This window comes from Dermacentor andersoni, chromosome 3, assembly GCF_023375885.2.
Source record: "Dermacentor andersoni chromosome 3, qqDerAnde1_hic_scaffold, whole genome shotgun sequence".
Taxonomy (NCBI): Eukaryota; Metazoa; Arthropoda; class Arachnida; order Ixodida; family Ixodidae; genus Dermacentor; species Dermacentor andersoni.
Window position 1 is genome coordinate 190,083,626 of NC_092816.1, and position 72,089 is coordinate 190,155,714.

The following is a 72,089-nucleotide window of genomic DNA, read 5'->3' on the forward strand; positions in this document are numbered from 1 at the left end:
TCCTCCGGACATCTGAGCAGAATTCGGCAGGTGCTCGAGGGAAGCCAATTGGCCAACCTCATGTTAAAACCTCAGAAGTGTCACAGAAGGCTGCCGTCCGGATCCCGGGAAAACTGCCGCTGTAACTGGTTTCCCGACTCCTACCAACAAGAAAAGCGTTCGACGCTTTCTGGGACTGTTTGCATACTACGGGCGCTTTATACGCAATTGTTCTAATCGTCTCCCTAGAAACGACACGCCGTTCATCTGGAAATCTGAAGAAGAAGCGGCTTTCACTGAACTTGGACGGAGCCTGGTATCGCCCCCTGTTCTTGGGCATTTGGACGAGGAAGCCGAAATAGAATTTCATACCGACGCCAGTAATGTCGGTCTGCTTGTGGTGCTCGTACAGCCGCAGCATAGAGAAAGGGATTTAACAAGAGCGGACACTCGGCGAAAATTGGAAACAGGAAACACGTCACGCTATAGTATTAACATCGACGAATTTTGGCCGGAAAAAAATTTTTTCCCGGAAATTTTTTCCCGTAAAAATTAAAAATATCTGCGTATAAATTTAATTAAACGTTGCGGCTTACTTCCGTTGCCTAGCGACAGGCAAACCGCGGAATGACGAGCCAGATGTTTGCGTCATTCGTCAGACACACCGCCGAAGCGAGAGAGCCTGGCTGGACTGGCTGCGCATCTGAGCGTTAGACTGTCCGGGCACACGTCTGCCTGTTTTTCTATTTTGGGATTTAGCCTGGTTTGGTGGCCTCCCGGCGAATTATTGCGTTCATTCGGAACTTCGACATGGCAGCACTGAACTATTGGACTACGGCAAGGTGAGAAACTTTGTTCGACAGTCTGCGACCCCGCAGGGGCGTCTGCGTCAGGAGGCGTTTGGTGAGTTGCGACACCACGTACCCGTGCACACGAGGTTTGGACCCGCCCGCGTGTAGCCGTGCGCGGCTGAGCCGTGTCTGCGGAAAAGGGGATCCTGGGGGTTCAGCCGATGCTGGGTGTTTGGACCTTTAAGGCCCCCCGGCGGAGGCAACACACCTCTTCGGTCTCGGCTTCACATAGACGGCACCCCCGGACTGGCCCACCCGGGGGAAATCGGTAGTTGCCTTTTCCTATCCCCTTCTCCATTCTGCGTCTTTTTCTCTTCCTTTCAATCTTTCCTGTCTTCTCGTCTCTTCTATTTACTTCCGAATTTCCTGGCAGCGAGGGTTAACCTTGTGTGGGTGGCCAACCTTGGGTACTCCAGATTGGGTTATAGCAGCACCGTACAACTGGCGAGGGCTTGTCTTACATATAGGATCTGCTCCGTCCCCATGTTGGGCTCGGTGGTGGGCGGTTGGCGCTGCTGCCGAACTCAAGACCGCTATATGGCTTGAAGTAAACCACTATCCCTTGATCGCCCTCTGAAAAGAGGGCGCACCGTTGCAGGCTTCCAATTCTTTTTGAAGAGCAATGAGGAACATTTCCCTAAGTACCATGTCATACACAGTGAAAGCAACACACGCGTGCGCAAATTCTCCCCCTTCTTGGTGGCGAAATGCCTTGCAAGCACGATAGGACCTGGCTATAAAGCCACAAATATGTCTAATGGAGACCTACTCCTTGAATTGGAAGATAAAATCCAATATGAGAAACTGAATGACTTAAAATGCATAGGCGATGTAGCGGTCACTGTGTCCGCACATCGAACCATGAACACGAGCCGTGGAGTAATCTGTGAAGGCGACTTCATGGACCTTAGTAATGAAGAGCTGCTTGAATGTTTTCAGGACCAAATGTCATCAAGGTAGAACGAATTCTAATCCGCAGGAATAACGAACAACTTCGAACAAAGCACATTGTACTAACCTTTGGTACCAGTGTGCTGCCTAGTACAGTGGATGTAGGCTATATCAAAGTTCCTGTTAGACCGTACATTCCAAATCCTCGACGGTGCTTTAAGTGCCAGAGGTATGGACATGGATCCCAGACATGCCGAGGAAGGCAGACTTGCGCGAAATGCAGCTCGAACGATCATCCAACAGACACTTGCGACTCATCTCCACATTGCGTGAACTGCGATGGAAGCCATCCAGCCTACTCTAGAACGTGCCCTAAATGGAAGAAAGAAAAAGAAATCATTGCATTAAAGGTCAAAGAAAATATTACATTTCACGAAGCAAGGAAACGTATTTCGTACTTAGATCACACAAGCTATTCCGAGGTGGCGCGATGGGGGGCAGCGTCACAAATACCTCGGGAGTCTACCGCGGTCACGAATAGTGGTCCGGTAATCACTCCGCCTGCCCCTATGGTGGCAGCAGCAGATGCTGCTCCATCAACATCGAAGGTGGGCCTGCAGACTTCGGTTCCGCAGGCTCCAAAGCTAAATTAAACTCCACGGCCTGGGACGCGAGTTTCAGCGCCTAGTTCCCGATCCTCCAGCGCCTCCGAGAACGTTATGAAGGTCGATCAGAAGACGAAGTGTGTTAATCTTAACGATAAAGAGTGCAACTTGGTACCCCTTCCTGGGGTACACCAATTTCTTGTATAAAAAGGCGGGATAATACGTTGCAGATTTTCACGCGCAAGATAGGATTTGACAAAGAGCTTTCAATGATTTGCAGAATATTTCGACAGATACCCATTCCCGACAAGTCTCGCAAGATCTCGAAACCCCATGTCTCGTACGCCTTCTCCATGCCGAGAAATATCCATAGAAAAATTGTTTATGTACAAATGCTTTGCGGATATATCCTTCAATGCGCACAAGATGATCGGTTGTCGACCGCCCTTCTCTGAAGCCACACTGATAGGGATCGAGCATATTGTTGGGTTAAAGGAAATGTATGAGTCTGCGACCAATCATTTCTTCAAAAGCTGACACAAACAATTTGTAAGAGCTATCAGACGGTAGCTCGCCGCCAAAGAAAGGTCTTTACCCTGCTTCAGAACAGTTTGGCTCTAGTGACTGTTTGTCCAGTGCATCAAAAAACGGCTGGCCGACAACGTTTTTGTTCTTTCATTGACTGATCTTACGCTGACTACATCAACCGTTGATTTATGCCTAATTTTTACCTATGATTGGTTACTGAATAACAAGGGTGCCTTCGACCTTTCTTTTCTAGTTTGAACAGGGGATTTGCCGTAAAGAATATGCAGAAATGATTTAGAAGTGATTTCAAGCACTTTTCAAGTATTTCAAGTATTTCAAGTATTTCGAAACTTAGAGACTGATAATCGATTTTTAAGGAGTGGTGGTGGTGTTGCCGGTGGTGTTGGTGGTGGTGTCGGTGGTGTTGACATCTGCAGCGCGGTACTTCGAAAGCGTGTGAATATTTAGTAAGAATTTTTGGACATCAGCAGCCCCTATAAAAATGCGTCCCACCTCCAGCAAAGACAAAATTGTCAGCGTTGTTGATAGCCCTGCTCGCAAATTGCGAAAGCCGCCTATGGTTCTGCATTCACAGGAGGGATTGTAACTGCGCTTAACTACCTAGACTGATCTTTTTGACCACATTTGAAAACAAAAGGCGGGCGAGTTATGGCGAGCTGGCCCCCGTTGTCGCTCTGTCAATAGACAAGTCAAGCCAACTCATGAGAAACGAAGGCAGCACCACTTTTCTGTGCACTGCAAACAAAGGCTTATCTGCAAATTGCAATACTAACAAAAACACCAGGAACTGCGCAGACAAGCAGAAGGTCACGTGGACTCCTTACGCAGCTTAAATGTTTTTTTTCCGCGCGGGCTGGCAAAGGTTATTTTTGCCGACTTTTAGTGAATAAGTAAAAATATAAATCCACGTTTAACGCAATAACATGGCTTGTTTCAGCCACTACGACAGGGAATCATTCCAGCAGCAGGATTATCTCGATTCATATTCTGAGCGGTTGTATGTTCCGTTGTTCTTGTACCTCTCTGAGGGTGGTAAACATGTGATTAATTTCACAACTGATGCGCGCAAAGACAAGCGAAATTAAATATCTGCAGTGCGTTTAAAATGGTGCTCAACGGTCTCTGGTTAGGTACGTAAGCTTCTCCTGCTTTATTTGCAGTAATAAGCTCTAAAGCATGGACAGACCCACTTGACAATTCTTTCATGAGTTCGAGTAATACTAATTGTGAGTGCGATGGAGACCATCAGCGATTCTCTTGGCATTCATAGTTTTCACAGGCCTTTTTGACACCAGATGCTCTAAAAAAAGTTGACGCACGCGGAAGATTTAAAAAAAATACGCGTAAAACAAGCAATCTTCGGTCCCACGATTAGTCTGGACCAGGTAGATCTACAATATTGTTACGTAAGAAGACGCAGATGAAAAGCTATATAAAAGTATATTTACAACGTAATACGCCGCACTTGGGCAAGAGGCAACAGCCCGCGCTAGCCTCCAATCGTCGTCGTCGTCTTCTTACTGCTCGCCTCTTCGTCATTGGTAATACTATTCCGTAGCAATATGAGCTAAAGAAATTGTAGCTGCAGCTGATCTTTCGTAGCAGGGTCCGTCCATTTAACTTACATTTACAGTAACTTACAGTCAATGACCAATAATTCATACTCCACGGCGAACGTAAGTCTGAACTATGGAATTCCGATCAAAACGAATGTATCTTTAAACAGATTTTTTTTTCGTCTTAAGACCCCCCTGCAACAAAGTTCTCGATTCATTGGTACATTGACTTCGCTTATGTGCAAACAAGTACGCCTGTATTTCTGGCATTTTCGAGCTGCACGCCCGTGCAACGAATTGAGAAGTTCGACTCAGGTCTGCCTCTGAAGGCTTCAAAGCACACGGCACATTAGCATCCAATTTAGAGTCGCTGTTTCATGGTGGTAGAACTTGCAGAATCATTTTGTCATCGTTCAGTACGGCACACTACGACGCCGCGCTGTAGATCTCTGCTGTCTTCAAATGCAACAGTGGCTCACTGCACTGAGCACGTTGTGATAGGCGGTAGGTTCAGGCTGTTCAATTGTGGAGTCATTTTGGCTGCGGGGCACCGTTGGTACCATTTACGCGGCCTTTCAATAAATTCACGAGAAGGACTTCCTGGAGTCTGCAGTGCGCTATCTGGAACGCAAAGTAAGCAAACACACAATAGTGGAACGTGTTGCAAAGGCAAACTCAAACAGTATGGCGAGAGCAGCCCATGGGCGGGGTTGCTGTGAAATAATCTCATGATCGCGATGTTGACGTGCCGTATAATTCACGCAAAGCCTCAAACATAGGCATTGCAGTTAAAACTCTCTAGCCTAGTCCTGCGAACAAGCCAAGGCCTCGGCGACTGCAGTCTAACGTGCAATCTCTGACGCCATAATTGATGTCTCGGATCTCAGGCCATACTTAGTTCCTTGTCAAGGTTGCCAGAGGAGTTATTGCCAGCAAGCCAGCGTATGCTACAGCCACGGAGTCCGGATAACCGAATGTAGAGCTGGCTGCAGTACGGAATATCGGTTGTCTTTACAAATGAACTCTACGAGGCCATTAGCAATTCCGCGATGCTGTATGAATTACCGTGTCGTGTCTCCTTCCTTGTCCTTGTCAAAATACGCGCTGTTCTGTTTAAGATGGCTTACCAACTCGTCCAAACGTCCGTTTGAACGAATTACTGATCACGTCCGGATTATCGGTGTCCGATTTATTAGTCGGCACCCGCGTTAGCAATGTCGACATGCACGCAGAAATGTAAGAACTGACAATTTGCTTGGCTGGCGTTTCGCATAGACATTTTAGTCAGCTTGTTAGAGTGATGGCACGTTGCTTGCGCTCTGTATTGGTGCTACATTTGTCTTGCGTTTGTATGCTGCGCAGAAATAATGGTGCAGATTCAGCACCTCGGCGATGATCTGCCCTGGCATGCGGGCGTGGCCCGGCGCCAGGCCAAACCAAAGCGGCGGCAGTGGAAAAAGGAGGCAGCCCGGAAAGACGCAGTCAATAGTGGTGACGGCCCCTCGTGGCTAAAGAGCGCCATGAACGGCGTCGGAATGACCAGCCAGGCGAGTAGGACAGGAAGGGCATGTCACCAGTGCACTTGCCCAAGACACAACTTGGTTGTTTAGTGCCTTTTTTATGCAATCTGAACTGCCTGGCACATGAAAGTAATTCGTTGCTTTGCAGCAGCAAAACACGTCACCCTTCATTAAAGGTAAATGAGGCCTTGATAAGAAGTGGCCAGTGTTTGTGGTTCATTGGCAATGGAAAGAAATGAGTACTAGTGACCCAGTATAGGCGAGGTAATATAAGGAAAAATGGCGATGCACTTAACATCTTTGCAGCGAGAGTGCCAGGCTGTTTCCACATTTAACACTCAAATGTATTTCGGTAGACAAATTCACTTTTGAATGGTCACCAAATGAATGCAAGTTGCAACGTGATTACTCTAATACTGCTCTTGTGAATCGCTACGTAATTCCCCCGCATCACTAGCATTGTAAGAGCCTAAAGTGTTATCGGCCTATGCTGCACTGTCAAGCGTACCGTCGCTTGTCTATTCCGGTCTCTCGTGCTAGACTTTTTATTTCATTGGCGCTGTAACAATGCCCAGCCATGTGGCAAGCACAGATGCTCTCTCCCTGTCACCTGTATTACCATTAGAGCATTTCCTTGCTGATACTTAGGTGTTCCCTTTAATAGTGGTCCATACTTGGACGCTACAATGGAGTCCACCGTATTCCAGAGCTGTAGTAGTACTGTAATGTGAGATGGGCGTTCTCAAGCTGGTGAATTCACATGTACTGGTGCACACAAACGAAACCTATTTTCGTTAGAGAGCCTAAGCTCATTACAAAGGACCCATGTAAAATAGACTTTCGTTTATAACGCACCATACTTTAACACTAGTCTCCTCTACCTATCTCATTAATGCGACGAAGATCGCTTTTAACGGTCAGCACTACAACGAACTATCGGCTACAGCCAAAGAAATGGAACGCCCCTCAAACATGCACCTCACGCGTATCAAATTCGAAACGCAGGTCTTCAGCTGATCGATAGCTTCAGCCATCGAGTACTACAGCAAGCGGAACGGGTTAAATGCACTGGAGGCGGCTGGTACTGTGGATATTACAAAACTTGTCAATGGCCCATTTAACGCAATGAACAGGCGACACCCCGGAGCCGCCGTGCGAAAAGAAGGCAAACAAATTCTTGTGATGAAGGAATCCCCAAAAATAGCTCAATGACTGAAAACGCGATCTGAACTCAGGCGTTATCATCGAAGAAATGTTCCCGACTCCATTAACAGACGAAGGCCTCCGAGTCTCCATCTTATCTACGTTAGACCTGACAGAATATCTGCTAAACGTATGCGGCTTCAAATATGTTGTCACTGCAAAATTCAATCAAGACCCTCTAGAACGACTTTTCGGAAAAGTCCGACAGGCAACCAGTGAAAACGACCACTCCGACATGCCAACGTTCCTTCGGCTGTACAGAATGCTCGCTGTGTACTGTCTGCTGAAACCACCTCAGCTCGGCAACTGCGAAGCGCGAGAGGAAGCGTCTGTTATTGATTTTGATGCCTTCAGAGCTGCATTCAAGAACAAAAAATCCGACGGGTGCAACATAGACATGCTCAAAGCAAAGCTCGACGGGCTCATTGAAACTGAATAATGGGACTGTGATGACATCGTGCGACATGACTACCGCAGTGCCAATGTTGTACAGGATGGCTTCGACTATGTAACATGGTTCGTCAGCCGAAAAATGAAGTTGCTTCCCTGCGCAAAATGCAGGCAGTCTCAGTCACAACCACGAGTAGGCCGGAGACAGCGCTGACGCACTGCAAGAGACGAGGTGGTCTCACTCATCCCAACTCACAAATGTACGAAATGCTTCGCTGTGCTGAGAATTTCTTATCGAAGAGCATGGACGACTGCAATGTGTTGTGGAGCACCATTGAGCACGTTCTTGACAATTTCGCGCTGACCACCTTTCCATGCCACGAGAACAAGAATGAGGCCATTGCAAAGATACTGCGGTGTTACGTGGCTATGCACATGAGACAGCACTGCCTCTGCGAAGCCAGGAACACTGTAAAAGTCTCGCAAGAGAAAAAAAGCTATCGAGTCTTTGCGCTACCTGAGTGCTTGTACTACTATTCACATTTGTCAGTGAACCTCCGTGTGCGTGCGGATGTGTGTCGTGTGACTTATGGGTGTGGTTAATAACGTTCATTTAAAGTAATCTGTATAAACTATATTTTGCGTGCCTTCTTTGTAATACGTGTTGACAGTGCATTTCTGTTGTCCGTTAGGGACACTGATATTTGTAATTGTATATGATTACCTGTACGCAATCTCTTAAGGTAAAAGAGCACAATGCGTGTACAGTAGGCTCAAAAGGCACAAGGGGGGGGGCGATATAAAGTGCTTTACACCTTTCCGTTGCAATCTCTCTTGCTACCGACCAAGTTGTAGCCGCTTGTTGCCTTCTCGGTTGCCGTGCAGTCATAAACGCTGCGCTGTACAACGCCCACGTTCTCTTCCAGCAGATAAAACTCGGCGTGGTCACATGCTCGACGAACGTGAAGGCATGTTTGCCTTCGACGAATGCCAGCAGTGCTTACACCCATCCAATCAAAGTCATCGCTTGGGTGTCAAACAATAGCCCTGCATACAACCAGAAGCTACATATAATCTTGTAGCGGTCATGGAAAAGAACACGTTTTATTTTTTACTGTGCTCAAATGGCTGAAGAGTAGCAGCAGTTGCTCTTCGTGCTACAAGCGGTGAAGTGCGCGAGAGTGCCCTCAATAGAAGTCAGGCGCGTGCGGCCGAACGGGTGCAACGCGCTCGACCGGTTGCCCTGGCAACCGAAACGGCGGCAATTTCTTTCCAGCCCGCCAGCATGATAGTGGCTCCGCGGGCTTCTGACCTTTTCTGGTCGCCGTAAACAGCGGAGTTTCCACTCCTAAAGGTTTGTCGCTCTGTGGCAAAGGGCAAAGAGGTGTGTTGACTCTACCTTAAAGTTCCGAACACCCGGCAATGGCTCAAACCCGAGGACCCCGTTTCCCCAGACACCGCTAAGCCGCGCAAGGCTACACGCGAGAAGGGCCAACCCTCATTTGCTCGGGTACGTGGTGTCGAATCACGAAGCGTGTTCACCTATCGATAAAGAGAGTGCAACTGAGCACGCCTCCCTAGGGTACACCAATTTCTTGGATTCCGGAGTTCCGAGACCTTGCCTAGAGGCGGCTTCCTCGGCTCGCTGTACGACCCTAGTGCTGCTGTCAGGTTCGAGCTGATCAGTGCGGTCTTCCAGCGCGAGCGATGGCTGGCGGTGGAAGACATGGAGGAGCCGGCACTGCCCGACTTCCTTGTGAAGTCCTGGCACTCCCATACAATGTGATTAAGTGCCGAAAACTCGCCACACGATGTTCATCTGTTTGTAGTGTACATGTCTGGATACATGGAGTGCATGAGTCTGGGCTTTCTATAAGAATCCGTTTGTATTTGGCTGTAGTGTACCGTTTGCGTCCAAAAATTAGGCGTTAATTTCAAGCACCATGGTGGACCTTTAACGTGCACCGAAGGCGCAGCACACGAGAGTTTTTGCATATCGCCCCCATTGTAATGGAGACGCCGCTGCTGGGATGGAACCGGCGACATCGTACTCAGCAGCGAAACGTCATAGATACGGAGCTGTTGCCTCAAAATTCATATTTTGCTATATACTGCGGCAAACACAGTGCAATGCGCAAAGTAGTGTAACTGATATTCTAGAGCGACGTTTTAGTTGTGGACAGTTGAAAAAACTCAGTACAAGATAACCCTTTATTACCCCTAACCTTTAAATTATGTAGATTATTGGTGTTGTTCAAATCCATGTAGTGTTCGTGGCCAAAAATAAAGGCGAAAAATTCTAGTTTTTCTTGATACACAATGCGCTTTGACTTTGGGGACGATGGAACCTATAGCATGGCCCGTACATCACCCACTCACTTTTACCTGCGCGCACACACCAGCTCTAATGTTGTGAACATATTCACTATATTGAATCTCGGTGGGTATTATAGGTTCCGAAAAAGAAGCCGGCTAAACGATGTTCGTAGATTTCGTAGAATGTTCGTAGGCTCGTAGACCGCACTTCAAGGAAATTTTCGAGTCGACGATTAATCATTTTTTCAAATATTTTACACAGGTAACTTCTAAGAGCTATCGCACGATAACTTGCCGCCAAGAAAGACGGGCTTCAAGACGGGAATAAAAATAGCTTCCTTCCATGAGGATGGGAGGTATGCGGCAGCCCATATAGTTGAAAATTGGCAGAAGTGTCATCTATGTTTAGGTGTGTAAGTATTAGTCATATAATTTTGTATGACATCAATATGATTCTAATTGAAGCAGAGCCAATCGACAGGTCTACTGACGAAAATAAATTGTGATGAATATTAAAATACGTTGGGTCCTTGTTGAAGAATAAATGTGTGGTTTAGTGGCGCAAGGGCCAGATATGGCCAAAGAGCGCCAAGACAGTGTTAGTGATTTCGCTGTGGAATGATGAGTTCTGTGAAGATGTGACTTGACTGTAAAGTGGCCTAAAAATAGTCGCTGTAAAGTGCGTAAAATCTAGGTGCTCTAAAATTATGGCGATTACCAATGACGAATACTATAAACATTAAAATAAATCGTAGAAGAATGCTGCAAAACAGAAACTATATAAGATAGTAAAATTACTTGGAGCACTGCTGCCTCGCCAGAGCCCTTGAAACACAAGGACCTAGAGGCATGTGCTATAGGAAAGAGCTATCACAGCGGCATCCTCTGAAGAGAGGACCCGCTACGAACGTGTGGGGCTAACTAAATGCAAGACAACATCTTTCAGAAAACATAGGACTGCGTTGGTGTCAAATAAAGGTTCTGGGCCGAGTAGCATTACGGGATGTGCTGCCGGTATGCTAGAGAAAAATGTTTCCTTCTCTCAGATTCGGCTGCCAGACACTCTAGGACATGGAGAACGGTCAGCCTCTCGCCGCATCTACCGCAGATTGGAGGATCATTTTCAGTGAGTAAAAAGTTATGCGTGCCAAATGTGTGTCCTATTCTGAGGCGACAGAATAGGACATCTGTTCTCCGTGATTTTGTTACGGAGGGCCAAGAACCTAATTGTGGCTTTATCACGTGCAGTTTGTGATTTACTTCTGCGTCCCATATACGGTGCCAGTGATTTAGCAGTTTCCTTCTTAAGAAAGGCTTCAGGTCTGTGACAGGGACCGAAACAGTAGGATTTACTGCATGCAATGAAATTGATGTGGCCATCTGGTCCACTAAAACGTTACCCTGGATGCCCCTATGGCCAGGCACCCAGCACATAATCACATGCTGGTTAGATACATATGCTTTACATAAGACGGAATAGAGTTCAATTATAGGATTTTTGTGCTTACAGAACGACATCAAAGACTTCACAACACTAAGGGAGTCCGTATATATAAGTGATTTTTTGAGTTGATTTCCTTATATGCTTCACGGTCGACAAGATTGCGTAGGCCTCAGCCGTAAAGATTCTAGTTTCCGGATGCAGTACGTCGGATTCCGAGAAGGATGGACCTACGGCTGCATAGGACACTCCGTCGTGCGACTTAGATGCGTCTGTGTAGAACTCCGTGCAGGAGTGTTTGTGCTGGAGTTCCCGGAAATGCATTTGGATTTCAATCTCTGAAGCGTGTTTTGTAACTTGCGTGAAAGATATATCGCATTGTATCAGCTGCCACTCCCAAGGAGGTAGCAGCTTGGGTGGATGCATTAGGCGAAGCTCGAGGAGTGGGACATGTATTTCATGACTAAGCTCCCTCACACGTAGCGAGAATGGCTGTCTTGCGGAGGGACGATTATGAAAGGGTAGCATATGTCCTATCGTTAATTGTATTAACACACGGATGTTGAGGATTAGAGTAGACTTTCAGAAAATATGTTTGGCTGATGTATGTTCTCTGCATATGAACCTTGTATGGGACTTGTTCGGAAAGCACCAGTGGCCAGACGGATTCCCAGATGGACTGGGTCTAGCATATTTAGCGCGCTCGGGGCAGCAGAGTGATAAATCATGGCACCATAGTGTAGTCGCGATGGAATGAGGGTTTTATAGAGATTCATTAAACATTCATTTATAGAGATTCAGAACAAGGACCACAGTCGCTTCTTTCCATGCGTGTGGAAGGTATCCGGCAGCCCAAATAGTGTTGAAGACTGCTAGTAGTGCAACTTGAGTCATTGTGTAGGTTTTTATCATGTCATACATGACACGGTCATGTTCCAGTGCAGTGCTCTTGCATGAAATCAAGGCAGCTCTCAAGTCGGCAATACTGAATTGCCGGTTATACGGTTCATTCTGTCAGCATTTACGCATGATTGGCTTACGTTCCTTTATTCTTTGTGTTTAAGAAAGGATTGAGAATAGTGGACTAGGCTGGAGCTGAGAGTGCTCTCGAAGAGAGTCTGCCTGCACTCCTAAGGTATTCCCTTGATCGTTCACCAGAGGCAACCCATTAATTTGCTGCCCTTTTAGCCTCCTTACACCATTACAAGCTTTTGCCTACCGTGTGTTTGAACTTGTACCTGAGAGGAACCTCTCCCAGCTTTATCTCTTCGCTTGATGTCGTATCCGCCTCCCCTGCGATTTTGTGTTTTTTTTTCTTTAATTTCAATGACATTTTCTGTATTCGGCGATCTGCGTAATATGCTCCATGCCTTATTCTGCCTCTTTTGCGCATCTCTATAGTCTTCATTCCACTCGGGAACATGTCTATTAAATTAACCACCATTTGTTTGCGCGATAAACTTTTCAGCACGATCAGAAATATAAGCGGGAAAATATGGGGCACCGTCATCTATACTAAAATTGTTTGTAAAAGCGGGTGATAAATTTGTTGATACTTTAAAATGCTCCCAGTCAGCCGGTGCTAATTTGCAAATGGGAACACGGGGGCGGTTGTCATGCTGCGTTATTAAGTTTAAAATTATAGGGAAGTGGTCACTTCCAAAAGGATTATTGATCACATTCCTTTCCAGATGAGGCAGAGGAGACAGCATATTGCCAGATCTATGAATGAATGTGAACTGTGTTGTATGCTATAATAGGTCGGCTCCTTTTTAAGCAGGCAGGCACTATATGTCAAAAGACAATTTTTAATTAATCTCTCACGAGTATGTAGGGGTGAGGAAGCTGAATAAATAGGTTATAGAAACCGGTTTTCCTCAGATGATAGTTAGGAGGTTTGTATATAGAGCACACAGTAACCTGTTAAGAAGGATTGCGCGAACTGACACTGCCTCAAGGGACGTCTAGGTGGGTGATCTGCTGACATGCTACAGACTAGTTCAACACTATTGCAATACCGCCGGAAGCTTTAGCCTCCATGCAGTCTTTACGATAGATTATGTACTGACGAAGAAAATTTGTTTTTTTGTGTTTTAGATGTGTCTTTTGAACACATAGCAACCTTGGATTATGTTTGTGTAGGATGTCTCTCATGTCGTCAAGTTTATGAAGAACACCTCTAAAAGCCCATTGTAGTATTTGTGTCCATTCTTGTAAATGTGTTGGGTGCTGTGTGTTTAAGAGAATATGATTAGTTCACGGGACCTTTGGAGATGCCGCGATGCCAGTTTTTTCTTTTTTGGAGCGCTCTAGAGAGCCTCGCCGCTCCTTAGGTCCTGGTGGCGCCATCTTGCTGGTGGTTGTGTACATCGCCCCTTGCTAGGTACTGGACACGCGCTAAGCCGCGCATGCATACACGCGGGGGGTTCCAACCCTCGCGTGCTCACGTACGTGGTGTCGCAACACACCAAACTCCTGCTGACACAGACGCGCCTGTGGGGAACAGATGTTTTTAACTTACATCATGTTTCGCTTTAGGTCAAGGGTGTCGGCTCCGATCTAATACTGCAACTATAAGAAAAAAACACAAGGGAGACAAAAGTGATCCTGGGATCGCATGTTGCCAAAGCTTTTGACAATGTAAGACACGTGTCTTACTGGAGAGACTGGGATTTCAGCTCAAGAACAACGATGTCCGCGGGATACAGATCAGCACGTCTGGGACAAACTTCATAATTTTCCACTACCCAAAACACAAATACAGCCTTCCACAAAAGTATAAGGAAGGATAAAGTAGAGGCCTTAATGGACAAATACCAAGGCAGGGACGACGACGCGTGCGCGGACTCCGTGGAATAAATACAGGACTGCCTACGTGGCGGTAGCAGTCAACGAAGACTGATTTCTAATGTGCTGTACGTTCAGCGCGGTCACAACCATAGAGGCCGAAGAGATGTCCACAGCCCTTGAAGCTAGACAACCTAGGGTGGAGGTGGTCAGCAATTCCAAAACTGCTATTAAAAAGTGGGAAACAGGACGAGTTACGGCATCCGCCCCAATATTAGAAAGGGCGAGGGGACCCAAGGAACGACTGCTGCTCGTGTGGGCGTCCGCTCACCAGGGTCGCCTGAGGTCGCGCAATCCAGTCAGCCCCTGGGGCACTTCAACCATCTGAGCACGTTGACGAAATGGGGGACTGAGAATCTATCAGGAAATAACTATATATAACTATATATGCATCTGATAGAAATAAAATTCCGTTCATCGCCCTCGGCTGACATTTCTACGCACCCCTCTTTTGTAACCTCCGCCTAGTATTTTTTTAAAATTATTTTTGTCAGACAATCTGCAGATGCCGTTCTTGCGATCGTCCACACAAGCTATTATTGACGTAGTGAGGTATGGCCCGTTGTCAGAAGACTTATTTTAAAAAAATGAAATTCTGTCTACTAATTCCTGAATAGCAGCAGAATAGCAGAATTTCTGAAAATATACTTAGTTGCAAGCGATCGACTTTCCCGCCCAGGTATCATTTTTCCCGCAACGCTTTAGCGCTTCCCTCTGCAAAAATTATTTAAAGTCAGGCACACGCTGCCACCACCAGCAAGGGACAGCCGACATTGCCACAAGTCAGCAATATGATGTTTTTGAGGGTCGCCGTATTGCAATGCAGATATTTCTTTCAATAAATTTGCTAGCCATCAATGAAAGTCAGCTGTATGTGGTTGACGGTAAAGTTGGGAGAAAGCACGGGTCTGTTTCCGTTTTAAACATGAAGTTGCATTCGTATGTTATGTACATTTTCTCAGCATTCCCCTGGCATCGAACTACTGGTGGAATTGCAGCATGATGCATGGCACGAGTAATCACTGCAATGTGCATCCGTGCGCTTCCTTTTTTTTGGGGGGGAAGGGGGAAACTGCGCTTGTCGCAGAAACCCCGACACAAAATTTTACAACTGAGCTGCTGCGGCAAGGATCATGCGCCGCCATGCTCTGAGAAAGCCACATTCAGAGAACCTGTAAGGCCACTCTGTAATGCATGTTACACTGTTGTAGTCCTTGATATTGTCCTCCAGAAGGCTGATGAAAAGCACCGACAGCAACTGAAGAATGCATCCAAGGGCCACCATACACAAGGCCAAAGAAGATGCCCGATGGTTAAGAGACCACACAGTGCAGCCTTGGTGCATTTTAATGAAATGTCACCAAATTGTAAATTTTTGCAGGTCATTTCCTACACATAGAATAAGCACTAACTCGTGCAGTCATTCAGTGGATAGGAAAAGGACAGGAATGTGGCAAATGTAACTGTCAAGACATTGTGTCGGTGAACCAAGCTTTCAGTAATGGCTGGATAACATGCCAGCAAGGAATCGTGGAGCAGCGCGGAAAAGGGACACGAAACACTGCCAGCAAGTGCCGATGCCGCAGTAGCAGCAGACGCTGTAGGCCAAGCCACAGCACTTGTGAGCAGTATTAGGTACAACGGTGGTTTGCCAGAGAGGGAACATTCTGTCCACCCATTATCGCCAACGCGTAGTCTCCCAGGACTGAACGCGAATGGTGCGGTGCCCTCAGGAAATGTTCTATACTCTACAGCTGTGCAGTACCACCTTCTGAAATTAATAGGCAGTTTGGGAGAGCAAACATTTTTAATTATGCGTGGAAACGGTATTGTCACGAAGGGCAGCCGCGAATGTTCCTCCCCTATATTCTTGGTCCATTATGATAGATGTGTAACATAGCGTGCTTCACCTACGTTCTTACACAAGAAATAAATATAGGCAATTATGCGACTGCAAAACAGAGGTACCTACCTAAGCCATGCCATCTCCCACCGTTCCCGCTTGCCCCAGAAAGCTATTGCTTCCACCCTCCCAAAGTCGATGCAGTCCTCCCCTCTCCAACAAAAAAACGGGAAGGAAGGAAGAGGCCATGCACTAGGAGTAGAGCAAACTGGGTAAGAGCTGACTTGTCTTGGCGAAGACCCTGAGTGTTCATTCTCGTGTATAGATAAGAACTGCTTCTTGGCGTATACTTGTCCTCTCACTCAAGACCGCTCATGCCACTGCCGGTTTTATTTACTCGCTGGCCTCGTCGACGCGGAAGGTTTAAAGTGGCCCCTGAACTTGTCACTGCGCTCCACCCTTAGTTTGCCCTTTTGGGACTATCATTTTTTTAACTTCGCGAGTGCATCAATCAAACCTGGAGCGACTTTGTTGCAGGGCCAGCTAAACCAACCGAGACAGCGCTGCTCCTGCCAGTTTAGCGACGAAGTGCACGGCTCAAGGCGACTACGTTGTTAACTTCAATTGCCAGTCTTATCGGGCTGAAGTGACAAATGAAGCTGCCTACAGCAATGCTTCAGATTGCATGCGCAGTTATGTGTCTGCGTCCTGCTCCCGCTCCTGACAAGTGGTGTTCAGCATTGAAACGCAGCCATAAATGTGTTGCTGGCTAAGGAATCCCCGGGGTCGCAGGCTGCCGACAAGTTACCTCTTTTAGGCTAAATAGAGTCTTTAAGTTACGCTCTACCCCTAAGTTATTTTTCGCCAGACACGACATAGCTGCTTCGGGGCCTTTGCTGGCGGACAGTACTTTCTGGAAATCGATCTCAACGGGGCACAACAACAAAACAATTACACCGTGAGCTGCAGCAGTGCCTTACGCTAAACGTTCACAAGTGCCTTTACGATGCGAGTCGTCTGCCCGATGGCATTTCTTCAGTGTGCACAATACTTTACAAAAATATAGGACAATGTTCTGAAGGACCTGAATGTTCGGCTTTGGTATATCGATGACATCGTGACTGACAGATTCAAGGCCAGGGAATTTGCACAACCTTGACGCGGTTTTGAGAAGACTCCCAACATGCGATTCGCAGAGAGCAGTCCAAATGCGAATGTTTTCATAAGCTTCAGTACTTGGCCATGTAATTAACCGGTACGCCATTCACCCAACGGTTGAAAAACTGGCCGCGATAGCCAATGCACAGGCACCTGCTGATAAGCACGAACTTGAGTAGTTATGTCTTGACTACGACGGAAAGCTTGCTTCAAACATCTCCGCTGTTCATTTACCTTTTAACCCGCTCCTACGGAAACATGTTACGCGAGTTTGTGTTGCAGCTTGCGACAATGCCTCTCAGCACATTAAGCAACTGCTTTCTTCGGCCCCAATCCTGGCGGCCAAAGCCTGCCGCTGCAACTGTCTTGCAATGCGTCTGCCTGTGCAGTTATTTCACTCACATTGTCATGCATTGGTTCACCCACATTGCCATGTTGAGAAACGGTACGGCCAGTAGAAAAAGAAACCTTAGCTCTCGCTTTCGGAACTGTAAAAGTTCCACTGTCTTAACGCAAGACATCTTGTTTCGCTGAAGGATCACAAGCCTTTGCCTACCATCTTATATCCGAAAACTGGGATCGTGGCGATTTCCGCCGCAACATTCCACTGTTAGGCAGTTGGATCGTCATCCTATTCGTTTTCATTAATTTTCTTATAACCAGCGCCTAATGCTGACGCGAACTGCTAGTTCCAGCTTCTGTTAAGTAAGCCGGCTGTCGACGAGGAGGAGGAACAGCTTTTTGATGGTCTATGCTTCGGTACGGTGCCAATAAAAACTATGATATTCCTCAAGGGACCTTACGTGATGCAGTTTGGTGTTCAGTGACTTAGGGTATTCTGCCATGCTGGCGACACAGCGTCCCAGATGAGATAAATATTTTATTCGCAGGAGACTACAACTGCCCATACACCAAGGATACACTTTCCTAAAATTTACTAAATACAAAAATTTCCTAAATACAATTTCCTAAAAAATTTTAGGACAAGGTTTATCAAGCGCATCCAGGGGCAGTTTGCACCAAGAAACTAGCAAGGAGCTACATGTGGTGGCCTAACATCGACACTAAAATTCAGCACTTCACCTCTAGTACAACTAGTGCATCTAACCGTTAATTAGCACTGAAGTGCCTTTGCATACTTGGGTACGGCCTATGCATCCTTGATAACAGTTACATGTCAATTTGGATTGCCCTGTAAACGGTGTGACGTACTTTGCGGTGGTCCATGTACCTTCGAAGTGACCAGAAGTATTTCCAATAGGAACAACCGCAACCGAAACAACCATTTCATGCCTGCACAAGCTGTTTCGCACATTAAAATTTCCACACATCTTAGTGCCTGGCAACAGCACGCAATTCACCTCTACAGATTTCTAGAGGTACCTGCAGCGAGTCGGAACCAAGAACGTCCGAACGGATCCGTACCATCCAAGAAGCAATAGTCTGGAAGAATGGTTTGTCCAGATGATCAAGGCCGCGCTCTGAAGTCCAGCCGATCCACATCACCCACGCACCTTTAAGGCTTCCTGGTGTTGTACGGCAACACTTCGCAAGCAACTACTGCAGAGGCACCCTCTGTTTTTGCTCTGGTGGAGATGCCTCAGAACTACGCTGGACCTGCTCACGCCCTCTGCTGTGGAGCAGATCGCGCAAAAGGAGTTCCAGGAAGCCATTCGACATTGGAGTTGAGTGGCTATGTTCAGTGAAGGAGACTTCGTGTAAATGCGCAGGGCAGGTTTTGCCGTGGACCAAGGTTGTTCAGCGTCATTGTCCTTTCCCACGTAGGTCCATGCAATGACCGCACGGTGTGTGCAGATAGGTTCGGCAGGGTAACGACAACGTCCATAAACCAGACTGACAACCGACTTGCACAATGAAAGCAACGCCACGATTGTTAAAAGAGGTAACGCAGCTAAACCTCAGTGATTCCACGAGGACACGGTCCAATAACTGTCGTCAAGCGTGGAATAGGCTAGTCTTGAAGGATAATCCCTCATCCTCATTAATTATTTTCGAACGTTCAGTTCTCCTGTTCATGAGCGGATGATTTATTTGACGATCGCTGTCTTTACTTCCTTCTATCCAGTCCACTTCGTGTATTCTCGTTTATATTCGTTCAGTTACGTCATGTCAGGCGATTTCCTGTGTTCAATTTTATTGATTGCATATGTGACACTTCGTTATCCCTTCGCCTATTTACTCACCTGCTTGCATATATTACTCAATTTTGTATAATTCCATTCGTTACTTCCTATCGCCAACTCCCTGTATGCGTCTGCACTGTTTTCTTGTATTTCATAATTGATTATATTTCCTTGTATTGCATACCTGCACTTTGCTAATTGCTTCTGTTATTTTGCATTACATTTATGTATATTTTAACAAGAGGTCCCAATGCAATGTTCAGACTGAGTCGTCTTTTGTCGTATACCTTTCTCCATATGTAATCCCCTCCTCACGTGACGTTCAATAAACCGAGATTCGACGGCGCATACGCAAGGTTCTAGAGATATTTCCTGGATCAGAACTTCAGATCAAGCTGTCGGCTATGTGATCGATTGTGTTTCGACAACGACCGCTCGGAAATCAACGGCATACGGTCTGAAAACTGACGGCACAAGGTGGTGAGAGTGCAAGTGCGCTGCTTTGCCTGGCAAGAACATTGGCGAGTTTCGAGTCTGCGGCAAGTGCAATTAGATGCTGATAAAGATAACGCGACTGAGTTCGGCACAAGAAATTACGTGTACTGCTCGTGACTCCACATATGCCACAGTTTAATTCCTTGCAGCAGATCTTAGTTGCGCCACGCCTTCAGTTCATGTGTATATCACGGTTCAAGCACGACAGTCGACTATTTGGCATCAAAGGGCTAGTGCTCCAAGTCACCATTGACGTCAAAACGACTTCGTTGACTGAGTAAATCGTGACCCCCCACTTCGATTTCACATAAAATTTAAGCACGGAAGCTGCAATTAACATCATCCCTTTAGCAATTACCACTCGGAGTGTTAAGGACCTCTCGACTTTCTTCACATAGTAGTTGTACGAGACCTGCCTCAGGCATGTTGTAGTAGGGAACTCGATTATGACCACATGGGGCTTTTTGACGTGCACCTAAATCCCAGTACACAAGCATTTTCGCTTTTCACTTCAAGTGAAATGCGGCCATTATGGCCTAAGCTACCCCAAAATGTACTCCACCCAACACAACCCGAGGATACATAATCAATGAGTTTACGAAATTATATAACGTTTTCTATTGAACTTCAATCATACAAAGCTGATACAGGGCAAATGGGAACTTTATATTCTTCTCATTGTGTTCCTATTTTCGCTCACGAAATTCATTTCAAGAAATATGTCCAAAGATTCACGTGAATGATCGCCATATAGTGGTAAAGCATAGCTCACGACACTATGCAGGTTCTCGTGCTTTATGCGTATAGTGTTGTATAGTGTACTATAGTAGTCTAAGCCCACGGACAGGAAACCTATTGTACTTTTGTTCCATACTTAAGTTTCATGTGGCACACATGAGGATTCGAACAAATAATCTCATTACGATGTAGTGACTATTCAGGGGGAAACACGAATCGAATAAGGCATTATTCAATTTGTTATTAGAAATCTCACAATACTTGGACACCCTTTGCGAACTGGTGCAATACTACGAAAAGAAAAGAAGCATGACCGCACAGTGCATACCTGGCCAAATACTTGAGGTTGTCTGGAGACAGCTGGCTGTTCTGCTTCCTGAGGAGCTTTTCAGGAATAATGACCCGTGGGTTCGGCCAAGTAGGGCGACATAAAACCGCTTCGTAGAACGCCTGCAAAGATTTGTGTATAAAATGATCTCGCTTAGCTACTTTCAGCTCACAACACAGATTCCCCTCTGAGAGGGAGCACGCAGTTTGTATTCCACCTTGAATTGAAGCAGAGGTATTGCATCGCTAAACCATTACAGTTGACTTCCAATACCTCAACACCGGTACATTCGAGGCTTCGGTAATTTGATCTCGGCCAAAGGTCCTAGGCGGTGTCCATAAATTATTATGGGCCCCAAACTTTCTCTCTTTATAACCTGAAACTTGCCTTGGCCGGACTAGTCAGCGTATACTTGCATGACCCCTTGTAGTTAGCCCAATAACGACCCCTTTAGAGGCAGCATCTGTCTTGGTGGAGCTTAGGGGAAGGTGAGTGCTTTCAACACAGGTCACCTGCCATTTTAAACACGTATTTTTCTAGGGTCTGCCTTAGCAAACTTTTGGAACGGTAACCATAGGTCACAATGACTGTTTGCCGTACTTACCAGTTATAATATGTGCCTCTTTTTATATATTGGGTTGGAAATTACCAGCGCAGTGCTATTGACCATCAAACCAAACCTACCATTTTGTATGTTTCACCTCGAAACAAGAAAGTATTGCACGATGTGACCAGTTTTCTAAGATCAGCTCCATTGCAACACACATTAAAGCCTTGTACATTTTTCTTGTGAAAGAAATCGATGTGTGTTAGATTTGTACATTGTATAGAATCTTCATGGTCATTTCTATGTTACATGCCATTTTAAGACACACAGAAACGGCGTGCACGTCTGATTCAAGGGCATGTTAGAATTGGGAAAATATTGCCAAATGAAACGGCACTATTTCTGCACCTTGTTCAATTTGACCTCTTGGTGTCATGAGGGTCGCATTAATAGAAGCCCATTGTATCGCTTTTCATGCGCAGATGCAGAGAATGTACCGCACCAGCAGCATTTCAGAAACACAAGCTCAATATTGCTACATATCAATTTTAAGAGCAGCTGAAATATCAAGTTGGACCATGCTTTACGCCAGCACCGTGTAAGTAACTCTGAAGAGAAACAAAAGGTTACATGTTTTTTTGCAGCTACCCATGCCAACCTTATCCATAATAATGAATGTGATATAGTAAAGATGTTAATCTAGTTCAACCGCAGTTCACTGGCTGTGTTGCTTGAAAAAAGAAAGCACAGGCTTGCTTCCGGTAAAATGCTTTTTGGTATTGCATTGTGTTGCTTGGTGGCGCTTGTTTTCGATCCTATTTACTGCTGAGAGACAATCTGAAGTATAGAAGAAAAACAACTTTACAACAATCGCGGTGTTAGATTCAATAATAAGCGTACAGAAGAATTTTTCACTACCACTGTTATCACCTGACAAGGTAACCAAAGCAAAAAGGGAAGTTCTTAAGCTCTCCAAGTCAGTCTTGTTATGTGGACTATGACTAGAAATATGAATATGCCCCGGTGTTTGCTGGAAATCTTCACCACTCCTATGGTCTTGGCCAGCAGGAATCATTGTTTTGAATCCACCTGGTTTCAAGTACTGAACATAACTGGAGACCATCATTGCTCAAACAGCCTGTGCTGACGTCACAGATAAGACATTAATGTACTCACCTTAGTGCAGCAGCGTCCAACTCTTGAGGCCTGTTTGTGACAGCCATCACGAGAATCCACTCTTCATTCCTTGTGTGGAGCTGCACAAGAGAGCATTACACTCAGCCAAACCCAAGTGGATTACGTGTCTTCATGAGCAAGCTACAATGACTGCGTGGATACAATCGGTGTGCTCCAATTCTTGCCAGTATTGTAGGCAGTTTACGTTGACAGCTAAGACCACTGTGAGCCGCAGCAATGTAACACGCCTTGAACTGTCTGGAGGGCGTCTCTGTAACACGATATCCCCTCGTGATAAAAAGGAGAAGCTGGGAAATGCACATATTTTATTTGCTTTAACGCTGAGCGTGCGAACCTACTAAACAATGTTACTTACATAAACCGCGTGAAAAGTGTGAATATGTTTCCCTGTGAGCTGACAATCTTCTCATTATGTTTCTAAACCTTCTAGTGGGACACCATCTTGGTTACACAGGAATATAGCCTGTGTCGTTTGTGACTTTGTAGCTGTTTTTGCGAAGCTCTGTGCTTAGCTGTCTATTTGGCCATTTACTGTCAGTATTGGAACACAGTTCATAAGACATGTTACAGTGTACAAGAAACGAGTAAAGAGGGGCAGAGGCAAAACACTGACAAGAAACGGCACAGTACTGGAACACCTTGCTTTCTAAATCGTCACATAAATGCCGATAGGAGTGTTTGTATGTATAACCATTGACGATCGCTGTCGAAAACCAGCAGCCCTAACAGCTTATTGTCCAAGGCGACGAGAAGCGCTGAGAAATAGTTCACTGCGTGTTAACCAATGGGGCTGCGTCTTCTGTTACCTGGTGTTTGCAGCCCCATACCTGTGGGGCTTTAATTCCAGTGCCACCACTATGTTGAAGAAGCACAGTTTCCAATCTACTCGACGCAACACATGTGCTAGCTCATTAAAATTACGGCCTTATTACTGCCCGAGCACAGCACAAGGCGCAAACTTTCAAGAGCAACACTGAAGACGTCGTGGACCTTTGTAAACGAGTCAACGCCGCCATACCCTAAGCTAAGCGAATTCACCATATACTGAAAGGCATCGATGACGGCGTATTTCAAATGCTAGCCAAGAATCCACTCACCGTCTCCAAATTGGCGAGCTTATGTCAAAGCAATGAGGACTTAAGGAAAGCAACGCGCTTCGACTCGGCCCGCTCCGGGAAGCGACGACTCGTTGGCGAGCCTTCACAGCATGTACGACCCATCCTCATTCTTTCAGCGGGTCATGGACTTTGTGCGTGACGAAGCTGCCCGCCAACTTTCTTTAGTCACCTTCAATCAGGAGCCCACCTCCCGTCTTCCAAACACGCTCCGCAACCTCATTCCCGAAGAGGTCGCTCAAGTTGTCCCTTCCGCTCACCATCAGCCGCCTGCACCCGCGAATCTCAACTCTGCGCTGGCAGTACAGCCTGTCGCCACGCCTCTCACCTATGCGCACCTAGTCCTACGTGTGGCCTCGCCTCTTACGAACGGGCAGGCAGTGCACAGGCCTACGCCGGCGTCTTTCTCAACCCAGTCGCAACCGGTGCCACCGGAAGCCCATGCTGCATCTTGGACCGCACCGAGAGCCAATCCTTGGTGGACGCTTGGCAATCGTTTCATCGGTTATTCTTGCTGCACTCATGGACACATCGGCCAATATTGCCGCCGTCGCCTTCAAGCGCTCGGCGACGCCTCTCGGCCCTTCCAGTTCGACAGCCAGCCTTTCGGCAATACGCCGCTCCTTCCCCCCAATCATTTGCTCGTTCTGACCTCCCAGAATTTCCTTCGCGTCGCTCGCCATCCCCTCGCCGACGGTCGCTATGCCCAATGCGTCAGCAACTTGCACCACCTGACCAGGAAAAGTGAACATCGCCGTTGAAGAGGCCCATTCGAACTGTGTAAGTCCTCGCCCCTGTCCTGCTAACGTGGTCGAAATTTGTGTAGGTGTTCCTGCAATCGCTCTTATGGATACCGGCGCAGCCATTTCTGTGATAGCCGCCAAACTGCGCCGGTCACTGCGCAAGGAGACCATGCCGCTTTCTGGACAGTCGCTTCGTACGGGAAGTGCGCAGCGCGTCGCTCCGTACGCAGCCTGTACATGCGCTTGTTCACGGCAATGTTTATATCGGCAATTGTATTGTTCTTCCCGCCTGCTCGCATGACGCCATGCTCGGATGGGACTTCTTTCGTCATAAAGTCGCGATCGACTGTGCACGCGCCGAAGTTGAATTTTGCCCTCTGTGTGACGCACCATTGACCGAAGATCGTCCTTCTAAACTTACCGCGCGCGAGGACACAGATATTCCGCCTGGCTCTATCGCCCTCGTACCGCTCTCTTGCGATGCCCTCACTGATGCAACGGTCCTCTTCACACCTTCCCACGTCTTCACGAGTCCTAATTCTCACGCACTAGCCTTCGCAACGCTTTACATCGGCCTGCAGCTGCAGCAACATGTACTTCTACAAACCCGTCTGTGCGATTTTTACGTTCCTAATTGGTGAATGCCTTGGCTTCTTGGAATTCCTCGACTCTTCGTCTTTGACGTCCCTGGAGACTTGATGTCGACTCCGGCCAACCATCTTCGATTTCAGTGCTTGAGGAGACGCACAGGGATACGTTCTCGAATGCCATCGCCGATACTCTCCCACCTGCCTAACGCGCCGACCTTCTTGATCTCGCATACTAAAAAGATCTTGCGCCAAATCAACACACATAAGAAAGACGACGACACCACGCGCGCGCACTAGGCATCATAGAGTAAAAGTATTATCAGAGTAGTATGCAAGATCACCAACTAGCCCAGCAGTTAACTCTTTTAAAGTACACTTCTTAATCTCCTGCGCCAGTTTAGAATTTGATTCGGCGTTTCGCAACCTCAACTGGGCCGCTCGTCGCAAGTGCAGCACTATATTGTCACCGGTTCACATCAGCCATTACGTCAAGGACCGTACCGCGTCTCTGCCGCAGAACGTCGTATCATTACCACTCAAGTCGAAGGTATGCTGCGACGTGACGTTACTCAACATTCGCACACTCCGTGGGCATCTCCTGTCGGTCTAGTTCGAAAGAAGGATGGGTCTATTCGCCATTGCGTCGACTGCCGTCGGTTAAATAAGGTAACGCGCAAAGACGTCTATCCTTTACATCGCATCGACGACGCTCTCGACAGTCTTCAGGGAGCAGAATTCTTCTTGTCCATTGACTTGCGTTCATGGTACTGGCAGGTCCCGATGGCTGCGGCTGATTGCCAAAAAACCGCATTCATTACGCTTGACGGCTTATATTAATTTATCGTGATGCCTTTCGGGCGTTGTAACTCCCCTGCCACGTCTGAACGACTCAAGGACAACACGCTGCGTGGCCTCAAGTGGTCTATATGTGTGTTACCTCGACGATGTCGTCGTTTTCTCGCCTGATTTTCCGACTCATCTGCTCCACCTCAGACATGTTTTAACCTGTATAACGAACGCTGACCTCCAACTCAACCTCAAAAAGTGCCGCTTCTCCGCGCGAGAGCTCACCATATTGGGCTGCGTTATGTCCAAGCACGGGGTTCAAGCAGCCGCTTCAAGCAGCCTTCAAGCAGTCGCTTCAAACTTCAAGCAGCCGCTGAGTTTCCAAAGCCTAAGACCATCTAAGAACTTTGAAGCTTTGTCGCCCTATGCTTATATTTCCAGCGCTTCGTTCGGAATTTCGCATAGATCATGACGCCATTGATCCAACTTCTACGCGGTGACGCCGCCCTCTCCTCCTGGTCCCCTGCATGACTCCGCTTTCGCTACGCTGCGTCGTCTTCTCACCTCCCCACCTACTTCGTCACCCCAATAATACCATGTCGACCCGCCAGCTGCAACTGAGGTACATACAGACGCCAGCGGGGTCGGTATTGGCGCCGTCCTCGCCCAACAAAAGCGCGGCTACCCTGAATACATAGTCGCCTATGCGAGTCGCACGCTGACGAAGCTTGAGGTCAATTATAGCGTTACCGAAGAAGTGTGTGGCTTTAGTATGGGCACATGGCAAGTTCTGACTTAACCTGTACGCGCGCCCATTCGACTTTGTCACAGATCACCATGCGCTTTGTTTGCTGGCCGACTTGAAAGATCCCACTGGCCGCCAAGCCTGTTGAGCACTACACATCCAGGAGTACAATATTCGCGTTTGATACCGCAGCGGGCGCCCACTCTCAGGAGCAGGCGCCCTGTCTCCTTCACCTTTACCTCTAGACTCGGCCTACTGAAAAACTTCCGCACACTCCGTGTTATCTCTCGAGATGACTCCTTCGCGACCGCACAACGTCGTGACCCATGCATCGCTTCTCTTTTCCACTTTCTATCTGGATCACCGATCATCCCTCTATTTCGAAACCTCCAAAGCCAAACAGTTCATTTCGCCTTTCGTGACCAGCTGCTCCACTGACGCAATTGCGCTCGTGAAGGCAGTCGGTGGCTTCTGGTGATTCCCCGCAGCTTAAGCTTAGAAATCGGTGCCTCTTTCCACAACGATGCGCAGTGTGGCCTTGCTGGAGTTTTCAAGACGTACGAACGAATTCGCCACCGCTACTACTGGCGCGGCATGTACAAATTTGTACAAAGGTTTGTTCGGTGCTGTCTTGACTGTGTACGCCGCAAATCGCCGCCTTTACACCCGTCTGGTGCCTTGCAGCCGCTGCCGTGTCCTGCCACATCCTTCGATCGCGTTGGAATCGACCTATTCGGCCCGCTTCCTATGACACCAGACGGCTATCGGTGAATCGTAGTTGCTGTTGACCATTTGACACGCTACTCCGACACTGCTGCTTTACTCAGTGCTACAGCGCGGGATGTAGCCTCTTTCGCCCTACGTCGCTTCATCCTTCGACACGGCGCGCCTGGAGAACTCCTCCGCCATCGAGGTCACGCCTTCCTCAGTGAAGTCGTCGAATGTTTGCTTTCTGATTGCCGCATTATTGATCCGATAAGCACGTCGTACCATCCCCAGACTAACGGGCTCACAGAGCGATTTAACCACACACTTGGTGAGATGTTCTCGATGTACGTGGCATCTGATCCTGTTAACTGGGACTGCATCCTCCAATTCATCATGTTCGCGTACAGCACCGCGATCCAGGCCACTACCGGATTTTCACCTTTATTCCTCCTGTTTGACCGCGAGCCTATTCATGCCATCGACACGCTCCTTCCATACCGTCCTGACGCTTCCGATTGTCTACCCGTGTCCGACATCGCCCGCCAAGCCGAAGAATGCCGCCAGCTAGCGCGCTCCTTTACGGCAGAGCAGCAGTAGCGCCAGAAAGAAAACCGCACCGGATCGTTTCCAAACACCACCTACGCTCAAGGTGTTCTTGCGTGGCTGTCTGTCCCTTTCCAAACGCCGGGGCTTTCCTCACAACTCGCCCCGAAATTCTAAGGGTCTGACCAACTCTTGGAGCGAACATCCCAGGGGAATTTTCTCCTTGATCCGCTGCCACCACCTGACAACTTCCGCCGGCATGGACGTGACCCGGTCCACGTCTCAAGCTCTACCACGACCCTCTTCCTCCCGATTCTTAAGGCGCCAGCATGGTTCTTTTGATCTGGGGGAAAATTGTGGAAGAAGACGCGTCTCGCGGCACAACCTACTGGCGTGCACGACATCACCAGATGCCAGAGTAGAGGACGAGGTTCAACTCACAGGAGGAATTTCGTACGTCACAGGCGTCACCTGGCGCAGCACGCGGTAGGGCCCTGTGTATCGCGAAAGGAGCTTCTCTTAAAATCCGACGTGACGAGAGGGCGACCACAGGAGTACGAGCGCACCAGGCGAAAACTGTACGTCACGGTGGCTGGCGTTGTACTGACACTGCTGAGTGGTTTGCGAGGCCGTCAGTTGAGTACAGGAAAGCTAGCGTGCATGGTCGGCGAGGGCGAGGGCGTCGCGCGCATACTCGCTTGTCGAGATTGCCGCACGAGGAAGTGCCATGTCAAGGGGCAAGGTCAGTTCGCGACTGTACAGTAGATAAAATGGAGGAAATCCGGCGGTATCGCGCCGGGAAGAATTCTACGCAAATGTGACGTAAGCAAGCCCACACCTGGTGGTCCTTGGAAACGTACTTGGACAGGACATCGGTCACAGTACGGTTTAACCGCTCCGTCAGGCCATTGCTTTGAGGATGGTATGAGCTAGTAAGCTTTTGTTGAATGGAGCAGGAACGCACAATGTCGGCGCTAACTTTCGAGAGGAAGTTATGACCACGGTCAGTAAGCAGCTGTCGCGGGGCGCCATGAAGGAAGATAATGTCACGCAAGAGACAGCCCGCGAGGACAGTGGCGCAATTGGTAGGGAGAGCCCGCGTGATAGCGTATCGGGTGGCGTAATCAGTGGCGACGGCTAGCCATTTCTTCCCACAGGATGACGTGGTAAAGGGACCGAGGAGGTCTAATCTAACACAAAAGAAAGGTTCTACAGAGACGGTGATCGGCTGGTGATGACCGGCAAGTAGCACCTGAGGTGTTTGCCGACGCTGGCAGGGATCACAGGCAGCAATATAGCGTCCGACGGAGCGAGCGAGACCAGACGAATAGAAGCGGCGGCGGACGCGGTCGTACGGGCGGATTACCCCAAGATGTCTTGCAGTGGATGCGTCATGCATCTCAAAGAGCACAGTCTGTCGCAGATGCTTTGGCACGACAAAAAGATCAGATCCGTCAGGGAGGAAGTTCCTTCGGCACAGAATGCCGCCCTGGAGGACATATCGGTGAACAGGTGCTTCGGTAGGTGTAGAGCGCAGACGCTCGATGAGTGCTTGCAGAGATAGGTCTCGGTACTGCTTATCGGCGATGTTAGCGAAGGCAGACACAAAAATTGCCGTTGGCGGTACTACTGTCGGCGTCGTCAGGCTCATCGACCGGGTAGCGAGACAGGCAGTCAGCGTCCTTGTGTAGTCGGCCAGATTTATAGGTGACAGTATACGAATATTCTTGGAGGCGTAAGGCCCAGCGACCAAGTCTTCCTGTAGGATCTTTCAGTGAGCATAATCAGCAAAGCGCGTGATGGTCTGTGACAACGGAAAATGGTCAGCCATGTAAGTATGGGCGGAATTTCGCAACCGCCCAAACTAGGGCCAGACACTCAGGCTCAGTGATGGAATATTTGCGCTAAGCGGGTGAGAGGAGTCTGCTGGCGTAAGCGATAACACGGTTGTGGCCGCGCTGGCGTTGTGCCAGTACTGCGCCAATTCCGTGACCGCTGGCATCAGTACGGACTTCGGTAGGAGCAGAAGGATTGAAATGGGCCAGAAGGGGAGGCGTGAGCAGGTCGATTAGATGCGAGAATGCAGAGGCCTCGTTATCGGCACACTGGAAAGCTCGGTTAGTGGTCGTGTTATGACGGCGATATTTTTCACGAAACGGCGAAAGTACGAACAAAGGCCGATGAAGCTGCGCACATCCTTGATACACTTCAGAACAGGGATGTGCGTAACAGCATGGAACTTGCTTGGGTCCGGTTGCACTTCGTTCGCGTCATCGAGATGTCCAAGGACAGCAATCTGGCGACGGCCGAATAGGCACTTCGATGCGTTGAATTACAGACCGGCTCGACGGAAAACGTCTAGGAGTGCTGAGAGGCGCTCGAGGTTCGTAGCGAACGTTGGTGAATATACTATAACTTTGTGCAAGTAGCACAGGCACGCGGACCATTTGAAACCGTAAAGAAGGAAGTCCATCATGCTTTCAAAAGTGGCAGGACCGTTACATAGACCGAACGGCATAACTTTGAGTTGATAAAGACTGCCGGGTGTTAGAAAAGCAGTCTTCTCGCGGTCGAGATCGTCCACGGCAATCTGCCAGTAGCCGGAGCGAAGGTCAATAGAGGAGAAATAGCGAGCACCGTGGAGGCAGTCAAGTGCGCGATCAATCCGAGGTATGGTATGGTATTCCTTATGCGATGGCGCACACCCGCTGTGGGGGATTGGCCAGATACGGGACACACTTCCTTTTTGGTAACCTTGTGAAGGTTAGGTAATCCACGCAAAAGCGCCATGAGCCATCCTTTTTTTTACCAGTACAACAGGTGACGCCCAAGAACTACATACCGGTTCAATAATGTTGACAAGCATTCTGCGAACTTCGGCGCCAATAACTAACCACGGCGTGAATGCTACTGAGTGATCCTCGAATGAGCAAAGCTGGGCCAGAGACATCCCGCGTGGCAGCACTTATGTGGTCAAGCCAAAATTGACCACTGGCAGGCAGACGCAATTCGCCGTAATAGATAAAACTGTATGAGGTACTGTGATCCCGTGTGTAAGGAGGGCGTCTAGCATAGGAGCCGCGGTGTAGTGACCGTCGGGAACTGGTGGGGATGACACGAAGTCAACGTAAGTCTGTGCCGAAGGTGGCAAGCGAACGAAGTCGACGGAACTGAGGCGACTGGGTTGTGGTTCAGCGGGATCCAGAACAGGCAGGTCAAGGCGGAGTGTACTAGCAGAACAATTGAGAGCAGAATGTGGGGAGAGGACGTCTAAGCCGAGGATATGTCGTGGGGACAGCGGGCGATGACTAAATATCATGATAGTGGAGCGATCGGTGCAGGAGACACGGGCGGCACACATACCAATTACAGGGGCTGCTCCGTCATTGGCGACACGGACAACAGGCGTCGTGGTGGGCGTGATTATTTTCTTCAGCTGGTTGGGAGCGGCGTCCGAAGGGAGTCGGCGAATCGGAGTGACAGGATGGGGATAGCGAATTGTCGTCGTTGGGGCGAAGGCGAACGAGAATAGGGGCGAATCAGTGGCGGCATTATCGGAGCGTGCAGCACATGGACGAGAAGGGCCTCCTCGGGGGCGAGAGTAGGCAGTATAAGTAGACCGGGTCGGGGAACTCCACCGACTGCGACAGTGCCGAGAATTGTGCCCTACTCGATGGCAGTGAAAACAAATGGGCTTGTCGTCAGCAGTGCGCCATTCAGATGGGTTGCGGAAGCGTGGTGGGTAAGAAGATGCGGGTCGGGGCAAAATCGAAGAAGCCGGTTGGCTATCAGGGCGATGCGCTGAGCGGATGGTGTGAAGGCCCATGTTTTCGAACTCCTGGCGGACAACTGCCTGGATGAGGGAAACCGTGACTGCAGGTGCGTTGGTGGGGCTGGAGTCAAAGGCAGCCGGATAGGCGGCCTCGATCTCACGCCGGGCGATCCTGGTAACATCGCCAGTGCTGTTGGCACGAGGAGCGTCGGCACAGGAAGATGTCAATGGGGTGTTGGGCAGACGAGCAAACTGGTGGTCAATACGTCGGCTGTTAGCGAGTTTCATGCGGCGGCACTCATAACTGCATCCACCGTCGCCACGTTGTTGCCAACGAGCAAATTGAAGGCGTCATCGGCACTGCCTTTGAGGATGTGGGAAACCTTGTCTGACTCAATCATGTGGGCGTCAACATTGCGGCACATAGCCAAGACCTCCTGAATGTGCGTGGCATAGGTCTCTCTTGACGTCTGCAGACGACCGGAAAGCGCCTTCTGTGCGGCAAGTTGGTGACCGTAGGGTTTGCTGAACAAGTCTCGGAGCTTTTGCTTAAGCGAATCCCAAGTGGTGAGCTCATCGTCGTGCGTCCAGAACCAAACTCGAGGTTTGCCACCGAAGTAAAAGACTACGTTGACGAGCATGATTGTAAGGTCCCACCGGTTATTGCGGCTGACGTGTTCGTACAGGCTGATCCAGTCCTCGACGCCTTCCCCATCTTTGCCCGAGAATACGTCAGGATCAAGGGGAGCGGGGAGAGTGATGTAGGTCGTCGAAGTGGCAGCAGGTGTCGGAGCCGGCATAGTCGAGTTGTCGCCGCCGGTAGCCATGAAGGAAGGTTCGACGTACCATCCACCGCGAAGCTCCATGACGAGGTACAGAGAACGTCCAGCTTCACCAGATATGTTACGCAGGAAGACGGAGCCTAAAAGATAATCATCATCTTCAGCCTGGTTACGCCCACTGCAGGGCAAAGGCATCTTCCATACTTCTCCAACTACCCGGGTCATGTACTAATTGTGGTCATGTCGTCCCTGCAAACTTCTTTATTCCATCCGCCCACCAAATTTTCTGCCGCCCCCTGCTACGCCTCCCTTCCCTTGGAATCCAGTCCGTAACCCTTAATGACCAACGGTTATCTTCCCTCCTCATTACATGTCCTGCCCATTTCTTTTTCTTGATTTCAACTAAGATGTCATTACCTCGCGTTTGTTCCCTCACCCAATCTGCTCTTTTCTTATACCTTAACGTTTCACCCATCATTCTTCTTTCCATAGCTCGTTGCCTCGTCCTCAATTTGAGTAGAACCCTTTTCGTAAGAATCCAGGTTACTGCCCCGTAGGTGAGTACTGGTAAGACACAGCTATTATACACAACGATAATCGCAACCTGCTGTTCATGATCTGAGAATGCCTGCCAAACGCACCCCATCCCATTCCTATTAAAAGATATATACAAGTATATTTACAAGGAAATACGCCGCACTTGGTCAAAAGGCAACAGCCCGCGCTAATCTCTAATCGCCGTCGTTGTCTTCACACTGCTCGCCTCTGTGATCCCAGTTACTGGGCGCTATAACGTAAAACTATTACAAACTTTTCTCTTGCAATTATGCAATCAGCCCACTGCGACTGGTCAAAAACGCTTGTGGACCACCCCCACTTCACCTGTCTATCCCGCGACGGCAGGGAAACCGCGATAGCTCCCCTTCTGATATGACGCGTACACATTGATGCTGCATAATTTGACCGAAAAAAAAAGTTATTTCTGACTCTACGCCTTTTCGCCATTAGCCCTCGGCTATTGGTCAAAAGTTTTTGGGCTGCACCCTTTTCACCTGCCTCTCACGCGACGTCACAAAACCGCAGAAACTTACCGCGTCAAAGTGACGTGTACGCATTAAAGATGCATTCATATGCCGAACAAAAGGTAATTTTCTTCTGAACTGCCGCCGGCTGCCCCGTTCCGAAAGGAATAAAAGCCGGCTGCCGCCGATCGCTGCAGCACTGGCTTTTTGCGTGGCCGTGTAACGTTTTCGACAACTTTCAGCACATTTACGACCCCGTTCTGGCAACCCTTCTTTGCTGATCCGTTTTAGCGTCATTCTTAAGCTTCCGTTAAGCTAAGTAAAAGAACGCGGACCAATCGCAGACGCTGGCACCAACCTCTTCATCCGGTTATCGATATTCACTGCGGTTAACACAAGCCGCTCACAAGCCGCTCAGTGGAGGCAATGTTATTGGTTTTTCAAGCAAACGAAAGTGACCTCCTATGAACTAGGAGAGCATTTGATTGGTTTTTTTCAGGCAATCCCTGCGGGGGACCACCTAATGCTTGCGTCGGAAGTTACGCAATATCGAGGTTTGCCTGTATATACATCTTTACTCGACAAAAAGAAAGCAGACAGAGGGGCTAATTTTCAGTCTGAGCATTAGATGTCAACAAACAATGACACCATGGAGAACAAAGTGGAAAGTATGTTATGCATAGCTCAATTGAAGGACTCATAAATAGAAACGAAAATGGTGAAGTGATTAAAATTTGTGCAGTATGCACGGATGTATGAGCGCGCATACGAATGTTGGCGCACACGAGCACGTTCACATAGACAAATATTCGCAAGTGTGTTTGCGGGTGAATGTGTGCATGCCATTGTATGCATGCGAGTCTGCATGCGTGCGGCGCGGGATCCGAAGAATACGTGGGTCCGGGCAAGCTTTTGAGCTGCGTACAGAAGGCTGTGTTCATCACTTACCAATAAAGATTACGGTAGGTTGCAGTTCACGTCCAACTGCAAATAGGGCTCGCACCAGCTTCTGACCATGGCGAACCTTTATAGATAAAGAAAAGATGTTCATCAACAACGAACAGCACAATCACTGGCTATTTCAAAGAGCATGCTGCCAAGGAGAATAATCTAAAATAAAGCTTTAAGATAGGGGCCTAGCTACATTTCCCTGTTCAATGACAGGTAAAGTGGAGAAGTGCTTTTTTAGGCAGCTGCTGTTCGGTAGGTGCTGCCATTTAGAGGAAAATGAAAATTTTAGTGATGAACAAGAAGAAGAGATCTTAAGAGACGGTGGGGGAATGGTCACTTAGGCTGATAAATGTTTGCTGGCATGGTCGATGAATGGGACGATCAAAAGGGTGTATGAACAAAAGGCACAGCACAGGCTTTTCTATGAAAAAGCCCCTTTCATTAAATTGCAGCTGACTGCGCAGCTTTGTGCAATGCTCCTTGAAACTCCTGTGGCAATTATACCTAGCCCAAATATTGCTACCTATTGAAGTGCACCTACAAGTTTCTCCATGAAGAGGTACGCACGCATTTAGAAGTGAACGAAGCTGCACCGATGTTGAGGCACGTGCAGTGAGACTCGTGGGCCACTGCCTTGGCCAGAATTGGCTTGCCATTGCCTGTTGGCCTAGTGAGCAACAGGCCCTTGGCTGGTACCCTCAGATCTGGGAACAGCTGTTGTAGCTGAAAAAAAGCAACCTTAAACATTTAGCACAACCAGGTAAAACAAGATTAATGTTCAGTAATTTATACCCAACGGTTTCAGAACAGAAAGCTAAGCAAGTTGGCAAGAATCTATGGTGAAGTTTATTTGAGTACAAGAATGAATTTCAGTAAGTGCATTAGTATGAGCATAGGACATCTTTGGATTATCATACATATAGAATAATAGGCATATTGAAACAGATATCGCTCGATAATGTGAACATACAAGTTCATGAATACTAGTAGGTTGGCGATGCCTTCCCATGAGGAGGAAAACTTTTTGCTAGTGCCTCCTTTTGCACTAATGACAATTGATCAGTTGATAGTGTTAGTGCTGTCCCATTCATGCCTCTTGCGTTCTACTTAACAATTTCATTACACCCTTTCACATTGATTGCAGTGACTGAATTTCCATATTTCTACATGTTGGAGGCATTTCTTATGGAGCTCGAACATGTGGAACTGGCGTTTTCGGTTTGTTTCAACGAGTTTCTATTTCGCTTCTTCTGTAAAATCCAGGTGCTGCCGTTGTTACTATGCGTGTATAAAAAGTGGCTGTCATGGCGTCGGCTTCTGGCACAACCATGCAGCGATAGAAGCGGAACAACAGAACTACGCAACACGCGCACTTTAATTTAGTGATGACTCGAATAACGAGTCTGTAGATAACAGCAAACCAGATTCAAGCTTCAATGGCCACAGTTCCTTATGTTAGCCCGGTACATCCGCAGCTATTCACTCGGCGATTTTCGTTTATGGCATTACAGAGGCGACAAAACCGCTTGAATAAATATAAACAAATATGGTGGGAGGCATATTCTGGAGCTGCACAGCGACGCTGAGAGAGCTGTGTCCTGGAAATAGGCAACTTCAGATGAACTGGGGAGGTTTATTGAACTTCTCATGGGACTTGCATCACGAGATGCCGAAAAGGTGAAAGTGCAAAATGTGTTGAGAAAGAACGTATTGTGGGAAAATTGCGGAGTGCAGCTATGCATAAAAAAACTCAGAAACTGCTTCAAAGAATGGCAGGAGCAATGAAGCTGTTGATGGATTGTTTTTTTTTGTATCGTATAAATTGGGTGTACCAAGCATTCTTTCGGACATTATTCCTAGGTTATGTATTTATCAAATGTATATTCTGAATTTCCTATGCTATGATTGCTTTTGCAGGTTTGCCTCCTGTATTATATTTATCAGCTGGTCTTAAAAATGGCGATTTCTTAAATTGGTATATGTTAACCAATAAATTTATTCCTTTGAACATATTGGAAAGAAAGCTTCGTTTTGTACAATTTGACAGGCTGCATAATGTGCTGGAATGTTGTTTGTAGTGGCAAAGAATTTTTCTCCGTGACCTTTAAAAAAATACAATTTTCTCTTGGTAACCAGAGTTATTACGCCTATCCTACCAATCCATATTGCATTATGATGTGATAAGCACAATAATAAAATACTGAATTTCATACCGAGAGCCTTTTGATATCATGCAGGACTTACGAAAATTCCCTAAGACAGATAGCTTAATTGTAGTCGTTATATTCAATAACTAAAAGCGGCGGACAGCACTCTCACATGAAATCAGCCTATTCAATTCTGCCACCCCTATGTGGGGCTTATGCACGTTATCTACCGCATTTTTTGCGCGGGTGATATAGTAGATACTTATACCGGTACGTTCGACCAAACAGGTGAAGTAGAATTCTGTAAAACCTCCGTCGTCCACATCCCTAGTAACATAACCGCTGACAACTCACCTATGGCCGATCTGTAGGTAGCATGACCATATCGTTGAGTGCCTGCTTGGCCACTTCCTCGGAAGTAATGTCGCTGAACAGCACCTCGGAGCCGCCATCGACGATCTCGTCCAGGATGATGTGCGCCAAACGAGAGTCGGCACCCTTCAGTGCTGACACTTGCCTCCCTAGCCACGGAAGAAGCCTCCGCCGGGCAGGCACGTACCAGGGGGGGGGGGGGGGGGGGGGGAGGGCGCGAGGGTGCGCGGCACCCTTCCCGAAACTATAAGGCATACCCCTCCTAACTGTGCAAGTACTCCTCACAAACATTATTAAAGCACCGCCAAATCATTCTTGAGACTCGACAGCTATTGGGCGCTCAACATTATGCTGCCGTTATCCCTCCTTTTGGATGGTGGTAGTTATCGGCATCTCCAAAGGGCGTGAATGCAAGTTTTCACATCGATTAGGTGCCCGCGCGATTACCTCGAAATGCGTTCAGTTGTCACCATCTATTCCAACGGTAACGCCCAACACTGTTGCTGCGTTAGCTCAACCTGTTTAGACTCCTCCCCCTCATAAGCGCAGAAAACTAAAGCCGAAAAGTTAGATTGAACACGAACGCCGAAAAGTTAGATTGAACACGAACGCCGAAAAGTTAGATTGAACACGAACGCCGAAAAGTTAGATTAAACACGAACGCCGAAAAGTTAGATTAAACACGAACGCCGAAAAGTTAGATTAAACACGAACGCCGAAAAGTTAGATTAAACACGAACGCCGAAAAGTTAGATTGAACACGAACACCGAAAAGTTAGATTGAACACGAACACCGAAAAGTTAGATTGAACACGAACACCGAAAAGTTAGATTGAACACGAACACCGAAAAGTTAGATTGAACACGAACACCGAAAAGTTAGATTGAACACGAACACCGAAAAGTTAGATTGAACACGAACACCGAAAAGTTAGATTCAAAAGTTAAATTGTTAGGCCCTTGACACGTGCCTGCCTATGGGTCGTGGAATTCGGGACGGTGGCAGGTCACCCTGGGAAATGAAGCAAGCATTTCATGCGAAGGTTAGATTTCCCTTTGCTTCGAAGGATGTGGCTGAACGGGCTACACCGCTGCTACACATCACATATCGAAGATATTAACCGTAATTACATTCGGGTCTCATTAAAATGGACCCCGACACTCCAGCAAAAAGTGTGTTTTATCCGTAATTAGCACGTAATACACAAAGCGCTTCAATTTCGTACTTTTGGTCGCGATGTGTAACAACGGTAAAAGGATGGTGACGCCCGTCCAAAGTAAAAAAAACAACAACTAAAGTCACAGATTCGCCCAAAAGGCGAGGCATGAAATTGCATTATTAAATTCTATACTATTCTATATTCTATATTCTATACTATTCTATATTCTATACTATTCTATATTATAGTATATTCTATACTATACTATAAATTCTATACTTAATGCGCCATGCGCATTAAGTATAGTAGTTTTCTCGACCGTACGAAGTTGTAAAGATTAGCTTATCAGCTATATTAACAAGCACGCTCTCACGTGCGCACGTGCGCACATGTAAAGAACACATCACGCTCGATAACCGCGGAAGAAACAGTGAGCGAATTCACCTTCGTGCTGCCTTTCCCTTGAACGCAAACTAAACGCCGAAAGCGCAGCGCATACGAAGCTACCGACACTAGGTACACTTTCTCCACATCACAGCTCGCTTTGAAGATACGGCGGCCGAGCGCTGGCGCACTTTATCCACATCGCAGGTCGCTTTCAAGATACGGCGTCCGCACCGTTAACAGCAGCCACCAGAGCAGAACCCCCTCGCGCCTCATCCCCGTGCCTATCGCACGACAGACTGCGTACTTCTCTCCTGCTTCACTCCCCCTCGCTCGCACAATATTCAGCCGTATCGACACGGCAAAGTCCGCTTTATACCGCCGATTCGGAAGAACAAATCCGCTAATTTCTTCGGCTGTAGCCGATAGTTAGTTGTAGTGCGGATCGTTAAAAGCGATCTTCGTGGCATTAATAAGATAGGTAGAGCAGACAAATGTGGAAATATGGTGCGTTCTATCCGAAATTCTTATGTACGTGGGTCCGTTGTAACGAGCGTAGGCTGTAACGAAAATGGGTCTCGTTTGTGTGCACAAGTGCATGTGAATTCACCATACTGAGAATGCCCGTCTCACATTACAGTACTACTACAGCTCTGCAATATAGTGGACTCACTTGCAGTGCCCAAGTATGGCCCACTATTAAAGGGAGCGCCTAAGTACCAACAAAGAAATGCTATAATGTAATGACGGTAGTATTAATAAACCGAATGTTTGTTCTTTATAAGCAATAAGAGGCTTGTATATTGAATCAGATATGTGCCCCCATAAATCTCTGTACGCTGGACTTTAATCCTGCCAACAGCCACTTTATCCGAGATAGCATTATGCACATATATACAGTTAAAAGTGCAACAGACTGCGGAAGAGAAATATTTTATGCACCCTTGATGTGGAGCAACTTATCTAAGTTGGGTTTTTCCGAAATAATTTTTCAGATTGACTTATTCGAGGAGGAAATATAAGAGATTAAATGTCCTCTTTCCTTGCCATCTTTAGGCACGGGTCACTGTCAACCCTCTAGCTCTAGGAGCGCACTCAATTAGTGTTACGTCGCTGCATTCTCCCATACCGGATCCGAGGAACAAACCAAGTCGTCAAGCCCCGCCTACTTATTTTTCTCTTCCTTGGTCTGCTGCATTGCGCCTTCCACACTGATGGAAGTCTAGGTGTGATCAGTGGATAGTTCCACTAATTGTACATGCTGTTTGGACAGAAATCGGCACGTTGCAGTCTACAGAGACCTAAAGAACGTACAGCGACATGTCTTTTGTGAAGTGTCTGCAAAGATGTTTATATATTCTGACGTGTAGCAATTAATAAATACAGCTGCTAAACCAAACCCAATGACAAATTCGAAATCTGCTTGAATAAACTGCAACTTGTACAATTCTCAAACTTCTAGTACAAATAATCTTTCTCTGAGTAGCATCAACCCTTAGAACAGACTCCATCAGAAGGCGCTCATCGTCAAACGGCGCCTGCGGTAGGAGTGATGGCAACGTCCTTTATCTGTCAAATGGCTGGTCCGTGGACTAACTTACCAAATCATGATCAGCACTTACCTAATCATGATTCAAGTGTAGTCAAAGTACACTCAGCGCATAGTACAGCCCAAAGCTGCAACCACTCGGGGTGACAGAGAGGGAGCATGTGCAGATTACATAACAAAGGCAGTAAACCACCAAGTTGTGTCTTGGGAAAGTGCGCTGGCGACATGCGCCGCCTGTCCTCCTCACCTGGGTGGCCATCCCGACGCCGTTCATGGCCCTTTTCAGCCACGAGGGGCCGTCACTACTGGTCACTGCGGCTTTCGGGGTGACCACCTTCTGCCACTGACGACGCTTCGGCTTGGCCGGGCGCCGGGCCAAGCCCGCATGCCAGGGCACCTCATCGCTGAGGTGCTCTATCCGCACCATATCTTCTGCGCAGCATGTAAATAAAAGACGGATGTAGCAGCAAGACAGAGCGCAAAAACGATAGCATCACTCTAATAAGCTCACTAAAATGTGAATGCGAAACGCCAGCCAAGCAAATTGTCAGCTTTTACATTTCTGCGTGCGCATCGACATTGCTAACATAGGTCCCGAAAAAATAAATCGGACACGGATAATCCGGACGTGATCGGTAATTCGTTCAAACTGACATTTGGACGAGGTGGTAAACCACTAAAAACAGAACAGCGCGCATTGTCACAGGGACAAGGAGGGAGACACGACACAGTAATTCATACAGCTTCGCGGAACTACAATTGACCTCATAGAGGTAATTTGTAAAGACTACGGGTTTTCTGGACAGCCGGCAGCTTTACATTTCATTATCCAGACTCCGTGGCTGGAGCATACGCTGAGTTACTGCCATTAACTCCTCTGGAAACATCGACAAGGCACTAAGTATCGCCTCTGATATCCGAGACATCAATTATGGCTTCATATTGCACGTTAGACGGCAATTCCCGAGGCCTTGCCTTGGTCGCAGCACTACGTTTTAAAGTTTTAACTGTAAACGCCTAAATTTGAGGCTTTGCGTGAATTTTACAGCACATCAACACCGCGGTCATGAGATCCTATAACACCAACCCCGCCCATGGGTTGCTCTCGCCATTCTGTTTGAGTTTCCCTTTGGAACAGCGTTCCGCTATTCTGCGCTTGTTTAGTTTGCGTTTTAGATTGCGCACTGCTGGCACCAGGAAGACCTTCTCGTGAATTTATTGAAAGGCCTCGTTAAATGGTAACAACGGTGACCCGCAGCCCAAATGACCCCACAGCCTGAACCTACCGCCTATCACAACGTGCTCATTTGCGGATACCATGGATGACCTGACAGGCTGCAGTGTGGCACTGTTGCATTTGAAGACTTTGCAGACGTCGACAGCGCGGTGTCGTCGTGTGCCGAACTGAACGATGAGAAACTAATTGATGATGATGACTCTCTTTCTAATTTCTTCGACTTTCCAAGTCCAACTCGTCCTAATGTAGTTTGCTTGATTTTCACAAGAATACCTAAATCTATAGTAAAGGTACCAAAACAAAAATATATATTAAGAGTACATATTAAACAGAATAAACATCTGTCATACTGGGGAAATGGGCACACCAGGAGGCTCTGCAATTGTAGGTGCCTCGAGGGAGTCGCAGGATGACCAGTCAAGCTAGGGCCAACAGAAGAGCCGCATGACCAACCTAGAAATTCGAGCCTGTCCTTGGCGATCTCAAGGTTGGCCCTCATTTTCTCCTTCAGGGTATTGGCCCACTCCCATGTAGGACCTGCATTTGCCAACATATATATGTCAGAAACGAACTTTGTAATACTGAATTCCTCCACATGCTCTAGGTGAAAAAAAGAAGTTTGTTTCGCTTGACTGGCGAAGCATTCATAGTGATTACAAAGCAGCAGCCAAATACACAAAGTACGGGTCATAGATATGTCAGCTGTATATATACCGTATATAGTGTAATCTAGGCCGATAGTGTTTCCAAATAATCATATATAGAACTCTATGTTTGGATACCCCTGTTTTTATAAATATGGTCCATAGCTAGCACCATCCAGAAAAGGCAGTGTCGCAGCCGCTACTAGCCCGGCCGTAGCCAGCTAAATAACATGAGCGATGTCGTCGTTTTCACCTTTGTCGTATCGGAGCTGGTTCTATGGTATCGTCGGGCGGCGTGTCATGCCGCTTTCAAAGGAAAAGTTGGAAGGCCACGCTACTGGCGCCAAAGAATGTTAACGTCGCCTGAAGCCTGTAAGCAAGAAAACCAAGGTTGCTGCACAAGACGAAGTCGCAAAGACCAAGCACACTGGCGAAAGCAAAGACCTAGATGGTTCAGCTCTGAACGCGAGACCTCGACGGAGTCGCCATCCTCTTCCAAGACTGGAACCCCGGAGCCGCAGCAGCAGCCAAAGAAACCGAAGATACAAGATAAGAAGATGCCTCTAGTGCCACACAACACCCAACAGGTGAGCTGGGCTCGAGTCTTATCCCTCCCTACTCCTACAATAGAACACCCCCGAGTATCAGAAAATCATAGCCGAGGATAGACAGCTCACAGGAACCAGCAACACTTGCAATCAACAACACACTGCTCTCAGTGCTAGGCTTAGGAAGCAGAAGGGACCAGATAATCCTACACCACCAGAAGCCCTAGGACCCCCATCAGGCACGGAAAGCATATTGCTAAGCATAACGCAACAGACGCACCAAATGGAACAATAAATACAACAGGAAAGATCTAAGCTTAACGACACTTATTTGACCGCACAACGTGAAGCTCGTAAGCGCACAGATGCGGACCCCTTGTCCAACTCCAGAAATCCAGCCTACCGCTGCATTGGGAACGCTACAAATGGCACTGCAGGAGGCCGAATTTTTCAGAACTTGAGATATGGCAGTGGAATTATAGTGCATTCCACAAAGTGAGCAGCATCCCTCCAATACTTTTTATCAAGTACCCTAAGCCCACCGGACATAATCTGATTACAACATGCCGACCACCGCCCGGTAACAGTATTGGGCTATTAGGACCTATTATACGCTATTCAACGCAATATACCCTCGCGTCGCTACGCTGATATCCAAAACTATAACTGCCACTGCCCGATATTCCTATCGCCGCACCGAAACTTATCACCAAACAATAGCGGTTACGCTCCAGAAAAGGGACAAAATCAATGCAGACGTTCTGAACGTGTACAGTCCCCCAAAAGACAGACAGGGGGAATTTACTACCCTCCTAAACTCGTAAAATTATTACGGGCACCAAAGACAATGTAGTGGTTGTCGGAGATTACAACGCTCCCCACACCACGTGGCCTAAAGGAGAGAACATCCTCAACTTGGAGGAAAAGCTAAGACTACAACTATTTACCCATCTGACAACACCCACATGTTTAGGCAACAGTATAAGTAGAGACAATTCCAGATCTCGCCTTCACTTACAACATTAAATGAGCAACTTGGACCAATCTAGAAGAGAACTCGTGAAGCTATCATCGTATCCCGAGTGCATCCACATCATCTCCCACGCTCCCTAGAGCCATAGGTGACACCATCCTAACGGACTGGATTCCCTTCCGATCCCACCCACTGCCTGACCACATTCCGAGCAATATCTAGGAATGGGCTCCACACATGTAAGAGGCCCACGAGTAACATTCAAAAAGCTCGCGCACTCGTTGCAAACACCAGCAATAGACCACCACGCACACCATCTGTGGAAGAGCCGCAAAAGCTTGCTCAGACTGGAAAAAACAACGCCTCAAACGCACCTTGTAACACAGGTTAGCGGCCCCCTCAGTGGAAGCCAATGCCTAACGCAGTGCAGGTAGTTACCCATGGATGGGTTAAAACTATGTATTTCTTTACAGGAGAGTTTAGGCACTGCACAAAGGTCAAGCGTTCTGCGTAACATGCTGGAACGCGACAAATGCAAAATGACTGAGTAGAACGCTGCAAAGAATGGCGGACGAGTTCCCGGCTACAGACAAAGAGCTGATTCAAGCCTTAGTCGCACGCTATAGTCTAGACCAACCTTACCCGCTTGTAACACTTAGTATAGTGGGGCACCTAACCCAGAACTGGATGCTGCAATCACAATAGCAAAAGTTCTTGTGGCTGCACAAGCAGCAAAAAGAAACACGGCATTGGGGGCAGATAAAATTACAAAGGCTATGCTTAGCAACCTCAGTGATGATATCTTGGATTACATTACCGACTACCTCAACCAACGCTGATCAGAACAAGGTCACGTACCCCTGGAGTGGAAGAAAGCAAATATAACAACCATACCTAAACGAGAAAAAACCCCAGCAACCAAGGCCTTGCGTCCCATCTTGCTCACCTCTTGCACTGGCAAACTGTATGAGTGTCATACAAAACCGCCTTACAAATTACATCGAATTCGATCACCTTTTCCCACCTACGAGGCTACGCTTTAAGTCAGGATTGTCCACACAGGACGCCTTTCTTCTTCTGAAAGAAGTCTTATGCTGCATACCTACGGGTAGCGAGCACCTAAGTCTTGACCTCGACATCAAGGGGGCTTTCGATAACGGCTTACATGAGGCTATACTCAAATAAATCAATGTCATAGGATGGGGCGAGCGAATTTGCATATGTCAAGCTCTTCCTCACTAGCCGAACAGCAGCAATACGCATGGGACAGACTGTCAGATCCTATAGACATGCCTAACAAAGGAACCCCTCAAGGAGGAATAACATCGCTCACTCCTATTTAACATAGCTATGCGCAGACTCGCTCATGCCCTACAGGAAGTCGCGCAATTGGGCTACACCTTATAGGCGGACGATATAACCCTTTGGGCTACATAGGGCTCTCTAGCGCTGAAACAGCAAACACTTAAGGAGGCGGCCGACATAGTCTAGTTTCGCTAGGAACAACGCACTTAGCTGCTCCCCGTATAAATCGAACGTTATCGGCGTTCACAATCCTCGATATAGAACGAATGGACAAATAAATCTCAGCGTGGACGGCCTCACCATTGCTGGTCACCCAAGCCCAAATTCTGGGTTGCTGAGTAAAAGCAATGACAAGGCTACACACAATCAAAACTTTACGCAGCATAACTAAACAAATCTCTTAGATGATACGCCGCAGGAAGTATCACCATAAAGGAATGAAAAAGACACCTTACGACTAGTCTAAGCCTTCTTCCTTAGTCTAAAATCGTACGGGCTTCCGTACCACCACCTGAGCAAGTCCGAACAATACGAAGTAAAAGCTATAATTCGTAGCGCTTATAAATCAGCCTTAGGGCCGCCTATGCAAACTGACTAAGAGGGTTTAGGCCTTCGGCCTACATAACACTTTTGCGGAGCTTTAATGTGCGGTACTGGTCTCGCAGAGAGACCACCTCAGCACTACCGCTGCAGGCAGAAATATGTTAGCCCGCATAGGAGTCCCACCCCCTATGAATACATAAGATGCTATATGGATATGACTAAAGAGTATCGCAATCCCATATTCACCATACCGTTTGCAAGCATCTGCATAACGATACCCACAAATTTCGTTGTTTGGCCAGGGTCAAATAGCTACGCACCACTTGGCATTCAAACCACGTCTAATATATGTAGATGCTGCTTCACACGCAAAATGACGTTATACAGCAGTAGCTGTAGGGAAGAAACACTAGACCCTTGACATCGCATTCTTAACCACATCTTGCATAACATTTGCGGAGACTGCAGCCCCAGTCCCAGATATCCAAAATGAGGAGAGGCCACCCTTTCAACCATCGTACCTGACTCAAGAAGCGTGTCGCTTATTTATGACAGGCCGTTTACCTTCTACTACCCTTAGGTTGCTAGGCCGTAAGCTACAGCTCTACCACACAGCAATATGGTGCCCAGGACCCGCAGGCAACGATCGCGCTGATGCTCTAGCTCGTGTACTTCGTAACCAAGTGGAGCAATCCAGCTCACGCGCCTTGCCTGTGACGAAACACCCACGCGAAATGTCGGAACACCAGCGTTTGACACACGAAAAATACGCTTACAAATATAAATCAAATGTAAAACCTTAAAGGTGAAGAGGCCACAAACTTCAGAAAAATCCAGAACGATGTTTACCGCACATCCGAAAATTCACGCGCTCTACCCTACACAATATCAAGCTAGATGCCCGTGGTGTGGCGGTAGACCAACCCTTTCCCACATTTCGCGGACGTCTGAAAGAGTGTGGCCCGAGTGCGACCTAACATAAACAAACAATCATTAGCCGATCAGTGGCAGGTACAGCTTGTTAGCTCGGACCTGTGGGTGCAGAGGACGCTCCTCCAGCAAGACCACCGGGCCGACAAAGCCAGTGGATCCCAGGACTAAGGCAGCCACCCATGGCTCTTTGAACCCTTTTCCCCGACTCCCTTTCTTAATATAGTTTAATACAACTACTACAAGCAGCAAAGGCACAGCAAGCCAGGCAGGACTTCAGCACCGATAACGAAAAGACGGTCGTTGGAAGGGGCAACGGGAGACGCTTTTGAGTCTCCCGTTGCCGTGCCGCAATAAGGAGATTACAGGGATAAGGAAGATAAGCGCGCAATAAGAGGAAGGGGCTGTTCACCGAGATCGCGCCGCGTTTCGACGCGTCCGATGCCCCACTGTCTGCGCATGCATCGGCGCGTCAATGGCGCGTGTCCGCAAGGGTGCGTGTGGTCTGGTCTACAGTGACGAGGCTGACGGTGGCGACGACGTAGAGTGACCTCGGCATGTTAAGTAAATGCTGTTATGATTTTGCGGACGCTCTCCTCACCTTTTTTTGTGCGGCCTACATTTAAGGTAAGTTTATTTTTCATGCCTTCGGACATTCGTGGGTCGGCTTAGAATCAGTGCTGGCCTAGATTGTAGTAAATACGGTAGCAGTAAAGTTACGGCTGTTAAAGTAACACTAAAGAGGCATTACATCACGGACGCACAGGCACATTTAGCTATCACTTTATGACTAGAAACACTCAGTGTCACAATGCTGACATGATGAAGAGCGCCGGTCTCGTCTTGAAATCGAGCGATTCAAGCTCCTTTCCGCTTCTGAAAACTTGAAATTACATAACACACACAAGACTAGGCGCTCGGAAAGATAGTGCACGTGAAGTGATCACCATCTCAGCCTCCCCAGCGCTTGCAGCTGCCGCGGATAACCTCCAAGATACAGCACACGCGCTGCAAGTGCATTAGGCAGCACAGGCTGCGATGCGGAGCCATGGCAGGACCAAGGGAGATGCATATGCTCACCTGACCGCTATCACTCGCTTGATCATGCTGCCATGTGATCTATTCTTTCTATGCTTGCCAATTCCCATAAATTTTGATAGAAAAGATTCTGCTTCCAACAGTTGGCAGAGAAACGTTTTTTGTCAAAGCAACAAATTTCAGTGAAATTGTTAGAACAGTTGCAAATTTCGAGCTTTTCTACATTTTAAATGCAGTATTTGAATACGGAAATATCAGTGCATCCCAAGCTAATGGTTCATCTGATGACAGTACAGTTCAGGTAGCTAGTAAAGGGGCTCTGTTGATACACTGCAACATCTGAAGCAGAACCCCCATGTTTTATTTCCCAATAGACTGAAAAATTATTATAAGCCAACAAAAGAGTAAGTAATAAGGAACCAGACCTTGTCCTTGGGAGAAGTCAATAGCAATACCCTTCTGGAGCTGCTCACTACCGTTACGGTGGAGCCCGATGGCCAGTTCCTTGAGATCTGCAAGCAGGAAGGTTAGATTTGACTTTCATCTTCAAACTTGTGTAAATACTTTCATAGTTCCATATACACGTTTGACAGATTCAGTTCAATCCACCATCAGCCACAACACTCGTTCCTTAATATCCACCATTCATTGACAACACACAACCGCTGGCACAGTTCAGGTTGCATTTGAAAATGCTTCGGCAACTGCCCTATTTGCATGTCAAATTTAATCATACTTGTCAAACCATGCAGGTTACGTAAGTTGCATGTCGAAGTAACTGCACATCATCATCATCACATCATATCAGCTCAGTGAACTGCTGTGAATGTCAGTAAGCTAGGAACTTGGGCCTATTGTGTAGCGAAATGCGGAGGCTAGCATAATTAGTCTAAGCACTGGGCACTGCAGAAGTCCCTCAAGCTCTGGATCCTTGCAGCAAAGTGTCATGAGTGTACTAATATACGCCGCAATTGAGGCAGAGTGCTAGCGAACCAAGGCGCGTTTTACAAAAGGAAGCTTCCACAACCACAGAGCACATTGGAAGTACAAGTCATGTTCATAAAATTTGACCAAGCGGATTGAAGTACAAGTGCAGCACCATTCATTACATTCCGTTTTCGACATATCGCTGTGTTATTCTGACATACAAGAGAGAAAGACAAAAGGGAAGGAAAGACAGGGAGGTTAGCCAGTGTTAATACCGGCTGGCTACCCTGTACTGGGGAAAGGGGTAAACGGAATAAAAGAAGGAAGAGAAAAAAAAAACAAGCAAAATGCACACAGTAACGCGATGTTCTGCGCAACAATAGTCAAAGGCGGTCGCACAATTCACATGTCCTTAAGAACTTGAGCAAAGCCCTTAAGGCCTTGAGTGCCGAAACCCATCTGGACAAGTGTCCTGGAACTTTCTCTTCTGGGAAGGGGCGATTGTGCAGTTTTTCGAGCGCGGTCACGAGCGCTCTTCTTGGCACATTGTAACGTGGACAGTCACAGAGGAGGTGCGCGATCGTCTCCTCGCAGCGGCAGGTGTCGCAAGCAGCACTATCGGCCCTTCCAATGCGGAAGTAATACGAGTTCCTGAATGCCACGCCGAGCCATAGGCGGTACAGAAGTGTTGCTTCCGCTCATGGTAACACTGGCGGAAGACGGAGTTGCAAACTTGGATCCAATCTGTGAAGACGTGTGTTCGTGAATTCACTGGTGTTCCACAGAGTTCGCGTGAGCTCGCGTGCGAGGGAGCGAAGACTTGTGGCTGCATCTGTTCTTGACAGCAGTAAGGGTATAATCTGGGCACCATCATGGGCCGACCGGGCAGCGTCATCCGCACTGTCATTTCCCGAAATTCCGCAGTGACCCGGTATCCACTAGTAGATTATGTGTCCCTTGTCGATTGCGTAATGGTGGAGTAGTCGGATGTCCGCTACCAATTGCACATTCCGTCCGTGGTTGAAAGCAGACAGCAGACACTGGAGAGCTGCCTTTACTGACATACAAACGTGTTCACAGTGCGTTTAGCATGCTTCTCTGGCAGTTCAAGATCATTCAATTGTATTTTTTTTCTTAAAAACGTAAATTTGCAATATTCGGTAAGAACCACCAAAGGCGCCAACAGCGAGCCAACGCCGTCGTGAGCACCGCGGGAAAACGGTGGTGACAGGAGGCGACGCGAGAGGGCGTGCCTGCGAGCAAAACAGACGGAGCCCCCCTCGCGCGCCTATGCAGCGGCCGTGGCCATGCAAATGACGCCGACCTCGCCCATCCCCTGAGTCATAGTTGCGCCAGGAAGTGCGCGCGTGCAACCGTTATCCCGTAATAGCGCACGCTCGCCTATAAGTTCGAGCACCTAAAGGCATATATTCAGCTATAGCGGAGAGCCCTGCACGTTATAAAATGTCAGTTTACGTGGCGTACAGACGAGACTACAAATATCAGGCCGTTTCCTTTCTTCTCGTTCATTATATACATACACACATACAGATATGCACGTACATCTATACATAGATATATGTGTGTGTGTGTATAAACGTAGCCAATACACGCAAATACTTGTCCGGACTTATTTGTCCAAGAAGTATCTAGACTTGCGCATCTAGTGCAGTACCGGTCAATTTTATCCAGTGGAAAACAAAGCGCCGTCTTGGGGAATGCCACGTGATAGCCAGCGATCCTGCTTTCTGCACCCAATCCGTTCTGGCGCCAACGCTAGCGAACGGCTGCGCTGCACGCTCCGCTCAGGAAGCTTGCAAGCGTACCGTGTTTGTAGCTATGCGAAGGGCGCATGCGCGCTTCCGCTCCGCTCATCAGCGGAGCTACGCCAAACTAGAACTATAGCGAAGCTGGACGGTCCGCCAGTGCTGCCCGCGCAAGCAGGCCTAGAGTTTCGCATAACACTACACAAAGTGTAGTGTTACGACCATAGGCAGGGACTACGGGGGGCTCCGGGGCCCGATCCCCTTCCAGAGTTTTCCGGGAGCGCTGAGCCCATTGGTCACAACTAAAGTGACATTACCACTGCTTTGTCGCCTACATCATTTGAGGGTTCTTTGGACTTTGCTCGACCTGTTCACTTGAAAGTGCACTACGACTAAAAACTTGCTGCGTCATTGCTGGCGTAGACGTGCATGGCTTTTAATTCATTGTTTAGCTTTATTTCTTCAAATCCTGATTATCGGAGGACGCGCGTATTAGAAGCACTAGCGGCGGCTGCCTTATCCGTATATTTTTAACTCCAATATGGTTTAAATTTCCACTGCAAACAGCATACACACACGCAATATATTTAAATATACGCACAAGACAAAGTTCAATATATATTCTAAAGAGATTTATGCAGCCAATAAAAATGATTTCTAAAGATATGGGTAGCATGTGCCTAGAGAAAGAATGTATTGATGTATGTTCCCCATGCTTCGAACTGCTTTGCGTGCTTTTTTTTTACCATTGAAAAACACATAGACTTCAGTAATCCGTTCAGCAGTGGGCGAAATTCACGTGAACGTTGCGAGTCAGTATTCCTTCACTTTCCAGTAAGCAATGCCAACGACTCAAGAAAAAATTTCTAACAATATACAACATTTCTTAGGGATGGAAACGCCGTCAGTAGCATTCAACTGTCAAATATATACAGGGTGTCCCAGTTAACAATCGCGCACCAAGATTTAAAAAGAGGAGAAATGCGTTACTGGAAGAAAACGTGGTACATATTGCTTACAGTACAATGGAATAGATGAAGTAATAGTTCTGCGGGAGCCCGCCAGGTGGCGATAATTATTAAAGGGGAAATCAGACATCTACCCGCTCGTAGTAACGGCTACAAAGGAAACACAATCGTGTTCCTCGAAAGAAAAGCTACAGTTGAAAAATACCCTTGTAGGTTGCTGTGGATTTCCTATCTAGCAATTGCTACGAACGGGTGCATGTCTGATTTCCCCTTTATTAGTGGAGTAGCTTCCAGCAATATTTTTCGTTACCGAGATTTAATTGAGCAACTGTATCAACCGGTATTACCTAACCAGCATAAATCCTTAGAAGATAGGGACCTGTAGAATCGTCTAGATTTATCCGATTGGGTCCAAGTCTCATTCTGCAACTTCAGTACCTCGCCCGGCTTTTCATTCCGCTCTCAGTGCTTTTTCCGTGTGTCACCGTTATCCCAACGTACAAACAAAAGAAAAATTTATGCACGTGTTTATGTATTAGCTCAGTAATTGCAGATGGGAAATCCGCGCAAACAACGTAAATGCGAAGGCACGATACGCTTCTTTTTTTTCTTGAAAGCATGAGCATTGCAAGTGTCCTATATGCAGATTTTTGCAGTTCCTGTTTTTACACAACGGAGTACCTAGTGGGTATCACTTAGTGCCCTAACTGACATAATAACAGAGTTTTTCACCACGACCACTCACAGAAGAAAGGAGACAACACGGGCGCTTTCTGTGTGTGGTTTGGCGCAAACATTGTTTATTATGTCGGATAACCACCTAGCCCAGCAGTTCGCTCTTCTTAATTGACGCAAGTTTACTTCTAAACATTGCATTCGTGGTGAAAGAAAAGTCGCGCAATTGGCTTATTCCGCTGGTATTTGATTGAGCAACAGGCCTGTCTCCTGATGAGACCTATGTGCTGCTGCGAAAGCTAACTACCTTCTGCTCCCCCTTGCCACCGTTACTCCAGTTCTGGACGATTGCAAAATAATGTGATAATGTGTATTTATCTTTTTAGTACAATGTTATTTTCTTTCTGCCATGTCTTTTTCTTATTGTTTAGAAGTAATGAACATGTCACGTATTTCATATACATTTGTGTAGGTATACAGGTTGTCCCACATAAGTTGAGTCATCTTTTAAAGAATGGAAGGCACTCTGGACACAAGGTGAACCAAATGCATAATGTTGGCACTGGCCTAGAGTTATTCAGGCCATTGCTTTTATTTTTTGCCTTAAATAATGGAGTAGTGATGTTTAACTAGTCAACTTCGTAGGTATTGGTTGCAGTGGTCAAGTGCGATACGCAATGTTCCAGCGCACCTTGAGATACCTCTGAATAAATTGTTTCCAACATGATATATCTCACGTGGTGCTTTGCTGCTCACATGCTCCTAGCCAAGCGTCGGGGAGGTGATTAAGCATCTAAGGCCACGAAAAAGAAAAGACCAAAGCAGCATTTTGATTCTGCTTGAAAGAATGAAATTGCGAAGCGCGTGAGAACGACGGAAGGCGATGACGGCTGCTACAATTTTGCCGTTGTACACAAATGACCTTGTCGTGGTTTTTGAATTGAACGAGGATGCTACAACTTTAAACCTTAGGACTCCAATAATGGCGGATAATAACACGGGGACAAAACTAACTAATACTAAAAAAATCTTGGCCATATTCAAAGAAGGTTAAGCATGCCTTCACACGATGACTCATTTCGCACTGGTACCATCTGCTCTGCTTCCCAGACTTACTGTCTACCAGACGCTTTTTGATATCGCACTCCGCATCGCTTCGCAGTCGCAGTATCGGATGGCCGCGTCTGGCTTCACACTTGTGCACCGCAACCGGTGCGTCAGTTCGTGACAGAGTGCGCCCACAGGCTGTTCCAGTTTAGCGGTTGTAGTCCATACCTTATGTTCCTTGTTTAAACAAATCCCAGTGAACTGTAACGCATTCACTTCTCCTGAGGCGCCCGTATCCCTGAGTGTGCCACACAGCAACGCTATTTGGGCGTGCCCACCATTGATCCGCAGATAGGCTTGCTCCAATGAGGAAAATGCAGATATAGTTTTGGCTTTATGTGCGTAAAGTCGACATAGAAGGCGTGCATTTGAGCTATTTCAACGCTGGCATCCAGATACGCGTCGGAAGTCAATTACGATTGGGCGTGCATACGAAACACTGAGACAGACAGAGTTTTACGAAGAAACAACAAATCTTTAGTTTTCTTGAGACCAACGTGCAAGTGTTCGTAGTGCGAGTGCTAAATCTGGACTGTCAAAACCCTCAGTGTGTAGAGTGTGTAGAGCCACAAGCAGCTGCACGAGTTGTTCGAGCGCCGCCATTCCTATAATCGAAAGGACTTCCGAAACTGGCTTTTAATCAAGAAGGAAGAGTACCCAGGCTTCGTAAACAAAATAGTGTGCACCGATGACCAAGTGAACATCCACAACGCTCACTATTATAGCGACGAAAACCCTCAAGGGGTTTCGAAGTCACATCAGCAATATCAACGGTCGGGTAACGAGTGCTGGGTCACTTACGGTGGCACTATCACTGGCACCTCATTTTTTTGATAACATGCTTACGGTCGAAAGATACGTCAACCACATCCTTGATGGTGCGCTTTAAGATTTTCTTTGTGAAGTTCCACTGGCTAGGTTCGAGGATATTTTGCATCAGCAAGTTGGTGCTCCCGCGCATGGCAGCAGCAAAGCTTGCCAATGGCTGCATGAAGTATTCCCACAGCAGTGGATTGAAAGGCATGGACCGATTGCTTGGCCGGCACGGTCACCAGATTTAATTCCATTCGATTTCTTTCTCTAGGGCCACGTCATGTATCAAGTGTACCAGACGCCAACCACAACATCAGAGAACGTAACAGGAAAATAAAACAAGTCTGCAACTCCATCTACGATCACGGACTCCTCGGAAAATGTGCCTACTAGAAGCCAAATGTGCATTGCAGCAGATGGGAATCCCTTCGAAGACACATTGACATCAAAGGGCGATTTTCGGATTTAAGATATCTGGAAAATCGTTCCAGCCCTAACGTCGCCTCCCCACCCAACCCTCATTACACTACGTCGGCAGGCGGCCACCTATTGCCCATTTCAACCACCAAGAAATAAAGCTATGTTCTTGTTCTATTTAGCCTCCTTAGACGCTTTATCGCTTTGGTACTACCAGGCAGGAACTGCGCGGCAGGGCTGCCAGGTGTTCGGGAGAAAAAGGTGCTGAAGTATTACGAAAAGTAGCCAGAAAAGTGGTCTACTGCAGTAAACATTAATTGGTAGCCAAAGAAGTAGGCGCGGAGCGAAAAACCAACAGTTGCAATTTGCCACAATAGAAAAATGAAAAAAAGCGAGAAACATCTGTAGTTTCCTGCTTCAATGATGACACCTATGACTATGACGAAAAGGTTCTGTTTGCAAGAGAGTAATATGTGGGTTCTTTCTTATTTAGAAGGCACGCACCTGAAGAAAAAAGGAACTGTTCAACGAGACGACCTCGCGCGTCTGTACGAGAGTCGCTGTACTCAAACATAAATATTGATTTAAACTGACGTTGAAATGGACGCGATTATATTTTTAAAATAAACTGTTAGTGTCGAACGACATTTTGAGGCTGCTGAAAACAACTTTTCCACTTCAGTGTGGCAAACAAACATGTGCACAGGAACAGCATGAATTGAAATAGAATACTATTCTAGAGAGAAGGGGGGCAGCGAAAACGAGAAAAGAATCGGGGCATGCAATTTCTGTATAAATGGCATGCTCTATGATTTTGCAAGGTAGGCTTGTTAGTGAGATGGGAACAACTCTCCCCACCTTCTAGTCATATGGTATGATGCCAGTTGAGAGTGACTGCGAGAACAGCAAGCACAAATAAGCAGCACTGATGTCTTTAGTATTTTCTAACACTTCTGAGTTTATGTTATCTACTCCGGCTGAGAATGTTAGTTTAAGATTGTCAATTAGAGACAAAATACCATCGGCAAAGAAGGTTACTGATGGCATGACACTAGTTGAGTTGTTAACTATACAGGAAAATGACAAGCTAGGTTCACAGGAGAAGACTGACACAAAAGCTGTAATAAAAATATTAGCACATTCAACATCATCGACCGTTTCACCGTTCTCGTTGACTAACGCAATACTGCTTATTTGCCGAGAATTGATCCCCTGCCAGAACTTTCTTGGATTAGTGGCCAGTATTTTTTAGTAGATCTTCGTGAAATAAAGACTGTTTTGCCTCCCGAATAGCTGATAAGTATGCGCGTTCCGCTGCGTAGTATTTATCCGAGGCACATGTGTTTGTCCTGCCGCTTGCTGCACGGTACAAACGTTTTTATTATTATTATTATTATTATCAAGCCTCTTCAAATAATTGGTGAAACATGGCTTCTGAAGTTGCGCTCGAAACGTTATCTTTGGAATGAACCTGTCAGCTAGATTATTTATTTTTTCTTTGAAGCTTTGCCAGTTGGTATCGATATCGTGTTTGTTAAAGGATGCCTCGAATGAAATAAAGAAATAGAGATTATCGCGTATAGCCTCGTTGTTGCCTTTGTTAAATATTTTCTTTTGAAGTTTCTGGCGTGGAATTGGCGCAATGTGAAAGGAAGCGTGAATAACCTTATGGTCGCTAATTTCCTTCAGATAGGTAATTGACGATAAACTGTCTGGTCGACTCGTTAGTATTAGGTCTAATATGTTAGCTGTGTCCGGTGTGACGCGCGTTGGTTCAGATACAAGTTGAGCGAGGTTAAAATTAAAACAAACATCAAGGAAATTTCTTGCTTCCGTCTGATTTACGAAAGACGGAGCTATATTGTGCCAATCGACATCAGGAAAGTTGAAGTCTCCGAAGAGGAGGAGGTCAGCTTTGGGGTACTGAAAAGTTAGTTTGCAGAGTCCATTGCTAAGTTGAGAGGCAAAATCTGAGCTACTGCGAGGGGGCTATAGCAAACGCCCAAAAGAACTGATTGTGGAGCGGCATGACAATGAATGAAAAGGATTTCTAAGTCGGATGTGATGTTAAGAGGAAGCTTTAGCTCGGGCCCAACTCCGACGCGGCCTATTCAAATACATGTAAAAACGCAAAAACATTTTTCTGAGATAACCCCTGGACCGATTTTAATGAAATTTGTTTCATTTGAGAGAGAAAGTTAAATTCTAGTGACTGTAGGAAGCGGAATTTTGATTTAGGGCTTGAATTTTGGTAAAAAGATTTTCAAGAATTCAGAAGTTTGAAAAAAATAGAAGCACGAAGTTTACAAACTAATAGCTCTTCATCAAAAACAGATTTCGCGATTCTGTGAACGGCATCCATTAGACCATTCAAAGCGGACAAATTTGATAGGTCATTTTACATCTTGCGTGAATTTGTTACGTTATTTACAAGGGTTCTGCAAAAGTTGTAATAACACATTGACACATTTTTTGACGTTCATGTGTAACATATCAATTTTGTCCGCTTTAGATGTGCTATCAGATAAAATTCACAGAATTGCGATAACATTTTTTCTTGCTGGGTTATGGAGTTGTAAACTTGATAGTTTCGTTTTCTGAAAATTTGCGATTTTTGCCAACTTTTAATAAAAATTTGACAACCTAAATCTAAAATTCGAAACCAACAGTCACTAGATTTTACGTTTTTCTTCTAAATGCAGGAAACCCCTTCAAATTTGGTGCAGTGGTTGCCTAAAAAAACGAATTCTCCTTTTACATGTATTTAGATAGGAGCACCCGAGCTAAAGCTTCCTCTTAAAGGGACACTAAAGGTTACCAGAAACTCAAGTTAAAGTGGTAGAGCAATGTTCTAGAACGTCTAAGGCGTCAATTTAATCGCGAACAGAGCTTTAGTAACCGAGAAATTGCGGTAAATGCATGACACGATTTGAGACCCCCCAGCGACATTCCGGTACTAGCCCGATGACGAAAGGACTCCTCATAATTTGTGTTACTAATACTCAACTACTCGTATTAAAAATATCATTTCATTCGATTATAAGACGGAAAAAAAATGCTACTTGTCTATGTCTATTCGACTCTAAGAAAAAATAACATTTTGACGTTACCCTTCAGTAATATGGGTGTTCGAAAGGTTTCGTTTTCGCTCGACTCTGCGCGCTCGACTCTGCGCCGCGCACGCTTTGGAGTTTCAGTACTTTCGTTATCGCGTCGTGCTGTGAGGGTTCTGCTGGCTCGCGACACTTTCATTTGGAACAAGCAGCGAGAATGCCACGTCCATGTGATGTCGTGGGAAGCCCTCGTTGCTTTCCCGCTCCGGAGAGCCGGTGTCGAGGCCGCCGTCGTAGTACGCAACGACGCCGGCAGTGCGAGCCCTCAGCAGCAGGTCGCGCTCGTCGGTGCTCAAATCGCTGAAGTTGAGCCCACCATCGCGAGCCAATCTGTCGGTGTCAGGGTCCATTGCGACGAGCGTCGAAGTTCGCGCCATAGAATGAAGTACCAGCTTATGGGCGTCTTGCGCTGGAGTTTGAGGTATAGTAGCGGCGCCTGGTGGCGGTGCGGGAAACGACATCTGGGTCGCGCCAGCTTGGGTGGTATTGAGCCCTGGCTGTGGCGAAGCACGTTTCTAGGCCGAGTTTTGCGTCAATTCGCACTTTTTTATGCCCTGTTGCGAGTGCGAAAAGGCTCGTCACTTCTCACAGATCACGCCGACCACGCTGCGAGCTCGCCGCAGCCTATAGTTCAACGAAAACGGACTCTCCGTGTGCCGTGGGACGTAATGTGGGACGTAATTCGTTTCTCCTTCCGCTAGCCACCATACTCCCGCTTTCGCTCTGCTGTCGGCTCTGTCTTGGCTCTGTTTCTGGCCGCGCGTTTGCGTTTTGCGCAGAAAAGCCGTAGCGCCGTCTGCGGACGCCGTTCTACTCACCGTTGGCGCAACGTCACTATGAGACCATGATGTCAGTACTCCTCGATCGGAGGGCGGGCGATTTGAACTGCGCTAGCGGTACGCGGACGCTTCAGAACGCATTTTCTCTTAAAATAAGTCTCTCCTTGGCACGAAACAAGCGTTTCGAGGTTTCTGTGATGGTATTTCAACAGTCCACGTTGACTTAATAGTAACCTTTAGTGTCCCTTTAACAACAGAACACGATAATTGTTGACCGACAGCTATAAGGACGCCTCCTCCTCGTGCTGTCATGCGATCTTTCCGAAACACGTTAAAATTCGGTAAATCAGCCAGCACCTCCGAGTCTGGAATAAGATCACTAAGCCAGGTTTCCGTGAGTACCAGCACGTTGCTTTTAGACGTTAGTACAAGGTTAGACACGTGTTCGCGTTTTGCAATGAAGCTTCGTATGTTAGGAATGATTACTGAGATAGAAGTGCGTGCCACAACTGCTATTCGGGGGCGTCGATTTATTTTTTCATTACGAAGTGGTTGCTATACTTCTTTAGTCGTCCGCGAACCTTCATCATATACGTAGCGCTTGGAACCTATGAACCTATGAGAACCTGTGAGCACTCTCACCCACGATTTATGCGGGAATTGCGCACGTTCGGACCTTCACGTTCGCAGTCTGAACTAGACGCATACGCTTGTTGCGCTTCCGTTTACGCATGTTATGAAAAATTGGCGCCTTAGGAACGTAGTCTGAACATAGCATTACTCGTAGCCTCTTGCCATTTCCCCTTTCAGGAGCGGGAATCGCCGTCATACAGGCTGGAATCGCTGACTAACGACGACGCGTACGACCGTAGCATTAACCACATCACGCTACCCTGAAACTACACTCCAGAGTGCGATTTCTTTTTCTCAACAAATGTCGACAAACTGCAGCTAAATACACGGCGCATGCGCAGTCCACGAAGACAGAGTGGAGCCTGAAACAGCCTGCTTCATCCATGAGTAAGACAATTTTACCTTCATGGAAGATTAGCTCACCTCCCTCTGTGACACATGGTCACGCAAGGTCTTCGCTTCCGTCTTCAGTTAATATTTACTATCATCGCTATATGACTACTATTATTTGACGTTCGCTGCCTGCATTCATTGAAACTACAGTGCAGAAGGTGTAGTCTTCATGCTACATCTACAAAACATGGCTTCGTGTAGGTAGGCGGAGGTAAACTTTTCTACACCAAGTAAAAATATGACGACTTCCTGCACATAACACACTCGTGTAGCCAGTGTAGATAACAAAAATGCCCTGTTGACTTCAAGAAGCACACAATTTAAACTGTAAGGCGATTAATTAGAGCTGGCGTTGGAACTGTAATTGCAGAGCAAGTGTGATTCACTCTGCACGCACTAGCTTTTTGAGAGGCAGCAGGGAGGGAAGAGAGTGTATATGCGTGTGCACGTCTTGAGTGTACATGCCCGTGTACTTGAGTTTGTGTGTTCGCACGCGCTTGGGTCTTCCTATTCAAATCTGCATGCGCACGAGTGCGTTTATGCATCTGCGAGCATACGCGTGTTTGTGTAAGCGTGCATTTTTGTGTGCGTTCGTGCGTATTTTTCTGCATGTGTACATGCGTGGGCACGTGTAAATTTGCATGGATGCAAACGTGCCTATTATCTGTGCGTCTGTATGCGTGATAGAGCGAGAGAGAGTGTGTGTGTGTGGTGAATGTCTGTTTGTGTGTATGTGTGTGTGAGCGAGCGAGCATTTCCTTGCTTACAACTAATCTCAGATGCAAATGGCTATTATATACTTCAAAATTATGGGGTTTTTACGTGTCAAATTGCAATCTGGTTATGAGGCACGCCGTAGTGGGGGCTCTTTAACTTGCACCTAAATCTAATACACGGGTGTTTTCGCATTCCACCCCCATCAAAATGCGACCGCCGCGGCCGGGTTTTAATGCCGCGATCTCGTGCTTAGCAGCCCAACACTACAGACACGAAGCAAAAACGGCGCGGATATAGAGTATACTTGAACCTTATTTGTATCCACAGAGACAAGAACGAACGACACTGCTTTTATAGCACTATCACTTTCTGAAAGCGAAACCGACGCAAAAAGAAAAAGAAATATTAGGAGCCATTCCACTCTGTGAAGATGAATGACCAGCTAAGCTGTAGTACATCACAGAGGATTAGACAAGGGGGCATGTATTTATTTTCGTCATCTGGTAATGGTAGCAATGATAGCCTTGTGATTAGTGTGATATATGCGGGTTCGTGCGGTTACAACCTCAGACAAAATCTTGGCCAAAGTAGAATCTATACATGACCGTTGTTACTTAATTGAGTTACTTGGATTGGTGTTGCACTACTAACCAAATTCTTCTCGCAGAAACCCAGTGAACAATTTATTTTCTGGTTTTGAAATGCCCACGTTGAAGTCTGCAATGCTGATCACAAGGGTAGTCTGATTGTGGTCAACCATTGCAAAATACGTGGTCATGAACTTCTGGATATGACACTTGGGTGTGCCTGGACGTATATATATATATATATTTATTTATTTATTTATTTGCAGCGGATATAATTCCGTCCTTCGTTTTTACGGCGCAGACAACCCCACATTCGGTGCCCCTGTCCTTTTACGGGTCCAGGTTGTAAAGTTGTACATACATTTCCTCTTCTGCGTGCACGGCAATGCCTTTTGCTCGTGAGTCTATGTGCTGTTCACAAACTATTCCAGCATACCCATCGTCTTGAAACAATGCATCTTTACTTATTTTATCTTCCTCCTTCTTTTTCTTCATATTATTATTATTATTATTATTATTAGGGGCGCGGCACTTGAAGCCTGCTTCACCTCCGCCGCATACCGGCCTGGTACACCACAACCTCCGGGATCGGCCCACATTTTTGCTCACCGACGCGACAAATGCATATCGGAGCAGAGGTTAAATTAAATTATGGGGTTTTACGTGCCAAAACCACTTTCTGATTATGAGGCACGCCATAGTGGAGCACTCCGGAAATTTTGCCCACCTGGGGTTCTTTAACGTGCACCTAAATCTAAGTACACGGGTGTTTTCGCATTTCGCCCCCATCGAAATGCGGCCGCCGTGGCCGGGATTCGATCCCGCGACCTCGTGCTCAGCAGCCCAACCCCATAGCCACTGAGCAACCAGGGCGGGTGGAGCAAAGGTTCACACTTTTGCTGTGAAAGCGCCTGTGCAGTCAGTATTGCCACCCTCTATTTTGTTTCGATGGCACCATCACCATCGACATTGTCCCGCGAAGAGGTGCTAGCGGTTCGCGTTCGTTATCTTCCTTGAATAGGCGGCAGCCCATTCTCTTCACCGCATTCACACGCTAAATCTGCACCATCATTGCGTCGTGCATCCCTTCCGCGACCAAGCAAGCTTTCGGCGGCACACGTTCGCTGCTGCATTGACATTAAAACTTTGCATTGCTTACTTTCGAAAAAAAAAAAAAACGTAAATACGTGTCGAAAGCGGACTAACTGCAAGGAATATGCTCGCGCAGTGATGTCATCGACGGTAATATCACAAAAGGCTGGGCTTGGTCAGGTCGCCCTTAAAAACGTTTTTTTCAGCATTAGTTATGCTTTAAAAGAGCTTATCTGCAAAACATTTGGGCAGAACAGAAGCATGTTTAATATTTATTCACTCAGCTAGATAATCTCGGTGACTGGCTCGAAATTACTGATTTCTGTTAGCCGCCTAAGATCAATTATTGAAAATTTTATTATCGCAGCTTCGTTTATTACGCAGACAACTGCTGAACTTACTCCCTAGCTAGAAGTTACAAATTTGAACCCTCGAATGATAACAATAAAGTCTGCAAGATTTACATTGCTCTATTAAAGTCTGGCACCGTTAAAAAATACCTGCCTGGATATTCATGGTGCACTAAGCTTCTGATAAAGCAGGTGCGAATGCTTGGACGGGTTTTCTTGGCGCAATTCAAGTTCATAAACTTAAGCACATGCGTCCAACAGTACACTTCTGCCTTTACGACGGACTCTCTTACGTTATACAAGAAGCACATCAGCACTAAGGTATTATACCACACAAGGTGTGCGAGTACATTGTGCGCGCTCCCGATTACATACATGAGCATTGGTGGCATCAAGCTCGGTTTCCTGGCGCCATTAACAATAACAACAGCTGCCTGGCGGAAATCAATGGATAATTTTTTAGTACATTGTATCAAATGGCGTAGCGCGCACGTGTGTGTTAGAACAAAACGTACTGAAGTATTGGGATGAGCGCTTTGCGGAATATACGAGGGCCGTTTTTTTTCAACCTCCGATAGGCTATAAATGAAAGACAAGTTCAACTAAAACAATAATTTTATTACCAAAAGATTAGTGCAGTTACGCTTACTTTTCGACATAATCACCGAAGAGATTGAGGCATTTGTCATATCTGTGGACAAGCTTTGCAATACCCTCTTCAAAAAAAGTTGCCGCCAATGAATTCAAGTAGTCCTTGACGTTGGTTTGAAGGTCGCCATTGGTTTGAAAGCGCCTCCCACCAAGCCACGTCTTCAATCCAGGAAAAAGATGAAAGTCACAGGGTGCTGAGTCTGGACTGTATGGCGGATGATCGAAAATGTCCCATCCAAATTGTTCGAGAAGCCGTTGAGTTGCTCCAGCAGTGTGTGGACGGGCATTGTCATGGATCAGAACAACTCCAGCGGTCAGCTTTCCTCTTCGTTTGTTCTGAATGGCTCTACGCAAACGTCGTAAAGTTTCACAATAAACAGCTGCAGTGATTGTGGTTCCGGGCTCCATAAGCTCCACAAGCAACACACCTTGTTGATCCCAAAACACAGTAGCCATGGTCTTTCTGTTGTTGAAGGTTTTTTTGAATTTCTTTGGTTTGCTTGGTGAATTTGAATGCATCCATTGTTGTGATTGTCGTTTTGTTTCCGGTGTGTCGTATTGAATCCAGGTTTCATCCCCAGTCACGATTGATTTCAAAAGGTTGTCTCCTTCATCCTGATAACGCTCAAGGAACTCCAAAGCTGACGCCATTCGTCGAGTTTTGTGGCCGTCCGTCAACATTTTTGGGACCCAAAGTGCACAAAGTTTTTTGTAGCTTAACAGTTCAGTAACAATAGAGTACAAAACAGACCTTGAAACTTCTGGAAATTCCGTAGATAAAGCAGTAATGGTGAATCTGCGGTTTTCTTTAACCATTCTGTCAACTCGTTGAACCAGGTCATCTGAAACGACAGATTTGCGTCCTTGGCCCCCTTCATCATGCACATCATTACGTCCATCTTTAAAATTTCGACACCATTCACGCACAACACCATCACTCATGAAGTTTTCCCCATACACTCGACTCATTCTCCGTTGGATTTCTGCAGCACCATGGCCTTCAGCCTGTAGAAAACGAATAACACTTCGCAATTCACACTTGGCGGGAGCAACAATAATGGCAGCCATGTTTACGTGGCTGTAGCACAATGCGGACTGACGCCTGAATGTCAACAAAGGCGGAGTGTGTAGTGCGAGAGCTGCGCAGTTGCCTACAGCGCATGTCCGCTTTCTGCTACCCGCGTAGCGCCTGTACGGAGCGATCGGAGGTTGAAAAAAAAACGGCCCTCGTATTTTAACTGCCTACCTTTAACACATAAAGAAAGAAATACCGTGTTTTTTTTTAGAATTAGTGCTGATATACGTATACAGTCAAGTGAATGAGTTCCGACCTAGTACCCGTGTTGGAAGAAGTCCCAAACTGCACGGCTACATTGGCACATGAGATATTGGTTTGTTAGGGCGAAGGCCTGAACTGGCTCGTAGCAATGGTTCATATCGGAAAAAAAAAGCGGTGTCTAGTCTAGTGATACAAAGTAGGAGAGTGATAAAAAAAGTAGGTGAATGGCACAAAAAATACTAGCAGCAATGGCTCATTCCCGAAACAAATGACATAATCATGAATGGCTCATACCCTCGTAAGCAAGCAAAAATGTAATGGCTGACGATGAATGAAGAAATACGAGAAAAAAAAAGAACGAAGGGAAGAAAGAAGGAACAAAAGAAAGAAAGAAAGAAAGAAAGAAAAATCATCATCTATTTTACTCTGTGATGGTGGTTGACGAGCGAAGCTGTTTAGCACATGACACGTAGGTGACACATAAATTTGAACAAAGGTTCCGGAGCGAAGAACTCGCTCCCCAACTTTGGGCCGTCCAGCAGGTCCACGACGCCGCCAGGAAACTCAAGCTCCCGGTTCCGTCGCGGGAGACGCCCACTCCATGAGCGCCCAAAGCTCTCGTGGCCTGCAGGACCTCGAATAAAGTTGATTTCCTTCCTTCCTTCCTTGAACAAAGGTACGAACTCATTTATTGTCTTGATGGGTCGTCATTATTTCACTCGCAACTGCGATCACGTGCTTTGCAAAAGGATAGAAAGTTGGGCGAGTTGGTACGGTAACACGATCTTGGATTGTAACGCGAAGTAACACGGACAGAGACTAGAAGCAGACAAGACCAGCGCTCGTTCTGTCTGCTTCTAGTGTCTGTCCGTGTCAATTCGCGCTACTATCCAAGATCACATTCTTTTATAGTGTAAAATCAATGCACGTACGCAGCTGGGTGGTCGGTTGGGCCCAATTGGAGTGGCAAAGCAAGGGATATGTGTGCAACACGGAACGCGTAAACTGCTCCCTTTTCGGTACCGACACATACACATCGAAGTCACCGACAACGACAACAGAGGTAGTGTCATCGCCGCTGATTTACGCACATTGAATACCCATGAACCTTACGGGACTATGAATCATTGCATGTTTTGCTTGCTTACTGGGGTATGAGCCATTGATGATGACGTTTTTTGACGTGCTGTTTTGTATGTTGTATACGTGATAAGAAAGGATTTAAGCACTGTTCGCTTCACTTTGCTGAGTGCTTCTAGACCCCGCCTTAAGGGGCTATGAGGCATTGCATTTTTTGCTTGCTTACGGAAGCATGAATGCTTACGAAGGTATGAGCCATTGATTATGATAGTTTTTGTTTGCGTAGAACAAAGATGCACGGGACTCTAGCCATATACAGCTTCGCTGTGAAAGCGAAACAGTGCGCTGCGCTATCGTGCTTCGAGCTGTCTTCTTTTCCAGAGGACAAGTGCAAGAAATATGGAGTTAGGTACGCGACTCACAATTTTGGAACTGCCTTTGTTCTCGACTGTCACTTCTACGTGACAGTAAAGATATGCTACATTTTCATTGAGTGAACATGGGTAAATAGGTCATATACTTTTGCTTCGCTTGCCTTTACTGTTCTATCACAATATTTTATAAATCCCAACCTAATTTTTCCTCTAACAGATTGCAAAATAGCGGAACTTGGATATTAGCAGGTTGTATCAAAAGAAAAGAAGATCTTATTGGTTATTATGCAGGTTTTGCGAGACGGCAGAAAAAGGAAATTCAACAAAAATATCCTTAGCATATTTAGAAGTCTGTCCACTTAGAAACCATTCATTTGAGTTCCTGCTTTGCACGCTGATACTAACTGAAGGAAAATCTAGGGAAGGATAGGCCAAAAATAAAAGATAAGAAGAATGGTGAAGCGATAGCCAGAGTGGGCGAATCTAACAGCAATAACCGCTAGCAATCACAAGCATTCGTATACAGTCTGCAGTGGTTTTTGAGAAGCACAGTTGGTCTTTGTGGCCTTGAGCATCTATTAGTACTTAGGACAAATTCCCGATGCATCTTCCTCCGAGCGCAGTCTACCATCCAAGCGGTTGATGCTGAGCTGCTGGAGCCGAGCGTAGAGCCTCAGGCGTTGTGTCCAGCCTCCTCAGATCTAACCAGTGCCGTCCGCCTGGAAACGACAGGATGGTTGCTAATGCATTTTGATGACTTGGTTATGTTTGTCAGGAGACCCGAGACAGCACCATGTCTTCTAACGTCTTATTATGCTGGCGTTCTCCTGCAGTACACTCAGTTATGAAGGAACGCGCACCGTAATATGCAGTAGTGTTGCTTACGTTTAACACATGTAATGTATCTCTCCTACGTATGTAAGCCGAGATACGCTATTCCAAACTGACTGTTGAGAACAGCGTTTCGTTGAACCCATATTATTCCCACAATCGCAAGAGTCAGAAGTATGACCTGTTCCCTAAGTTGTAAGTTGTCACGACAATGGAGTTGTAATTCACAGCGCCTGCCGCTAAGAAATACGCCACAAGGTGTGGCCGATGGCGAAATAATTGCCAAGAATAGTATTTAGAAAGCGTTTATTACCATGAACTGCGGGCGCCTATACCCCTACAAAGGACGGATGTGGAGTGGTGACTGCAATCGTTTGCTCGCCACATGACACAGCTACACTGGAATTCAACTGGTTTCACCAACGCCCTCTCGTATTCTCTAGACCCTTGTTTGGGACTTCGCCTGCCGCCGGGACTCTTTCTTTCTTTTCATGTCCTTCGCCCCTTTCGTAGTGCGCTAAGATGTGCTTCTCCCTGTACTCCGCACTCCATTTTCTTTATAAATTCATTCTTCATTCATTCACTCCTTTGTTGCTGCAGAAAATACCGCCTCTTCATCTCCGTAATCACCCTTCCTCTCACGTGGACGCTGTGTATATTTGTGGCAAGGCAGCGAGAAACCTAGGCCTTAAATTTAGCACAGAGAAATCGGGAATTATGATGTTTAATTAAAAGATGAATAATTACACTGCTTCAATTGAACATGAAGTCATGCCCACAGTCAAACCATCTAAATACATATGCGAATATACAGTTTGTCCCACGTAACTTGAGCCAAACATTAAAACTAGGAAATGCAACGTAGCTGGACAGAACGAAGGTAGTGTTGTTTGCCGTCGTAATTATTCCTATTTTCATTAAAGATCATAATTCCCGATTTCTCTGTGCTAAACTGAAAACCTAGGTTTGTCGCTACGTTGCCACAAGTATTCGCAAGTGTCTAAACACGTGCATTGTCCGCTAGTGGCAGAGTGTCGTCATCATACATCAGTCCGGGGACATTCTGTTGCGCTGTTTGTCAATTACTCATGCAAGAGATATCAGACCCTAATTAACTGTTTTCCAGTCGCCCAGCCCCCTCTACGCCCCTCCCCCCGCCCCCAAAACAGTGCCACGTTGACGGGATCGCGCATGCCGACAAGGTTTGAGAGGCCGGTTTTCACGCCTCCCAGTTCTAGCCACCCTAACGCAGTGATTGGCGTTGCGCTGCTAAGCCCAAGGGCGCATGATGGAATGCCAGCCGAGGCGGCCGCATTTCCACGGCGGCGAAATGCAAGAACGCAAGAGTACCGTGCATTGTGCGCAAGTTGAAAGAACGACCAAATGGTCAAAAGTCATCGGAAGCCCCCCCGCCCCCCTCCCGTACGACGTGCGTCATAATTATGTCGTGGTTTTTACTCGTACAAGGGAAGGATTTATTATTATTCACCTTAGACAATCAATCTATTTCCCTCAAAACACAAATCCTAGATTTTCCATATTTTCCGTCCCAACCCAGATCTCATCGTACCCGCACTGCCCCATCTGTTACGAATTACGGAAAAAAATAATCAAATGCTTTCTCCCAGACAGTTCTTATTAAGGCAAATAGAAATAACGTTGTAGTGAGAGCGCGCAACGATATATCGCGCCCCGAGTATTATGCGACACGTGTCAGTTTCGGAAAAGTGTATTGGGAGCAGCGTAATCCTCAGGAGAGTACCTGTGTAAAGCAAGGCGATGCAACCCTTTTCTACTGTTGTGGCAAGAGCGCGCAGCAATATTTCGCGCCCCGAGTGTTATGCGACGCGTCTCAGTTTCCGAAAAGTGTATTGCGAGCAGCGTAAGCCCGAGGACACCACTTGTGCAAAGCAGGGCGATGCAACCTTTTTCTACTGTTGTATCACGAGCGGGCAGCGATATTTCGCGCCCCGAGTGTTATGCGACGCGTCTCAGTTTTCGAAAAGTGTATTAGGAGCAGCGTAAGCCCGAGGACACTACCTGTGCAAAGCAGGGCGATGCAACCTTTTTCTACTGTTGTAGCAAGAGCGCGCAGCAATATTTCGCGCCCCGAGTGTTATGCGACGCGCCTCAGTTTTCGAAAAGAGTATTGCGAGCAGCGTAAGCCCGAGGACACTACCTGTGCAAAGCAGGGCGATGCAACCTTTTTCTACTGTTGTATCACGACCGCGCAGCGATATTTCGCGCCCCGAGTGTTATGCGACGCGTCTCAGTTTTCGAAAAGTGTATTGCGAGCAGCGTAAGCCCGAGGACGCCACTTGTGCAAAGCAGGGCGATGCAACCTTTTTCTACTGTTGTATCACGAGCGGGCAGCGATATTTCGCGCCCCGAGTGTTATGCGACGCGTCTCAGTTTTCGAAAAGTGTATTAGGAGCAGCGTAAGCCCGAGGACACTACCTGTGCAAAGCAGGGCGATGCAACCTTTTTCTACTGTTGTAGCAAGAGCGCGCAGCAATATTTCGCGCCCCGAGTGTTATGCGACGCGTCTCAGTTTCCGAAAAGTGTATTGCGAGCAGCGTAAGCCCGAGGACACCACTTGTGCAAAGCAGGGCGATGCAACCTTTTTCTACTGTTGTATCACGAGCGGGCAGCGATATTTCGCGCCCCGAGTGTTATGCGACGCGTCTCAGTTTTCGAAAAGTGTATTAGGAGCAGCGTAAGCCCGAGGACACTACCTGTGCAAAGCAGGGCGATGCAACCTTTTTCTACTGATGTAGCAAGAGCGCGCAGCAATATTTCGCGCCCCGAGTGTCATGCGACGCGTCTCAGTTTCCGAAAAGTGTATTGCGAGCAGCGTAAGCCCGAGGACACTACCTGTGCAAAGCAGGGCGATGCAACCTTTTTCTACTGATGTAGCAAGAGCGCGCAGCAATATTTCGCGCCCCGAGTGTCATGCGACGCGTCTCAGTTTTCGAAAAGTGTATTGCGAGCAGCGTAAGCCCGAGGACACTACCTGTGCAAAGCAGGGCGATGCAACCTTTTTCTACTGTTGTAGCAAGAGCGCGCAGCAATATTTCGCGCCCCGAGTGTTATGCGACGCGTCTCAGTTTCCGAAAAGTGTATTGCGAGCAGCGTAAGCCCGAGGACACTACCTGTGCAAAGCAGGGCGATGCAACCTTTTTCTACTGATGTAGCAAGAGCGCGCAGCAATATTTCGCGCCCCGAGTGTCATGCGACGCGTCTGTTTTCGAAAAGTGTACTGCGAGCAGCGTAAGCCCGAGGACACTACCTGTGCAAAGCAGGGCGATGCAACCTTTTTCTACTGTTGTATCACGACCGCGCAGCGATATTTCGCGCCCCGAGTGTCATGCGACGCGTCTCAGTTTCCGAAAAGTGTATTGCGAGCAGCGTAAGCCCGAGGACACTACCTGTGCAAAGCAGGGCGATGCAACCTTTTTCTACTGATGTAGCAAGAGCGCGCAGCAATATTTCGCGCCCCGAGTGTCATGCGACGCGTCTCAGTTTTCGAAAAGTGTATTGCGAGCAGCGTAAGCCCGAGGACACTACCTGTGCAAAGCAGGGCGATGCAACCTTTTTCTACTGTTGTAGCAAGAGCGCGCAGCAATATTTCGCGCCCCGAGTGTTATGCGACGCGTCTCAGTTTCCGAAAAGTGTATTGCGAGCAGCGTAAGCCCGAGGACACTACCTGTGCAAAGCAGGGCGATGCAACCTTTTTCTACTGATGTAGCAAGAGCGCGCAGCAATATTTCGCGCCCCGAGTGTCATGCGACGCGTCTGTTTTCGAAAAGTGTACTGCGAGCAGCGTAAGCCCGAGGACACTACCTGTGCAAAGCAGGGCGATGCAACCTTTTTCTACTGTTGTAGCAAGAGCGCGCAGCAATATTTCGCGCCCCGAGTGTTATGCGATGCGTCTCAGTTTCGGAAAAGTGTATTGCGAGCACCGTAATCCTCAGGAGACTACGTGTGCAAAGCAATGCGGTGCAACCCTTTTCTACCATTGTAGCGAAAATGCACAGCGATATATCGCGCCCCGAGTGTTATGCGACGCGTCTCAGTTTCCGAAAAGTGTATTGCGAGCAGCGTAAGCCCGAGGACAGTACCTGTGCAAAGCAGGGCGATGCAACCTTTTTCTACTGTTGTATCACGAGCGGGCAGCGATATTTCGCGCCCCGAGTGTTATGCGACGCGTCTCAGTTTTCGAAAAGTGTATTAGGAGCAGCGTAAGCCCGAGGACACTACCTGTGCAAAGCAGGGCGATGCAACCTTTTTCTACTGTTGTAGCAAGAGCGCGCAGCAATATTTCGCGCCCCGAGTGTTATGCGACGCGTCTCAGTTTCCGAAAAGTGTATTGCGAGCAGCGTAAGCCCGAGGACACCACTTGTGCAAAGCAGGGCGATGCAACCTTTTTCTACTGTTGTATCACGAGCGGGCAGCGATATTTCGCGCCCCGAGTGTTATGCGACGCGTCTCAGTTTTCGAAAAGTGTATTAGGAGCAGCGTAAGCCCGAGGACACTACCTGTGCAAAGCAGGGCGATGCAACCTTTTTCTACTGATGTAGCAAGAGCGCGCAGCAATATTTCGCGCCCCGAGTGTCATGCGACGCGTCTCAGTTTCCGAAAAGTGTATTGCGAGCAGCGTAAGCCCGAGGACACTACCTGTGCAAAGCAGGGCGATGCAACCTTTTTCTACTGATGTAGCAAGAGCGCGCAGCAATATTTCGCGCCCCGAGTGTCATGCGACGCGTCTCAGTTTTCGAAAAGTGTATTGCGAGCAGCGTAAGCCCGAGGACACTACCTGTGCAAAGCAGGGCGATGCAACCTTTTTCTACTGTTGTAGCAAGAGCGCGCAGCAATATTTCGCGCCCCGAGTGTTATGCGACGCGTCTCAGTTTCCGAAAAGTGTATTGCGAGCAGCGTAAGCCCGAGGACACTACCTGTGCAAAGCAGGGCGATGCAACCTTTTTCTACTGATGTAGCAAGAGCGCGCAGCAATATTTCGCGCCCCGAGTGTCATGCGACGCGTCTGTTTTCGAAAAGTGTACTGCGAGCAGCGTAAGCCCGAGGACACTACCTGTGCAAAGCAGGGCGATGCAACCTTTTTCTACTGTTGTATCACGACCGCGCAGCGATATTTCGCGCCCCGAGTGTCATGCGACGCGTCTCAGTTTCCGAAAAGTGTATTGCGAGCAGCGTAAGCCCGAGGACACTACCTGTGCAAAGCAGGGCGATGCAACCTTTTTCTACTGATGTAGCAAGAGCGCGCAGCAATATTTCGCGCCCCGAGTGTCATGCGACGCGTCTCAGTTTTCGAAAAGTGTATTGCGAGCAGCGTAAGCCCGAGGACACTACCTGTGCAAAGCAGGGCGATGCAACCTTTTTCTACTGTTGTAGCAAGAGCGCGCAGCAATATTTCGCGCCCCGAGTGTTATGCGACGCGTCTCAGTTTCCGAAAAGTGTATTGCGAGCAGCGTAAGCCCGAGGACACTACCTGTGCAAAGCAGGGCGATGCAACCTTTTTCTACTGATGTAGCAAGAGCGCGCAGCAATATTTCGCGCCCCGAGTGTCATGCGACGCGTCTGTTTTCGAAAAGTGTACTGCGAGCAGCGTAAGCCCGAGGACACTACCTGTGCAAAGCAGGGCGATGCAACCTTTTTCTACTGTTGTAGCAAGAGCGCGCAGCAATATTTCGCGCCCCGAGTGTTATGCGATGCGTCTCAGTTTCGGAAAAGTGTATTGCGAGCACCGTAATCCTCAGGAGACTACGTGTGCAAAGCAATGCGGTGCAACCCTTTTCTACCATTGTAGCGAAAATGCACAGCGATATATCGCGCCCCGAGTGTTATGCGACGCGTCTCAGTTTCCGAAAAGTGTATTGCGAGCAGCGTAAGCCCGAGGACAGTACCTGTGCAAAGCAGGGCGATGCAACCTTTTTCTACTGATGTAGCAAGAGCGCGCAGCAATATTTCGCGCCCCGAGTGTCATGCGACGCGTCTGTTTTCGAAAAGTGTACTGCGAGCAGCGTAAGCCCGAGGACACTACCTGTGCAAAGCAGGGCGATGCAACCTTTTTCTACTGTTGTAGCAAGAGCGCGCAGCAATATTTCGCGCCCCGAGTGTTATGCGATGCGTCTCAGTTTCGGAAAAGTGTATTGCGAGCACCGTAATCCTCAGGAGACTACGTGTGCAAAGCAATGCGGTGCAACCCTTTTCTACCATTGTAGCGAAAATGCACAGCGATATATCGCGCCCCGAGTGTTATGCGACGCGTCTCAGTTTCCGAAAAGTATTGCGAGCAGCGTAATCCTCAGGGGAGTACCTGTGCAAAGCAAGG

General features: G+C 47.3%; 1 protein-coding gene across 1 annotated transcript; it reads right to left on the reverse strand.

Moving 5' to 3' along the window:
- Nucleotides 1-21,984: 21,984 nt before the first annotated feature.
- On the reverse strand, nucleotides 21,985-53,652 carry LOC126524112 (spastin-like). Its single transcript, XM_050172472.1, has 7 exons — nucleotides 53,475-53,652; nucleotides 47,611-47,697; nucleotides 41,658-41,741; nucleotides 40,215-40,399; nucleotides 34,923-35,078; nucleotides 22,578-22,657; nucleotides 21,985-22,009 (listed from the first exon to the last, which is right to left on the reverse strand). Exons 1-7 carry the CDS (start codon nucleotides 53,650-53,652, stop codon nucleotides 21,985-21,987), a joined length of 795 nt encoding a protein of 264 aa, XP_050028429.1.
- Nucleotides 53,653-72,089: the final 18,437 nt, after the last annotated feature.

Bases quoted from the DNA above. Each gene is read 5' to 3' on its own strand.
- LOC126524112 (XM_050172472.1), bottom strand. From the start codon at position 53,652: ATGCCTTTCAATCCACTGCTGTGGGAATACTTCATGCAGCCATTGGCA. The intron at 47,698-53,474 runs GTAAGCATGTTA...TCCTGCTTGCAG, and splicing joins GGTTGACGTATCTTTCGACC to ATCTCAAGGAACTGGCCATC. The intron at 22,658-34,922 runs GTGCGTACCTCT...TCTCTTGTGCAG, and splicing joins CTTCGTTCACTTCTAAATGC to CTCCACACAAGGAATGAAGA.